Source organism: Trematomus bernacchii, unplaced genomic scaffold, assembly GCF_902827165.1.
Source record: "Trematomus bernacchii unplaced genomic scaffold, fTreBer1.1, whole genome shotgun sequence".
NCBI lineage: Eukaryota > Metazoa > Chordata > Actinopteri > Perciformes > Nototheniidae > Trematomus > Trematomus bernacchii.
In genome coordinates this window covers 401,626-459,125 of record NW_022987603.1, presented here as the reverse complement: position 1 = coordinate 459,125, position 57,500 = coordinate 401,626, and the positions used below count along the sequence as shown (strand labels likewise).

The 57,500-nt window shown below is 42.2% G+C and overlaps 3 protein-coding genes across 3 annotated transcripts in view; 2 read left to right on the top strand and 1 right to left on the bottom strand.

Moving 5' to 3' along the window:
• Window positions 1-24,286: 24,286 nt before the first annotated feature.
• Window positions 24,287-39,538, bottom strand: actr1 (actin related protein 1, centractin). The gene is made up of 11 exons (XM_034130766.1): window positions 39,345-39,538; window positions 36,991-37,055; window positions 35,607-35,682; window positions 31,585-31,710; window positions 31,357-31,481; window positions 30,892-31,108; window positions 29,515-29,607; window positions 29,104-29,278; window positions 27,669-27,730; window positions 25,144-25,184; window positions 24,287-25,017 (listed from the first exon to the last, which is right to left on the bottom strand). Exons 1-11 carry the CDS (start codon window positions 39,390-39,392, stop codon window positions 24,915-24,917), a joined length of 1,131 nt encoding a protein of 376 aa, XP_033986657.1. The 5' UTR covers window positions 39,393-39,538; the 3' UTR covers window positions 24,287-24,914.
• A 460-nt stretch (window positions 39,539-39,998) lies between these two features.
• march5l (membrane-associated ring finger (C3HC4) 5, like) lies at window positions 39,999-48,364 on the top strand. The gene is made up of 7 exons (XM_034130767.1): window positions 39,999-40,102; window positions 41,057-41,132; window positions 41,477-41,679; window positions 42,667-42,797; window positions 42,951-43,116; window positions 44,515-44,675; window positions 48,100-48,364. The coding sequence occupies exons 2-7, from the start codon at window positions 41,104-41,106 to the stop codon at window positions 48,268-48,270; spliced, it is 861 nt and encodes a 286-aa protein (XP_033986658.1). The 5' UTR covers window positions 39,999-40,102; window positions 41,057-41,103; the 3' UTR covers window positions 48,271-48,364.
• A 3,149-nt stretch (window positions 48,365-51,513) lies between these two features.
• The window catches only part of kctd9b (potassium channel tetramerization domain containing 9b), a 9,864-nt gene continuing 3,877 nt past the window's right edge, over window positions 51,514-57,500 (top strand). The window contains exons 1-9 of the mRNA XM_034130785.1: window positions 51,514-51,753; window positions 51,907-52,028; window positions 53,975-54,018; window positions 55,501-55,594; window positions 55,839-55,897; window positions 56,004-56,132; window positions 56,541-56,608; window positions 56,720-56,815; window positions 57,182-57,331. Coding sequence (XP_033986676.1) covers window positions 51,706-51,753; window positions 51,907-52,028; window positions 53,975-54,018; window positions 55,501-55,594; window positions 55,839-55,897; window positions 56,004-56,132; window positions 56,541-56,608; window positions 56,720-56,815; window positions 57,182-57,331 — 810 coding nt within the window. The 5' untranslated portion in view covers window positions 51,514-51,705. The remainder of the gene's footprint in view (window positions 51,754-51,906; window positions 52,029-53,974; window positions 54,019-55,500; window positions 55,595-55,838; window positions 55,898-56,003; window positions 56,133-56,540; window positions 56,609-56,719; window positions 56,816-57,181; window positions 57,332-57,500) is intronic.

The window sequence follows — 57,500 nt, the reverse complement described above, 5'->3', positions numbered from 1 at the left end:
ATAACAAGGCCGTGGTGCTTCTGAGAAAAGGAGCTGATATCAAACTCTGAAACGAGTCCTTGAAGAAGACGGACCAGATCCACTCTGGTCAGTCCTACAAAGTTATCCTGGAAATATATAATTATATGAAATGTAGAGAAAAGCCTGACGCTGAGCTGAGGACAAGAAGACAAAGAGGAAGTGATCACCTTGTCCTTCTCCACATGCAGAGCGATGCCCACGTTCAGTGGCGTTTTTATATGTACAAAAGTGGTGGGGCACAAAAAACTTAGATGTCTATATATAAGCTTCTGCAGTGACGTGCAGTGAGGTTCATGGCTGCTGAGGCACTGGCACTGACTCTTCAGGTTTACAAATATTATATTTTGACCTAAACCAAAATATAATATTATTTTCAAAAGCTTTTTTTGTCTGATGCTTCGATTAATTTTAAACAGACAGTTCAACAAAAGGATACCCAAAAAATGTCATTTTATCATTTAAATATTGAATTGTTCTCTCTTAGTAAGATCCCATTTTCAATAAAATGGTGGTCTTACCTTGACTTGAAGATGAAGTCCATTTGCCTATCCTTCTGGACAAACATTTCTATTACTTTTTTGTAAAAGTCCTCCTTATCTTCTTGTAGTTTCAAAAGTCTATCATAAATCTAATCCATAGATTTATGATAAAAAAATTATAAAAGTAGGGTAGACATGTGGATGTTATCCGGCTAATCAAAACGTGCATTTATCTAACAGGTACGTTTCCCACAGATCTTATTTCCAGCTATTTTCTAAAATCCTCTGGAGAAATCTCATTGCTTTTTTGTGCTTACTTCCTGGTTTTAGGACGCGCCACTGCAGCTCTCTCGTCTCCTCTTCACACAGCACACTTTTCGCGGCACACGTACTTACAGCCAATCAGCTCTGAATGATTTGAGATGACGTATGGTGGGGATGGTAGCTCCATGCCCCTCTGGTCATTATTTTTTTGCCACACACATTTCATTACAAAATACTCTGAGCATGCGCAGTGAAGTTTTTACAGTCACCGTTGACTTCACAGCGAGAGGAAGGGGCATAATCAGGTTTTGTCCCACATGGCTCTAAACAGCTCAATAGGCACACACTGTGACTGTAGACACACTAATTAGAAGAACACAGACTAAAACAGCAATGTACAGACGAATCAGATGATTAAACATGATCTTAAAATATATTTTATATATTTTTTATTTATTTTTTTGCATTTTTGTAATCATTATTTGTAATACTTTCTGCTGACACTAGGTGGGGCTGTGCCCCACCTGCCCCTAATGACCAGTCGCCACTGGAAAGACCAGCAGTAGCATTTTGTAAACAAACAGTTTAAAAATATGTATTTTATTCTATATGTGATTTAATGTGTGGAGCAGACTTCCTGAAAGCAGGACAGGACTTCTGTTGCCAGGTAACAACATATCCAATCCACTTTATTTCTATAGCACATTTTAACAACAGAGGGTTTGCCAAAGTGCTTCACAACGAACATCACATCATAACACAATATAATATTACAAGAATAGATAAAAGGCACACATAAGAATAGATCATTAAAATCTCAATCTCAATCTTTATTTATTTATATAGCACATTTAAAACAACCTTCAGTTGACCAAAGTGCTGTACAGGCAATAACTACAATATTAAATAGAATATTTAATATTGTAGTTATTAGCGAGGGAAAAGAGGTGGGTCTTTAGACTTAAGTGGGCGACAATTTGACATGGGGGGGGGCAGGTTGTTCCAGAGCCTGGGGGCTACCGCTGAGAAGGCTCGGTCTCCCCTGATCTTTTTCCTTGCTTTAGGGACTACCAGCAGCAGCTGATCAGCCGACCTCAAAGCCCTTGAGGCGGTGTCCACCTGTAGGAGGTCAGAGATGAACTGAGAGGCCAGCCCATTGAGCGATTTAAAAACAAACAACAACATCTTAAAATGAACTCTAAAATGGACAGAAAGCCAGCGGAGGGAAGTGATAAAAACTGGACTCAACCACAGAGTTTATCTGTTTATCCAATTTAAAAGCACTGCCGATTTTGACGCCAAGATTTTGGACCGTGGGTTTTGCATATGGTTGCAGGGAACCAGGCCCGCCCCTCCCTACACGCAGATCACGCAGACTGCATGGGGCCTCACCTCATCCAAAGCGCAAATGCGGCGCACCTTTATGCACTTATGTGGCGCAATTACTGTAAGCGTGTATTATGTCATTAAGACAGTCGACCAGGGGCATCAGAGAGCTGGTGGTTGTTTTTTAGGGGTAATGTATTTGGGAGTCCTCTGCATACATTCAAATCATAAACAAACCTGCATCTGCGTCAGAGAGTAAACAAATACAAACATTAAGTCAACAAACTGAGGTGAAGCGGACGTTTACTATTTGACTATAAAATGATATATTCTGTATTAGATTGACTCGTAGAGCAGTACGTGAAGCTTTAACTACTCTCCAGGATTAGATTCATAAAACTAATATTATAAACAAATTAATAAATATTATTACGGATGAAACTTTATTAGGAAAACAGTTTCTAAATCTGTTTCAGAGTTTACACAATTTCTAAAATTCATTTATAGAATATATAATATCTCATGAGTTGTGTTTAAATCACAATTAATGATCTGCAGGAGAGCTAGCTGTTAGCCACTAGCTGTTAGCCTTTAGCAGCTGTTGCTTTGTAAGAGTACATATTAATAATGAAACACAGATTATCCGATGACAGCATGTGTAATAGTGATGTGTCGGTCGCGAACGAGCCGGCTCAAAGAGCCGGCTCTTTTAAGTGAACGACGGGAGCCGGCTCGCGCCCGCGAACGAGCCGTTTTTTTTTGTTATTTTGTTGTTGTTAAGTAATACAAGACAGAATGATATGATGATCTCCGCGCTACAGCTGCTCCGTGCATGCATGCAGTGACATGTAATATCCAAGGATTAGAGACTGTTGGATGCTGCTGTTTTGAGCATTGCAATACATTTATTTTTATTATGTTTTTTTATGATTAGAGACGGTTGGATGCTGCTGTACTGAGCATTGCAATATATTTATTTTCACTATGTTATTTATTTATGATTATCCTTGGGCTCGGCAAAGATTTGATGTCAGCTGTTGCTGTCTTTTTTTCTATAGTTAATACTGAAATAGAGCCCTGCTGTTTAGTCAGGGCCTTTTCTTTAAATATAATTTTAAAATGTCGATAGAGTAGCCCATTTTTTAAAATGTCTATGCTTAAGTTTTTATCTCAATCTCAATTTTTATTTATTTATATAGCACATTTAAAACAACCTTCAGTTGACCAAAGTGCTGTACAGGCAATACATATTAAATAACACAATGGGAGTACAATAATAAAACAATAATTAAAAACATGATAAAAAGCACAATAACTAGAAAAATATTTTAAAAAAAACACATACAAATGTAAAAATGTAATGTTCAACTAGTATTAAAAGCCAGTGCAAAGAGGTGAGTTTTTAGCTGAGATTTAAAAAGTTCAATAGACTCAGCAGTCCGGATATGTACTGGGAGGCTGTTCCACAGTCTAGGAGCTGCAACACTGAAAGCCCTGTCACCTCGGGTTTTGTTATAGGTGTTGCTATCTGCTTTGTGTAGCGTGGTTCGACAAGCAAGTCTGTGCATTCATTGGGTGGTATCAGAGAGATACAAGGGTCTGTAAATGCAATGAAAACAATTGGCCACAGCAAATAATTGATATTAAACATGTCATTTTTACTTTTGAATACTTCAGTACAAAGGATGTATTGAATAATTTAAGTGATATGTGTACACATATAAATCATTAGTCAAAACAAGGCTACATTTGATTGAATTATAAAAGGTATAATATGTGGTAAACTGAAGAGCCGTTTGGGAGCCGAAAGAGCCGGCTCTTCTTGGTGAGCCGAGCCAAATGATCCGGCTCACCAAGAAGAGCCGGAATTCCCATCACTACTGTGCAGTTTTCACCACCCTCTGTAAAGCCTTACGATCGAGGTCGGTGCAGCTGCCGTACCAGGCCGTCATGCTGCCAGTGAGGATACTCTCTATCGTGCACCTGTAGAAGTTGCAGAGTATCCTGGAATCCATTTTGAACCTCCTCAACCTGCGGAGGAAGAAGAGCCGCTGTCGAGCTTTCTTAGTGATGGTGGTGGTGTGAAGAGACCATGTCAGGTCCTCAGTGATGTGGACCCCAAGGAACCTGAAGCTTTTGACTCTCTCCACCGTAGTCCCATTGATGGCGATGGGGGCGTGTCCCTCTCCCTGCTGCTTCCTGTAGTCCACAATCAGCTCCTTTGTTTTGCTGATGTTGAGATGGAGGTTGTTATCCTGGCACCAAGATGTCAGGTTTTCGACCTCCTCTCTGTACGCCGTCTCGTCATCGTCTGTGATCTGGCCGATGACGGTCGTGTCATCAGCAAACTTCACGATGGTGTTGGAGCTGTGTGTGGCCACGCAGTCGTGGGTGAACAGGGAGTAGAGGAGAGGGCTGAGCACGCAGCCTTGAGGGGCACCGGTGTTGAGAATCAGGGTGGAGGATGTGATATTTCCCACCCGCACTGCCTGGGGTCTGCCCGTCAGGAAGTTCAGGATCCAGTCACAGAGGGCGCTGTTGAGTCCGAGGTCTCTGAGCTTGATGGCCAGCTTGGAGGGCACAATGGTGTTGAATGCTGAACTGTAGTCAATGAACAGCATTCTCACATATGTGTTCCTCTTCTTCGGGTCCAGGTGTGAGAGGGCAGTGTGGAGGGTGAGGGCTATGGCGTCGTCTGTGGACCTGTTTGCTCTGTAGGCAAACTGCAGGGGGTCCAGAGAGTCAGGGAGGGAGGAGGTGATGAATAATTTGACTAACCGCTCAAAGCACTTCATTATGATGGAGGTGAGTGCTACTGGGCGGTAGTCGTTGGGGCAGGTGATGATTGTCTTTTTGGGGACAGGAATGATGGTGGAGTGTTTAAGACATGTGGGGACTACAGACTGCAGCAGGGACCTGTTGAAGATGTCTGTGAACACCTCTGCCAGCTGAACTGCACACACCCTGAGAACACGGCCAGGGATGCCATCAGGTCCAGGAGCCTTGTGTGGGTTAACCCTTTTAAAGGATTTACACACATCTGCCCTATTTAAAACAAAAGGGCAGTGTAGCTCCTGGTCCCTCTGTACCTCCACAGCCTGGCTGCTCTCAAAGCGTGCAAAAAAACTGTTTAGCTCATCTGGGAGAGATGCGCACGCAGACACTCCCGCAGCACCCCCCGCTGCTCCTTTGTAGTCAGTCATTGTCCTTAGTCCCGCCCACATATTCCTAGTGTTACAGCCTTTGAAGTCAGATTCCACCTTCTCTTTGTACTGTCTCTTTGCATTTTTTATTGCTCTCCGGAGATCATACCTAGACTTCCTGTACTCCTCCAAATCTCCCGCTGTGTGCGCGAGAGTGCGCGCTTTCAGTTTGCCGCGCACCTCACCGTTTACCCAGGGCTTTTGATTTGGGAATGTCCGTACAGAAACCTTCGGTACCACGTCATCGATGCATTTCCCAATGTAGCAGATGACAGTGTCCGTGTGTGTGTTGATGTTATTGTCCTCAAACACACTCCAATCCGTAGATGCAAAGCAATCCTGCAGTGCTGAATCTGACTCCTCGCTCCATCGTTGTACTGTCCTTGTTATCGGTCTGTCCCTTTTAAGTTTCTGCTTGTAAGCAGGCAACAACAGTAGTGAGATATGGTCTGATTTGCCGAAGGGAGGGCGAGGGAGAGCCTTATATCCATTCCGGAAAGGGGAATAAACATGGTCCAGTATGTTTCCCCCGCGCGTCGGGAAGTTGATGTGTTGGTAATATTTTGGCAAAACCTTCTTCATGTTGGCGGTGTTGAAATCTCCGGCCACAACGAACGCTGCATCTGGCCGTGAAGTCTCGGTTTTATCAATAAACCCAAACAGCTGATCGAGTGCCGTGTTGTTGTCGGCGAGTGGCTGCGGCGGGATATACACTGCTGTTATCACAACAGATGTGAATTCCCTCGGCAGATGGAAGGCCCGACATGAGATCATGAGGTGCTCTAGCTGTGCGGAACAGTCCGATGAAATAATCTTCACATCTGAGCACCAGTTGTTGTTAGTCATTACACACACACCGCCTCCCTTACTTTTCCCCGAGTTTGCAGTCCGGTCCTGACGAAAAATAGAGAATCCGTCAGGGACAATAGCGGAGTCCGGGATAGCGGGGTTGAGCCAAGTCTCAGTGAGAATTAACACGTTACAGTTCTTAATGTCCCGTTGAAAAGCAATCCGGCTTCTGAGTTCATCTAGCTTATTTTCAATGGATTGAACATTAGCCAGAAGAATACTCGGAAGAGGGGGCCGATTCTCACGTTTTCTCAGTTTGACCAGCAACCCGGCCCGGCATCCCCGCTTTGTCTTCTTCTTGCGTCTCTCAGGTAGAACAGCAACAGGTAGCCATGGTGAATCTCCATTGTCTGTCGGAGGGTTAATATTGTCCACGAAGTTTCGCAATTGGAAAAGTTCCTCTCTGCTATATTGTATGGCAGAGTAGGTGCGGTCGGCTAGCATGTTGCGAACCATGTTAAAAGTAAAACGGCAAAAGTAAAAGAAATATGTACAAAATACGAAAATGGGCAAAGTTGGAGAGGAGCACGAAGACGATGCGGCCATCTTCACCGGCGCATCCAATCAATCATTTGTATTTTATGTTCTGCTATCAACGGCTAAGTGCTAACAGCTAACGGCTAACGTTAGCTAGCTCAGGTTAGCATCATCAGGAACAATGTGGTGCTAACATTTAACACAACTTGAGGGATATTACATTGTGTTTAACAAACAGAAGTTTACAATATAATTTGTTTTAATAAACTGGCGTTGAACCTGAAACAGAAAATACAAATATTTGTTATGTATATAAATATATATATAAATATATAAATCCATGTCTTTATTTTAAATAAAATGTATTTACACAGCACATCACCAGGACGGAGCTGCCATCCATGGAGGACCTTTACTCCCAGCGGCTCAGGAAGAAATCACTACGGATTATCAAAGACCCCCATCACCCCAGCCACAAACTGTTCTTTCTGTTGCCGTCTGGCAGACGTTACCGCAGCATCCTGGCAAGGACAAGAAGATTCGGAGACAGTTTCTTCCCGCGGGCAGTGAGACTGTTAAAAAATTGAACTGTTGAAACAACTTCAAACATTCAACTGCTACTCAGTAGTATGTATCTAATACTTAATATATATATATCATTCCAATAACTTGTATATAGACTCATACTGCACTATTCCACATCATAACTTTATTTCATTTTTATAACTATTATTATTTTTGTATTGCTCTTGCTCTTATTGTTATTATGTTATGTTATTATGTTGCATTGTTGGAGAAGCCTGTGACATAAGATTTTCAACTGCATAATTACTCTGTAGCTATGTCAGATTGACAATAAAGAACCTTGAACCTTGAACCTTGATTGTCGAATTACAGTATTTGAAATGACTTTTTTTTTTTTTAAAAAGAGTATTTATATTCAGTCAGTTTTATTTTATTCAGGTTTTTTAACCCCTAAAAAAATCAAAAGTCTTCAGATTGGATTTAAAAACGATTGATTGGATTGATTGGAAATAAGTATTTATTTTTGATTAACTCGTTTATTTCATGAACATAAATACATAAAAGCAGCTGGCGTGATATTATATAAAATCACAAATAAGGGAATGAAATATCTATTTCCGGTCCATATTAACGGTGCCCCCCGCCCGGCCCCATACCCCCCCTCCTAAAACACATGAGGCTGAAGCAGAAAATAAAAACATTTGTCAAATCAGGAAATTGTCTTATTTTCTAAATAAACGTGACTTCAGCTTGAATCTGACAGTCAGCGTGAAAGCAGCTTCAACCGGGCGATAACACAAACATTAAATATTAATGTTTTTATACATATTTTATATTTTCTGTAATAATAAACACTATGTCCAACAGAGTCCACAGGTGAGTCTCCTCCGCCTTTCAGGTGAGTCTCCTCCCCCTCAGTTGAGTCTCTCTCAGGTGAGTGGCTCCTCCCCCTCAGGTGAGTCTCTCTCAGGTGAGTGGCTCCTCCCCCTCAGATAAGGCTCCTCCCCCTCAGGTGAGTCTCTCTCAGGTGAGTGGCTCCTCCCCCTCAGGTGAGTCTCTCTCAGGTGAGTGGCTCCTCCCCCTCAGGTGAGTCTCTTTCAGGTGAGTCTCCTCCCCCTCAGGTGACTCTCTCTGATAAGTCTCCTCCCCCTCAGGTGAGTCTCTCTCAGGTGAGTGGCTCCTCCCCCTCAGACGAGTCTCTCCCAGGTGAGTGGCTCCTCCCCCTCAGGTGAGTCTCTCTCAGGCGAGGCTCCTCCCCCCTCAGGTGAGTCAGTACCTCTTGTCCTCAGGGGGCGTGGCTACGATCACCTCTTTGCTCCCGAAGTCCCAGAATATGGGCTCAGAACAGTCTCATAATACACACATGCACACAGAAGGATCCACACTTGTGTTTCCAGATCCACACTTGTGTTTTTCAATGCTCACACAAATGTGTTCCGTTTCATATTCATGTAAATAAAATCCAAATACAGAAAAAAGTTTTACATATGTATTTTTGATCCTCACACATTTGTTTTCCGTTTAAAACCGCTGCACCTGAAAACACAACCCGCTCTCTGTGCATGGATCGCTGTGCATTCGTGTGTGGGTTTTTTGAGACTCGCCTGACGGTAACCCGATTCGTACTTGTAATTTTTTCTATCTATAGCCAATCAGATGTCTCCTCAATTCTAAGCCAATCACATGAGCGCGCCCCCACGAGGGTAGATTTCTTGCGTTCATGTCACTTCATATACGCATTTTGCGTAGTCCGGAGCAGGGTTTCCGCGGACAGAATTTAATTTTACCGGACAAATTTGAAACTTACCGGTCATGTTTCAATAATAATAAGAAGAAGAATTGTGTAGCAGCGTTTCTGTTAGGTAATTACCGGACTATGACCGGATAATAACACGGGAGTAAGGATCATCTCTCTTCCTCTCTCCCTCCCTCTCTCCTGACAGCCCCTCAGTTTCTCATGCAGCTCGCTAAAACTTCACTCGCGTTTATGTCCATATGGATCAGATCCAGCTCTCCTGATCGGCCTTTATAGAGAGCACCGATCAAACTATTAAGAGTGAATATCGGCCGATAATGACCGGCGGGGCTCCCCCCGTTGACAGTTCACTGTCTAGCACTGGCTTCGTAGTGCACTGATCGATTAGGCTAAGCTAACCTGTAGCTGCTCCCTCCACACTCACAACAACTTCATACAGACATCAATAAAGCAGCTGATCGCCATACAGGAAACACACATTTAAAACGGTTTTGCCTGCCGTTTTTATGTACACAAGCATTCATTAATGGTTCGGAAAGTGGCGCTGTACCTTAATAATATAAAGGCTTGTATTTGCGTGCATTTCCTGCTCGGAAAGTGGCAATGTACTGAGAGTGGAAGTGTCCTGAGATTAGCGCCTGCAGGCAGGCTCCATGGACCTGTCAGCTCCGGACAGCGCAAAATGCGTACATGAAGCGCTACGTCATGAACGCAAGAAATCTACCCTCGTGGGGGCGCGCTCATGTGATTGGATTAGAATTGAGGAGACATCTGATTGGCTATAGATAGAAAAAATTACAAGTACGAATCGGGTGACCGTCAGGGGAGTCTCAAAAAACCCACACACGAATGCAGAGCAATCCATGCACAGAGAGCGGGTTGTGTTTGCAGGTTCAGGGGATTTAAACGGAAAACAAATGTGTGGATCCAAAATACATATGTAAAACTTTTTTTGTATTTGGATTTTATTTACATGAATATGAAACGGAACACATTTGTGTGAGCATTGAAAAACACAAGTGTGGATCCTTCTGTGTGCATGTGTGTATTATGAGACTGTTCTGAGCCCATACCAGAAGGCCGTCATGTGGAAGGCCATGTTGGAGAAAACCACCAGGTACTCGAAGAGGGAGAACAGCGTGTAAACTGAGGAGAGAGAGGGGGGGGGGGGAGAGGGAGAGAAGGGGAGGGAGTGAGGGAGAGAGGGGGGGGATGTTAATGAAATAATGAAGCACAGAAAACAGCCTATAAATAAACTGGACAAAAATGTATAAAAAATTTGCTAAATTTAGAAAAACATGACAAAAAAACCTCAAGCAAATATAAAAAAAAATTACACCAGACTACGAAAGAAAATGTAAAATAGACTTACAAACAAAGTTGATGAAAAATTTAAAACAACTAAATATAACGAGAGAAAATAAAAAAATGAACGAATAGAAACTCGGCCAAAAAATATATATAAAAATAGATCGACTAAATAAAGCGAAACGCCCAAAAAGAAACATTAAAAAGAAGAAATGGACACAAAAAAAACTGACATACACACACACACACACACACACACACACACACACACACACACAGAGAGAGAGAGGGTGAAGTAAAGCAGAGAGTTGAAACCGAGGATATTAAATATTCAAATGAGAGGAAGACTTCCTGGAAGATCACGTGATGAAGAGTTAGTGCTGCAGGAAATAGGTATTAATAAACAGCTGTGCCAAACGTCAGAAAATACTTCAACTGTCCAAACTGAGGAGTTTAAATGAAATATTGACTTTCTATCAGATGATTATAAAATGCATCGTCTCTCTGCTTTCCAATAAAGACACATTAACCCAAAAGCTGCACTTTTCAAAACCTGATCACTAGACCATAATGATCGTGTACTTAGTCTAAGTAATGCATTATATAATGTATAGCATGAATATGAGCAACACAGTGTGTGGCGCCCCCTGCAGGCGAGACTCAGCACTGCAGCTCTGTCTCCTCTGCTCTCGGACTTTGGGAGGGTTCATATCATATATAATATTTCATATCAGAATCACGCATTACTCTCACTTCTAATAACATGGAGAGGCTTTTATTCTGACATTTAATAAGTCATTTTTTTATGTTTCCTGACATTTTATACACCAAACATTAATCTAAAGAGCGCTCTGCAGGGTGATGGGTACTAGCAGACAGGTATATATATATATATATATATATATATATATATATATATAATAATAATAATAATAATAATAACGTTATTTGTATAGCACCTTTCATACAGGGGATTGCAGTTCAAAGTGCTTTACATCAGTAAGAAATAAGACATGAAATCAGAGTAACACAAGCAGCAAAGCATAAAGCGGGATAACATAATGAAACATAAAATCATGGGGAATAAAACACATACGGTCAAGTCAGTCAAATGCTTTGGGTAACGTGTTCCACAGGTTTGGGGGCGTAGTTTACAAAGGCTGCATCACGGATCTTCTTAGGACTCTTTCTGGTGACCGCTAATAGACCTACATCTGATGGTCGCAGTGTTCTGCCGGGTGAGTCGTTTATTAGAGAGTCAGCAAAGTAGCTGGGTCCTTGAAAAACGCCTCGCGCAGAAAGGCCTCATCGGTTCGCTGACGGCCGGCACCGCCCTTTATTATTATATTGTCCAAACGGCAATTGACAGGCGACACAGAGGTCCACACACAGTGTACCCCCCCCCCCCCCCCCTTGACAGTTCACGAGCGCGTCCATTGTGTCTCCCCCCCCCCCCCCCCCCCCCCACCCAGTAAAAAAATCCCCACTACACCACTGCACACACGCACGCACGCACGCACGCACGCACGCACACACACACACACACACACACACCACACACACACACACACACACACACACACACACACACACACACACACACGCACACACACACACACACAGGTTAGGATCCTGTGCACGTAGTTTTTCGAACAGGCAGAGAGGATTAATGGAGCAGTGGCGAGCCGTCAGGGCCCTCTAGGCCCTCTGTCAGGGCCCTCTGTCAGGGCCTCTGTCAGGGCCTTCTGTCAGGGCCCTGTCTAGGCCCTCTGTCAGAATATCTTAGGCCCTCTGTGAGGGCCTAAGATATTCTAAAAAATAATATTTAAAAACATTTAAAAAATATATATATTTTAAAAAATATATATATTTTTTAAATATATATATTTTATATATATATATATTATTTTTTAAATATATATATTTTTTAAATATATATATTTTTTAAATATATATATTTTTTAAATATATATTATGTATATACCTGTCTGCTAGTACCCATCACTCTGTCAGGGCCCTCTGTCAGGGCCCTCTGTCAGGGCCTCTGTCAGGGCCCTCTGTCAGAATATCTTAGGCCCTCTGTGAGGGCCTAAGATATTCTAAAAAATAATATTTAAAAACATTTAAAAATATATATATATTTTTTAAATATATATTTTTTTAATATTATTTTTGTTATATTTTTCATTAGTTTTACAGAAAAATTGTATTTAAAATAACATTTCCAAAGAAATATATCCTTTGAATCTGCCTGTTCAGTCTCTGTTGAATGTGAAGGGTTAAATGAAAGCAGCTCGTCTCTGCGAGGTGAAGACAGGAGCTGATTGGTCCAGCTGTGAATTCACAGAGGGTCGCTATAGTAACTGAACGAGAGAGTAATGTCAAATGACAGTATAATTGACCAATCATATCTTCCCTCTAAATGGGTGGGTTTTATTATCGCGGACTTTATGACAAGTTCCGCCCGCTGTGAAGCTTTTCTTGTTTCCATAGCAACAACAACTTCCTGTCAACAGCGTGAACTCGCCTTCAAAATAAAAGCATGCCAAATTACACTTAAGACATACAACTGTAACGAAAGTAACAAACACAATGCAATATCCTTTTCAATTTCAAAGAACACACATTGGGTTCACAGGTGTTGTTTTGTGTGGTAGAGGGTCGCTGTCATTGATGCGTTTTGCACCCTGGGCCGTTGTTCTGATATTCCGCTGAAGTATACGCTGTGACGTAATAACTATTTTTTTTTCTTTTTTTCGAGGGAATTGGTGGGGGTCAGAGGGCCTAGGTATAAAGCTCACGGCTCGCCACTGTAATGGAGTTACCGTCAAACTGATCCTGGATTAGTTTGTAGAGTCGAACAAAAGAAGAAGATCCACTTCAGTTCCTTTAAACTCTGCTAAGAAACACATTCATTCAGACGTGTTTGTGACGCTTGAATGTCCCCTTTTCTTTAAGGGTTTCCAGTGATTATCTTAAGGGCTTTTGGGTTTGAACGCCTGATTAATGAGATCATTTAATTACATTTTACTCAGATAATGATCTCCTCTACAGACACTTCATTAAAGATGAGACCGAGGACTGATCCCTGTTGGAGAAAAGGCACAAACAACTATTTAAAATGAAGGAAATTAAAACAATGAGACATGATTTCAACCCTTATGCATCACTAGTGTGATTTGGGGGTATTTTCTTAATCATTGTTGCTGTGTTAATGTATATAGCATGCAGTCTGGCAAGAATACAAAGTATAATGAGACATGTTTTTGTGTTCCGTTCATTTGAAATAAAACATGCAAAAAAAAGGCCATTTAAAGTTTAATTCTGAAAATAATGTAATATTTAGAAGATATAATCACGACTGATTTACAAGATTTCACTTATTATTTTAATAATTCATTATCAAATGTTTTGTTTGTTTTTTACAGCAAATATCTAGGATTTAGAGACACCTTCTTCGGAAGTGAAGTGATGATTTAAAGGGGACCTGTCATGCAAAATGCACTTTTTGATGTCTTTTCTACATCAACATGTGTCCCCGGTGTGTCGGGGAACTCACGCAGCATCAGAAAATAAAACCCTCTCTCTTTTCCTATCTCTAAAAACGGGGGAACAACGGAGCTGATCCAGATGTGCGTCCGATATGACGTAATATCTGAAATGTGGACCCACGGCCCTATCAGAAAGTTGCTATCAGAAACAATGCCCGACTGTTTTGGACGTAATATGGTCGGTGTTTACATTAGCATCGCTAACACTCAGAGCTAACCTGTACTGGAGAGCATGTGTGTGAAGAAGCAGGAAATAAAAAGGAACTCACCTTGTGGTATAACCGGCAAGAGAGAAAGCCTTTGAGCTCCATACTGTTTCAGAAACAATCCTTGATAATCCATGATATGGCGTTTCATCACGGCAGCATTTAGTTTAGACCAGGGGTCTCCAACCTTTCTTCATCTGAGAGCTACTTTCAAAAAATGAAAGTGGCCAAGAGCTACTTGCATCACATCGCTTACATTTATTCACATAGCCCTCATCAGTTGAATTAAGCTATACTTTTGTACACGTGTGAAATTGCAATACCTAAAGCTTATCAAAAATAAGGTCCAAGAAAACGAAGATTTCTCACATATTATTATGGCCCACATAATAAGTACATCACTGAACATTCACATAAGTGTCCTTAATCACCACCTTACAAGCATTTCACTCTTTTGTTAGTGAGATGAATGGCACTGCATGCAGTCCACCATAGAGGTGTATGCTGGACCCACTTAGGTTCACTTAATAGAGTCATTTAAATGTTCATCAGTCGGTCTTGTTCTGTATTTAGATTTCATTCATGTCAGAAAAAGCTGCTTCACAAAGGTTTGTAGAACAGAACCAAGTAAAGCAGATATTTTCAGTGGTGCTTGGTAAATGTTCTTATAGTTTTCTGGGTCTACAAGGCTCCAGAAATGTTGTGAGTTTTGCTGAGACTTAAGCTGAACATTATTTTGGAGATCTCCACAGGATTGACACTGAACAGTTGTTCAGCCATCTTTTTCTTCTTCTTCTTCGTCTTGACATTAAATTATAAACCATAATAAATCAATTGTATAGGTCTAGCCTCCCTATATCTGTGTGTGAAAATGGTTCCATCCTCAAAAACAAAAAACTAATACTTCTGCAGTCTAGCTGCAGCTTCTAGCAACGGTCTTCTGTTAAAAAAAAGACACACATGACTTAAGTCTGAAAACAGCAGGAGTATTTACAACAGCATTATAAAAACAAAAATAGTGCATGTGGGTGCACACTTACATTCTCTGTTTTACTGTTACATAAATCTCATGAATGTATGAGATTAAGTTAGCTTCATCATATCTCAATCAGTGATTAAGTGAATAATAAAGTTTCTATCGGGTCACTATCAGCCTGTCACTCATTATTTTCAGGGAGGGGGCGGGGTTTGGAGGAACGGAGAGGAGACGGTGATCGCGGAAGCTTTCCTCCTGCCTTCACAAACTTTACACAAGTATTTATCAACTGAAAATAGCAAGAGGACATTCATACTCTGCAATCCAAGACTTGATTAAATCCACCAAAAACCTGACATGACGATAACGAGTGTTTTCAAAAAACACAAATCCCTCCCTGTGTGTCTCTGAGGCGCAGCGACAGGGCCTGATTCAGAGCGGGTCATTCTGCTGTTAGTTCTGGACTCGTGCTGGTGGAGAAAGCAGACTGCTCCGTGTGTGGTGTCGCTGTGCCGCTGTCACGTCTGTTCCTTGAGCTCTGCATCACCGACCATTTGATATTCGTGTGACAGAAAAAATTCTAAAATAAAAAAACGTTATTGTCCAGCCGCGGCCGAAAAATCAATATGCAACCTTACTACGCTATAATCGATAATCGAGCGGCGAGCTACTGAAAAGCTGCCCGCGAGCTACCGACGTGTTGGAGAGCCCTGGTTTAGACAGTAGCTGCCGGGTCCCGCATGAGCTCAGACCCCTCCTTTTTTATTTTAAAGCTTTATACCCAGAATCAGCACTTTTGAAACAGGAAGTGAAATAGAGGGATATGAGGCATGGCTAGAATGGGTGATCTGTTTGGTGTTTGGAGCAAAACACTTTATAGACATGTTTTTTATATATTTCTATATATCTGAGACCTATGCTATTGCCTAAAAATAGCATGATAGGTGACCTTTAATGTCATTTTGAAATCATTCCTGCTGCTTAATTTAATGCGTTTTCAGTCACGATAATAAGAATAAAAATGGCAAAAGATTCCCGTTTTGACCGTGCATCATGTCGGCTGAAAGCTGAGGCCTGTACTACGAAGCCGGATTTTCGCTTAGCCGGCTGACTTCAGGGTTAACTCTGGGTTTCCGGTCCTACGACGCTGGTTCTCTTTTTAGCAGGCCAGATCTCCATGGTAACTTATGCTGAGCGGTTGCAGGCTAAGAGATCAACTCAGTGAAAGCACCGTCTGCTGACCAATCAGAGCTCAGTGTGCAGAGTTTAAAGCGATCAATTCATATTACAGGATAGAGGAAATACAGAAAAACTGCCGTTGCAGGAAAGACGGCCGGCAAAAATCAACTGACTGTGTGAACGTGAACATTAATAGAATATCACCTCCCATCTTCAGAGCAATCTGACTATTATAACATTAGCGTTAAGAAAGTTTACTTAAATATCTGCCACAACATAAGTAACCGGATCAGAGTAACATTAAGTACAGTCCGCGGCACTGTGAGTGCAGACGTCGATGTGTCCCATTATCATTCATATTATATCACCAGTGGCGTTTTTATATGTACAAAAGTGGTGGGGCACAAAAAACGTAGATGTCTATATATAAGCTTCTGCAGTGACGTGCAGTGAGGTTCATGGCTGCTGAGGCACTGGCACTGACTCTTCAGGTTTACACATTTATATTTTGACCTAAACCAAAACATAATATTATTTTCAAAAGCTTTTTTTGTCTGATGCTTCGATTAATTTTAAACAGACAGTTCAACAAAAGGATACCCAAAAAATGTAATTTTATCATTTAAATATTGAATTGTTCTCTCTTAGTAAGATCCCATTTTCAAAAAATTGCAGTCTTACCTTGACTTGAAGATGAAGGCCATTTGCCTATCCTTCTGGACAAACATTTCTATTGATGTGAGATGACGTATGGTGGGGATGGCAGCTCTGTGCCCCTATGGTCTTTTTTTTTTTGCCACACACATTACGGCCCAATCCCAAACCGCCCCCCATACATGCCAACCTTTCCAAATCCAAAAGAGGTAGGTTTGCGCGCGGCAAATGTGCACGCCCAAATTAGGTAATCAGAAGAAATGGAACCCCAGTAATTACATGTATAAACCATGTATTTAACATATATTGCATCATTTTATGCATTTTTCAGAAAAAGTGGTAGTTTGGTAAACAGTGACATCAACGACATGTTTGGTCTGTAAAATGCCTGAAAAGTAAAAGAATGGGAGATAAATATCCCAAAGTCTCCACATTTGATTATATTCTTAATGTGTTTCTGGTCCTCTTTCAGTTGCATTGTTGGAGAAGCCTGTGACATAAGATTTTCAACGACATAATTACTCTGTAGCTATGTTAGTTTGACAATAAAGAACCTTGAACCTTGACAGTGTCGATCAGGGGTGCACAACCTTTTTTGAACCGAGAGCTACTTTTAAAGTGGCCAGTCTGCCGAGATCTAGAGTCCAAATAGAGAGGTGTAGCCATTACTGACAGCCTACTACCAGGTAAATACACACTTCTACTTGTATAAAACTGACCTTTGTACGATTAATACTTCATAAAATACTGCAGATCCTTTATCTTACCTCTTTCTAATCCAGTGGCGAGCCGTCAGGGCCCTCTAGGCCCTCTGTGAGGGCCTAAGATATTCTAAAAAATAATATTTAAAAACATTTAAAAAATATATTTTTTTTTTAAATATATATTTTTTTAATATTATTTTTGTTATATTTTTCATTAGTTTTACCGAAAAAAAACTTGATTTAATTGTATTTAAAATAACATTTCCAAAGAAATAAATCCTTTGAATTTGCCTGTTCAGTCTCTGTTCAATGTGAAGGGTTACATGAAAGAAGCTCGTCTGGCCCTCTCTGTGATTCACAGAGGGTTGCTATAGTAACTGAACGAGAGAGTAATGTCAAATGACAGTACAATTGACCAATCATATCTTCCCTCTAAATGGGTGGGTTTTATTATCGCGGACTTTATGACAAGTTCCGCCCGCTGTGAAGCTTTTCTTGTTTCCATAGCAACAACAACTTCCTGTCAACAGCGTGAACTCGCCTTCAAAATAAAAGCATGCCAAATTACACTTAAGACATACAACTGTAACGAAAGTAACAAACACAATGCAATATCATTTTCAATGTCAAAGAACACAAATTGGGTTCACAGGTGTTGTTCTGTGTGGTAGAGGGTCGCTGTCATTGATGCGTTTTGCACCCTGGGCCGTGGTTTTGATATTCCGCTGAAGTATACGCTGTGACGTAATAACTATTTTTTTTTCTATTTTTCGAGGGAAGGGGTGGGGGTCAGAGGGCCTAGGTATAAAGCTCACGGCTCGCCACTGTTCTAATCTACACACACACAAGTATTTAACTGAAGTTACACAACAGAGTTGGGAGTTTATTCACACGTCACATACTACAGTGGGTAATGTTTTCAAGAAACATTGAACAGTGCTGCCACATATGACACAGGAGAAAAAGAAAAGACTCTGAACCCTTTCTTTGCCATTATATAAAAATAGTGTTGCTACAAAAGTATAAATTAGTTTTACTAATAAGACAACTCAGATCTGAAGCTACACAGGAATCTGCTGCCAGAGTGCAATAAAAAAGACAAAATTAATAGAATCAAACCCTTTTCTTTTTTTTGCATTTTAGTAGAGTATAAAAAGAAATGCCTTTAAAATAGGATGCAAGCAACACTAGTTTCTTAACCTGAATTGATAATAGACTATAATCAATTTAAACAGAACAGATCTTAATGTTTGCATTCTTATACCATTTTGTACAATAATTATAATGAATAAGTTCAAACAAACTAAAACTTACAGCTGATTAATAACGGTATCTAACTTGAGTTTTTATTATATCAAAAACCTGTTGAAATGCTACTGTTATTTTTACTGTCCCCAAAAAGCGTGTCGGCAGCCTCCAGGAATGCTTCTTTCACAACCTCGCCGTCTTTGAAAGACTTCATGTGTTTCGCAAGAACGTGCCTGACACGATAAGATGCTTTGGTAGCAGCCTTGCTCTTGTTGTTGGGCCTGACACGATAAGATGCTATGGTAGCAGCCTTGCTCTTGTTGTTGGGCCTGACACGATAAGATGCTATGGTAGCAGCCTTGCTCTTGTTGTTGGGCCTGGTGAAGATGGACTGCTGTGCATTTAGCTGTCCTTTCAGGTCCCTCACCTTTTGGGAGCGTAGGGCAGAGTTAGGAGGGAATTCCGTCTCGTAGCGTTTGTGCACTGGTTTGAAATGCCGCTCCTAAGGCCCCGGCTCCACGGGGACGAAAACGGCAAAACGCATCGGAGTAACGCAAATGCAACCGCAAAAAACCTTCCGTCCCCACGCAATATACACCGGATTGTGTCAAGCTCCACGAGACGGCTCCGTTTACATCCAAACGCTGGAAAAGCTGCAGTACATATGCCGAACCTGTACGTGGCGCTGTAACTTCCTCCACAAAAGCAGCAACTTCCTCCACAAAAGCAGCGAAGAAGAATGGTTGTCATGGCTGCACTTCTGTTTATTCTCCGTGGTGGGGGCCGAGGGATCCGGGCAGAGTTTTTCGCCGGTCAGCGTGTGTTAAAGTTTAAATCTTCCGGACAAAATTATAAAAGTGCCGGTCAAAGGTCTTCTTTGTTATTTATTGAGCTTTAAAACAAATGAATAACGACGATATAATGATATATGAAAATAAAATACACGGAGCCTGTCTCTCTTTCCTCTCTTCTGACAGCGTCAGTGTCTGTCTCATGCAGCAGCTGATCCAGTAATGATGACCCGACAGTAAAAATGAACATATTTATAACTAGTTTAGGTAGTTTGAGAGGTAATTAAAATAGCTATTGTTGTTGTTAACGAAACACATCAGCAATGATGCGGGGTACGTGGAGAGGTGGGAAGAGGCGGGGCTATGAAACGAATGACCGTATAGGCGACCCCACGGCCCCGTTGGACCCCCCAGAGCGCTCCGTTCCCAGATCTATCCACCTTTGGACCCGTTGTCGTTTGCGGGGTCTGTTTCTACGTTTCCCTTACGGCGTCGTCGAGCTTAGAGGGCTATACGCATGAGAAATATGCGGATTCAACCCGTTTTCGTTCCCGTGGAGCCGGGGCCTAAATTACCCTTCTTCGATAAAGCCACGCTCGCATTGCAGATGAGACAGATGGACTTTGAATTGGAATAGATACAAAAATAATCATCCTCCCACTCAGAGTGAAAATTATATATTTTGGGCTCTTTTGCTTCTGTCATAATTGTGGTCTTGTGTGTGCGGACTGCACAGCAAACTAGTGCCCACTGTCTACCAGCCACGCCCCGATAAATCACAAAGCTTTGATGCATTCAAGTGCATTATTCTGGCACAGGAAGATTATGTTATAGGACATTAACGATAAAACAGAATATTGTTGTTCTATTTTTAGACACATCTCGCGATCAACTGAAACACAGAGGACTGTTTGTATGATGGGATCACAGACACGCTGCAAACGGTGTCCGCCAAGAATCGAGTCCAGTGTCTATGTAGTGTCATTTTTATTTGTTATAGTTTGGGAAGATTGAAAATCGGTAGGGAGAGTCAGCTAAGTCGGTAGGCGGTAGAAACATGTCAAAAGCAGTAGACTACCGCTCAAATCGGTAGGGTTGGCAGGTATGACACCCTACCCCTACACACTACCCCTCCGTTTGCGCGTTCGCGCGGAGGGTCCGCCACATTAAGGCGTAGGCTCCACGAGGACGAAAACGGGTTGAATCCGCATATTTCTCATGCGTATAGCCCTTTAAGCTCGACGACGCCGTAACAGAAACATAGAAACAGACCCCGCAAACGACAACGGGTCCAAAGGTGGATAGATCTGGGAACGGAGCGCTCTGGGGGGTCCAACGGGGCCGTGGGGTCGCCTATACGGTCACCCGTTTCATAGCCCCGCCTTCCCCCACCTCTGCTGCTCACCCCCGCCTCAAAGTACACTGCACACTGAATTCAGATTATTTATCTTTATCTCGATATGAACATAAACGCGAGTGAAGTCTAATCTGACAGGACGGAGACACGCAGCTCCTCCGGCTGTGAAGCAGCGGGAGCAAAACACACACTTCAAGTCAGATCACCACCCTTAGCTATTTTAATTACCTCTCAAACTAAACTAGTTATAAATATGTTTATTTTTACTGTCGGGTTTACTTACTGGATCAGCTGCTGCATGAGGAAGCATGAAGATTTAAACTTTAACACACATTGACCGGCGAAAAACTCTGCGCGGTTCCCTACGCCCCCACCGCGGAGAATAAACAGAAGTGCAGCCATGACAACCATTCTTCTTCGCTGCTTTTGTGGAGGAAGTTGCTGCTTTTGTGGAGGAAGTTACAGTGCCACGTACAGGTTCGGCATATGTACTGCAGCTTTTCCAGCGGTTGGATGTAAACGGAGCCGTCTCGTGGAGCTTGACACAATCCGGTGTATATTGCGTGTGGGCGGAAGGTTTTTTGCGGTTGCATTTGCGTTACTCCGATGCGTTTTGCCGTATGCGTTCCCTTGGAGCCGGGGCCTAACCAACCTTAGTGCTGTTCCAAACCAACGAGTGTGGAGCGGTGTGGAGGGGGAGTGGGCTATCAAGCCCTCAAACAGCGAGTCTGCATCGGTGCTGACTGGTGACCGGTCTCTACCTGACCGGAGTCACGCTGTGTGTGTCCGTCAGGAAACACGCTGTTTACAAGTAGTTCAAGCAAACATCCACTGATAAACTGCCATGACAACCTCATGATAACCTCATGTGTTTTTAACTTAGGATCGTACCTGTGTTTAGTCTAGAAAAAGGTAAATGTGTGCATTTTATTATAAAGTTGTGTATATTTACAGACTGTTGCAAAAACTAAGAAGCTTATAAACATCAGGTTTAAAACTAAAAGAGCTTTACAAAAAAGTAACACAATGAAAGATGTTTGGAGTTTTATTTGAGTTCTTAATTTACATTTTTTGTCTAAGAGATGCTGATTTGAAACCGTTGTTACATACAGTTACGGCATTTCCTGTTTCTGCCGGAGAGAGGGGAGTTTGTCCCAAAGCTTGCCGCTGTGTTTACTCCCTCCATCTGACAGGAGGGAGCCTCGTTGAGCTGCGAGTGTGGCTACAGACGGAGTTCACTCCGCCACGGAGGGGTAGAGTCGAGGGAGTGGTTTGGGATTGGGCCTACATTGAAAAATACTCTGAGCATGCGCAGTGTAGTTTTTACAGTCACCGTTCACTTTGACAGTGAGAGGGTGGGGCATGATCAGGTTTTGTCCCACATGGCTCAAAACGGCACTATAGACACTAATTAGAAGAACACAGACTAAAACAGCAATGTACAGACGAATCAGATGATTAACCATGATCTTAAAATATATTTTATATATTGTTTTATTTTTTTTTTTGCATCTCTTTGCATTTTTTGTAATCATGTGTAATACTTTCTGCTGACACTAGATGGGGCTGTGCCCCATCTAGTGTCAGCAGAAAGTGGCCCCTAATGACCAGTCGCCACTGCATATCACATCATAATGTATCATATCAATTGAGCAGGGTTGCGTTCGAATACTCCAAAAAAACAGCTCCTAAATTCTAACCCTATCGTCTATTCCTTGACCTCGGAGTGAAAGGTCACGGGGTTAAGGGATAGTGGATAGGAGAATTCAAAAGGATTTAGGAGAAGAGACTGCGGCACTTTAGAGAATCCGACTGCACTTTCACTATCCGACGTGTTTATGATGCGCCAGCAGAGGTCATAAATGTGCGCCTGCTGCTGTGGGGAAACTATGGAAACTACAGTTTTCTATACAGCGGACTACAACATGGATGTTTAATAAGAACGAGGGACTACTGTAAACTCATCTAGAGACTCTGCACCGTGCTCTGATGCTGTTGTGCTTTATGAACGGGGACAACAGAGAAACATATTCTTCATGACCAAAGTTGGAATTGAAATAAGAAAGGAAAGTGAAACTTATGCTCGTCACCCTCTCCCTCCGGTCCACATTAATACAAATGATCCCAATACGTATGATTGTATGAAAAGATCTTAAAATCAATACAAATGTATTTATTATAAACGTTAGTCCTTAACATCTATCACTGTGTATATCACCATTCAAACATCTTTTAAAAGTTGAACAAACCCCACACAGCTCAGTAAAGACTGTGAAATGTTGACTTTATTTGATCATTTCAGTAAAAACTAACGTTCATATTTCTCTTTTTGATTATAATACGGATGAACGTTCAAAACAAAGCACTTTGGCAACTTACCACATACGTTTTAAAATGCTTAATAAGCACCGTAACTTTCATGATATCATTTCTCGTTCATAATCGGTTGTTTCCGTGAACGGCCGACTGTTGTGTGACGGCAAATGCTGCGGCCGCAAGGCATTGTGGGGCAGCATTTTCTCCTTTCCTTTCGGTTAGGGAGGTCCAGTGGTTCCTAAGCTAAAGGAGGTTATAAAGGAAGATTGAAACCTCCTTTCCTTTTAATTTAGAGAATTGGAACGGCTCTTATCATGGCTGCCACTGAGGGACTTCCGGGTCATTTCACTCCGTTAGGAAGGTTCCTAAGCTAAATGGACTATTCGAATGCAACCCGGGTCTCCCTTGAAAAAGAGATCAATGATCTCAATGGGATACAACCTGGATAAATAAAGGTTTGAAATGAAATGAAAAAATCATATATTTCCTTATCTGAGTCAGCTGAGCCGTATCTGGCCGTGCAACACTCACAGTGTCACATACTGTATGCAGAAGTATTATTTTAAGCAACACATTAAGTTGACGAAACACTCGAGTCAAATGTAATGAAAGTCAGATCGTGTCTTAGACGGGGCAGTGATATCATAAACCTGTTAATGTACGCATTCAAACACTTTTTCTGTTACCAGCTGTATTCACCTTGCAGGTGCAGCTATGTGGCTTTGATCCTGGATAAAGTGTTTAAGTCATGGATGTTTAAAGTTTAACTTCTTCATATTTGACTAATATTAAAGTTCACTTTTCATTCAGGAAGTATGACGCTGCGCTGTCAGTACGCTTGTCCGTGTTTGAGATTGGTCGAATGCTCCAAATACCACCCCTTTCATGTGAACGCGCACCTAACTAGATAGGACACGGCTGGCTTGAGCGATCCACTTGATAACCAGCGTCGTAGTACAGTTTAGCGAGAGCGCGTATGTTTTGGATTGGGCCAACCGGCTAACTCCAACATATCCAGGTTAGGTTGAACCAGCTTCGTAGTACAGGCCTCTGGCCTCCGGTGTGGATGTAAACGATAACAATAAATCAAGACGTGGGTTTTTCTACACTTTAATTGTACACTTTTAGTTTTGAATCCCGTCAGCTGAGACAAAAGGAGGCTGACTGCTCGTCGGCACAAACACCGTGTAGAAACATGTCATCGTTACAACCAGACAGAAACAAGATAAATTAAAATTAACCGCTTTTACTTTAGAGGTGGAGGGCGTGCACTTTATAGGCCAGATATATAATACAGTGGTTATAACGTAATATATATATAAAGTACTGCGCCAGTACTGCTAATCCATGGCAGAAAAAAAACCTAAAAAAATGGACAAATAAAAATCTCATCTGGAATGGAAATGTCAACAGTAGCAAAAAAAACACATTCAAGATTTATTTAACATTTGATGATATTGAACCGAGACAAGAGAGCAATACCAATACTTCAGAGTGTGTGTGTGTGTGTGTGTGTGTGTGAGAGTGTGTGTGTGTGTGTGTGTGTGTGTGAGAGAGTGTAAGTGTGTGTGTGCAGGGGCAATGCTGAAGCAGGTAAATAAGGGAAAAACACAGGTTCCTGCATGTTTCTCTGGGGGTGGATAAGCGGAAGTGTAGGGGTCTCCTGCAGTATTTCGGGGGGTATTTGAGGGCAGTTTTTTGGGGTGTTTTGGGACCCTCTGGATCTAGAAGGTCTTCCTGTGGATGGCCCGCGCTCTGTCTTCTTCATATTCACGCTTTGAAACCCACATCTTCTTAAAGGTGTCCAACGACGCCAGGATGGAGCCTCTGAAGGGTGACAGAGAAAAGCTCATTAGCAGCGGTGGGAAGTAGTGGAGTTACTAAAAGTGTCTCAATTAAAAAAGATGTAATTAAAATGGCACAAAAATAGTGAATGAAACACTGAGTTCTCACCCGATCCATGTGGAGTACAGCCTCTCCTGAGGAGCAGAGATCTGGGGAAACAAACACACACAGCATTTAAACACAGAACAACAACAGTAAACTAGAGAATGCAATTCCTGAAGAACTTGCTAGTGGGAATGCTCTATGCTGAAAAGCTGACGCTGAACTGCTATGCTGAAATGTAATGTGTAAAGCTGGCTACACACCAACCCGATTTTGGGAGTCAGAGGCCGTCAGAGGCAGTCGGGCATTCGCGGCGCCCTACTCAGGTTGGTGTGTCCCGCACCGTCGTCTCTTTACGGCACCTTTTCACACCTCCCGATGCCTCCCGTGGTCGATTCAACATGTTGAATCGGCCGCGGGAGGTCAGAGAAAGTCGGCCCAAGCAATCACTCTGATTGGCTGTTGCCTCTTTTGAATGACGAATTCACACTACCGCTGCCTGCTCGTAAGGACAGTTATTGCCACTCGTCGACTGAAGTATTTGCGGTGTGTTCGTAGGCGGGCGGCGTAGGCGGGCGGCGTAGCCGACGCAGGCGACGAAGCTGACGTAAAAGTCGGGACGCCTTCGGTACGCGTTTTTTGGTCTCAGGTGGGTGTGTAGCGGCCTTAAGAAGAAAGTGAAGAATTTAGATTGAAATGATACATGAACACTGGGGGCTTGAATGTGTGATGAGAGAAGAAAGTAAAAAGGCTTGGAAAAGCAGCAGAATATTTCAACTGCAAACTTTTGAACTAACTTGATGGCGAATGATCTGTCGCCATGGCAACGGTATTTGATCACACCCCATAATACGCTTAAATGTGTTGATGGCTGCATCGTTACCAAACCTGTGAAGTTTTGGGCCGTTTGGAGCATTTTCACTGAAGTTATGAGAAAACTGTGTTTCATGGCGAGCATTGTGTTGCCATGGCAACGGCATTTGAAGAAATTTGAAAACTGTCCCGTAGATGTCTTCACGGCTGGACTGTTAGCACACATGTGAAGTTTGAGGACTTTTTGACCATTTTCATAGGAGTTATAGCAATATCGTGTTTTACGGCGAGGGATGCGTTGCTATGGCAACAGCTTTTGAAGAAAACTTACTAATGGCACATAGACATGTTGAAGGCTGGACCATTAACTGTCATCTGAAGCCTGGTGGTGTTTTGACCCTTTTCATATGAGTTACGACAACATCGTGTTTTGTGGCGAGGGATGCGTTTCCATGGAAACGGCATATGGTGAGATCTCAGATTTGGCGTAGAGCTGTTGAGGCATGGACCGGTGATATACAAGTGAAGATTGGGGGACGATTGGACCGTGTCCATTGGAGTTACAGCGACATCGTGTTTTATGGCGAGGGATGCGTTGCCATAGTAACACCACATTACGTAACATCAGATTTGATGTAGAACTATTCAGGGCCACAGTGTTAACCATCATGTGATGTACTGTGGCGTTCTGAGCATGTCAGTTGGAGTTATGACATCATCAAGTTCCATCACACAGGTGTTTATGTTTGAGCTAACGACGTTATGAAACACCTGTGCTTGAGCCCAGAGATCAAAGGTTTCCATGGTGATGTGCAGTAATCAGTGAGAGGAGAGCCATTGATCTGAATGAGAGATAAACCTCTTACATGTGAACGTGTTGTTGAAGAACCGTAACAGATATCGGTGAAATTTCAAAGCGTGAAGCATGTCAAGGACCTTGAGTATCTGAAGTGTGCTTTTTGTGTACTTTCGGGTCAATAATGTGGCCTTTTTGGCAGATTAACTAAAGGTGTGCGGCTGCTGTGAGGAAATATGAGGCTGAACTTACAATGGGCTTTAATGGAGACATGTTGAAAGTTTTTGTCACTTCATGCCCTCAAGAGGCATTTTGTTTAATTTTTTTTTTTTTTTAAAGCTACGAGATGTTTTCCTACGTTACTCGTGAAACAATGATGTCCCAGGAATGTAGGGTTTGGGAATTATGGCAGGTTTAAAAAAAAATATGAAGGCAAATTTCAAGCTGTCCTCCACTCTAGCGTTAACGAGCAGCTCAATACACACTAATGTTAAAATCTGAAGAAGGCCTCTTTACCAAGGTCTGAACAATGTTTAATATCTCTAAAAGTAAGAATCAGATTTAAAAGTTGTGTTACACGAATAATGTCAGAAAGATGTGTAACATTTTAAAGTTGGAATGAGGTTTCTGAGTGAAAGTATGAAGGAGCAGTTAGCAGTTGAAGTCGCATGAAGATTTTTCAAGTCTGAAGAATTTCTCCATTGACTTCCATGTTAAAAATGTGATGTATTATGGGATGTATCTCTGGAATTATGAAAGTTATGAATGAGAAAAGTAATAGCCATCGACCGAGCTGAACGTTTTCATGTTTGAACGATGTGTTTCTGCGATGTGGAATATGGGAGCAGAAGAGCGGCAAAATAACCCGGCGGAATAAGAATAAAGAATTCGTCCGCAGAAGAACGGGTCACACCATAACGTTTGATAAAAGGAGAATACAGTAGTTTAAAATGAATGAATTAAAAGTGAGGACGAGTTTTACCTTGATCTTCACGTCTTTGGGTGCCAGTTTCTTCACTTCAGTCAGTAGTCGTTCCCCGAAACCTGGAAGTAAACAGATGTTCCAGTGAGTAAATATAATCTGTAACACGAGGGGCGTCAGCGCTATATTATAAATATATGATATATTATAAAACTCAAACATTGTAATGCCTCTTATCCTTTATTGACTCTCTTTGCCGTCTCTCTTAACTCCCATGATGCAACGCTGCTTCTTAAAACACATGTTGTAGTTTCTTTTAGGGCTGTGCAATTAATCGTATTTTAATCGCAATCACGATTTCGGCCTGCCACAATTACGAAAACAACATAATCGAAAAAAACGATCAACATAGCTTTGCTAGGTTGTGACCGTGCAACATATTTGATGTAATTAATTTTGGTCTCATTTATTTGTATTTATCATATTTATATATGTTTAGTAGCTTGTGGAAGTGCGCTCCAAAATATTTGTTGATCTTGTTTATTGGTATTTATTATTTTGATATTATTTATTTAAATGTTTTATTTATTTTTGTATTGGTTTTTCAGTTTAATTATACGTTCAGGGTAATCAACAGTTAAACAGATACTGTTCAAATTATTATTTGTATTTGTTTTAAAGTTCAATAAATGGATGTTTTCAAAGTCAATGAATAATCGTATTTAATAATCGTGATATCAATTATTGACCAAAATAATCGTGATTATGATTTTTGCCATAATCGCACAGCCCTAGTTTCTTTTACAGAAGCAAAAAGCAAGCTATGACACTCAATGTTTTTGCCACTGAAGACTACAACTCCCATGATGCTACGCTGCTTCTTGTTTTCACTAAGAGACCTTTAATTCCCAAGTCGCTGAAAATCAAAAAGTTCTTTTTTTATATATATATATATATACACAGAAGACAGAAGAAAAAAGGAAGTTATGACACATTTGTATGACTGATGTTTTTACCACTGAAGACTACAACTCCCATGATGCAACACTGCACAACCACCACCACACCCAACTGCAGCTTTTAAACAATGTTTTACAGAGGAAAGAATACAAATGTAAGTTATGATGCACACATTTGAATCACTGATGCATTCATGTTATCACCGCTGAAGACTACAACTCCCATGATGCTTCACTGTGCTTTTAACGTTTTTTGTAGTTTTTTCTGTCAATTTTTCTATCGTTTTTTCAGTTTGAATCCAAAGATAAAACATCATAATCCTGTGTTTATGACCCTCCCAATATCATATTTCAATTACTTGTATATAGACTTTCCCTGTACTATATCTATCCTATTGTATTTGAATTGACACTATTTGATCTGTTTTATTGTGTTGCTGTTGGAGGAGCCGTGACCTCAGATATTCATTGACATATCTCCACTGTAGCTGCTGTGCACATGATGATAAAAGCCTTGAACCTGAGTCCTGACACACCTTTGATGAGGGTGGAGCCCCCACACAGCACGATGGTGGAGTACAGCGTGCGTCTCAGGTCCATGTCAGACTTCTGGATGGCGTACGCTAAAACCTCGTGAATCCCAGAGGACTCGTCTCCAATCAGATCGGGTCTGAAGAGAAGCTCTGGAGCTCTGAAGCGGGCTGGACCAATCTGAAGAGAGGAAGAGGAGGAGGAGGGAGAGGGGGGAGGAAACAGGTTTATTACCACAGATAAACACAGATAGAAGTATTTTAAGAAACCTATAATAACATAAAAAAAGAATAAAAATATAGCAGTATTTACATAGAAGGTGAGTGAGGAAGAGGAGGAGGAAGAAGAAGACAGAGGACAAATGATGAAGAGGAAGGAGAACAGTAAGAAGAGGAGGAAGAGTATTCCTGACTCACGTTCAGCGTGCTCCCGTCAGGAAGCACATATTGAGCCTTCTCTGTTTCTAGAGTCTCGTCTTTCTGAGGGTTCAGAGACAGATAGCAGGCTCTCTGTGGGGGGGGGGGGGAGAAGGGGAGAGGGGGGGGGGGGGGAGAAGAGGGGGGGGGGGGGGGGAGACACAAGAATCAATTCAAGTCCAGGTTCATCCAGCTTTTCTAGAGAAGCTACAAATCAGATCCAAAGAAAAACTGTTAAAAAATGTTGTTTTTAGGAGATGTTGTTGAGTATATGATATAACATTAAAGCAGGGGGGTCAAACTCAAATACACAGTGGGCCAAAATAAAAAAAATGGGTACTAGTGGAGGGCCGGACTGGTTCAATGTTTATTGCAGAACTTATTGAAATGAACTTATTGCACATATTAAACCTGGAACTAACAAAACTTAAAGTGGACCTATCATGCTATATTATAATAATACAGTGTAGGGCCATACCTATATAAGGCATATTTATACTTTTTTTTTTTCAAAATACCAAAATGATCATGCATTTTAGCCATGCCTCATTTTGCTCAATTTGACATTTTTTAGCTCTGTTTTAGCTCTGGGCTGATTCAGTGAGAACAGCACCATCTACAGGCCTGGCATATGTACTACAGCGTCTCCAGCGCTTTCGAACGGCAATGGGCGTGGCTGTCTCCTCCTGATTGGTGGAGTTGGCCCAATAGCCGTAGCGCCACCGTCCTGACGTCAGGACAGTGTTCAAATCTGGATCAGTTTTTATCAGATCCGTTGCAGCCCCTTTTTTAGAGATTTGGGTATGGAGGAAAATAGAGAGGGTTGTGTTTTCTGACACTTGGTGAGTTCCCTGGAACACCGGGGACACATATTCATGTAGAAAAGACGTACACAAGTGCATTTTGCATGATAGGTCCCCTTTAAATGATTGCCTATAAAAACAACATGAAACATTAAATAATCAGTTGCATTCATTTCTTATGGCTCTATCTGCAGCTTCATTTCTTATGATCACATTTCTCCACAGGCCAACAACAGCTTCAACAAAACTATTTCCCTCAAAGAGAAAACCAAACATGCTCTGTTGACGTGAGAGAAAAAGTGCAGAAGGAAACATCCATGTGAACTCAGTGTGCTGCTCTGTGATGCTAGTTCAGATACTTGGCATCTCATCTTGGGTGCAAGTTCATCAATGTTTGGGGTCAGGCTCTGAGCTGAGGAGACCCTCAGGATGGAGTGAAGGTGCAATATACCGGAGGGCCAGATCTAATAGTAATTAGAAATTATCCTGCGGGCCGAAATTAAATCCACCACGGGCCTTGAGTTTGACACGTGTGCATTAAACCTGTAACCGTGCATACACCATGACCTCTCACCTCCTTGACGGTGCGCACCACCTCGAACTCGGCCGAGGTGTTGAAGTTGTACCCCTCTTTGCGCAGCAGCAGGCGGAGATACCGCGACACGTCTCTGCCGGCGATGTCCACCCTCATGATGGAGTGAGGGATGGCGAATCCTTCGTAGATCGGGACCACGTGGGTCACCCCGTCGCCCGAGTCCAGAACCACCCCGGTGGTCCGGCCCGTCGCATAACTACAAGAAAAACACAAAAACACACCATCAGGAGCCGTGTTAAGGTTTTTACCACTGAAGACTACAACTCCCATGATGCTTCACTGCACAACCACCGCTGCAAACTGCTGCTTTTAACGGGTTGTTTTTTTACAGAGGAAAGAATGAAAATGTAAGTTATGATACACACGTTTGTTTTGGCTCATGCATTGATGTGCCCGCACTGTTTTTACCACTGAAGACTACAACTCCCATGATGCAACACTCACAGGCTGAGGACGGCCTGCATGGAGATGAAGAGCGCGGGAACGTTGAAGGTCTCGAAGAAAATCTCTGCTGCTTTTTCACGATTCTTACTGGGATTCAGAGGAGCCTCTGTGAGGAGGACAGGATGCTGCAGGAGGAGGAGAGGAGGAGGAGTTAACATGAGGAGGAGGAGGAGGAGAGGAAGAGGAGGAGGAGAAGAGGAAGAGGAGATGAAGAGGAGGCTCTCTCACCTCCTCACTGAAGGTCTGCAGCTGCTCCTTGGAGTAAACGTACTGCCAGATCCTCTCCATGTCGTTCCAGTCCTTCACGATGCCGTGCTCCATGGGGTATCGAACCGACAGCAGGCCGCGGTGCTCCTGAGGGACAGAGGGACGCAGAGCGACGTCAGGGAGACGCAGAGAGACGTCAGGGAGACGCAGAGAGACGTCAGGGAGACGCAGAGAGACGTCAGGGAGACGCAGAGAGACGTCAGGGAGACGCAGAGAGACGTCAGAGAGACACAGAGAGACGTCAGGGAGACACAGAGAGACGTCAGGGAGACGCAGAGAGACGTCAGGGAGACACAGAGAGACGTCAGGGAGACACAGAGAGACGTCAGGGAGACGCAGAGAGACGTCAGGGAGACACAGAGAGACGTCAGGGAGACACAGAGAGACACAGAGAGACACAGAGAGACACAGAGAGACGTCAGGGAGACACAGAGAGACACAGAGAGACGTCAGGGAGACACAGAGAGACACAGAGAGACACGTCAGGGAGACGTCAGAGAGACGTCAGGGAGACACAGAGAGACACAGAGAGACGTCAGGGAGACACAGAGAGACGTCAGGGAGACACAGAGAGACACAGAGAGACACAGAGAGACGTCAGGGAGACACAGAGAGACACAGAGAGACGTCAGGGAGACACAGAGAGACGTCAGGGAGACACAGAGAGACACAGAGAGACACAGAGAGACACAGAGAGACGTCAGGGAGACACAGAGAGACACAGAGAGACGTCAGGGAGACACAGAGAGACACAGGGAGACACAGAGAGACACAGAGAGACACAGAGAGACGTCAGGGAGACGCAGGGAGACGTCAGGGAGACACAGAGAGAGACGTCAGGGAGACACAGAGAGACGTCAGGGAGACACAGAGAGACACAGAGAGACACAGAGAGACACAGAGAGACGTCAGGGAGACACAGAGAGACACAGAGAGACACAGAGAGACGTCAGGGAGACGCAGGGAGACGTCAGGGAGACGCAGGGAGACACAGAGAGACGTCAGGGAGACGCAGAGAGACGTCAGGGAGACACAGAGAGACGTCAGGGAGACACAGAGAGACGTCAGGGAGACACAGAGAGACGTCAGGGAGACACAGAGAGACGTCAGGGAGACACAGAGAGACGTCAGGGAGACGCAGGGAGACACAGAGAGACGTCAGGGAGACGCAGAGAGACGTCAGGGAGACGCAGAGAGACGTCAGGGAGACGCAGAGAGACACAGAGAGACGCAGAGAGACGTCAGGGAGACACAGAGAGACGTCAGGGAGACACAGAGAGACGTCAGGGAGACACAGAGAGACGTCAGGGAGACGCAGAGAGACGTCAGGGAGACGCAGAGAGACGTCAGGGAGACGCAGAGAGACGTCAGGGAGACGCAGAGAGACGTCAGGGAGACGCAGAGAGACACAGAGAGACGTCAGGGAGACGCAGAGAGACACAGAGAGACGTCAGGGAGACGCAGAGAGACGTCAGGGAGACACAGAGAGACGTCAGGGAGAGAGCAGAGAGAGAGAGACGCAGAGAGAGACGTCAGGGAGACACAGAGAGACGTCAGGGAGACGCAGAGAGACGTCAGGGAGACGCAGAGAGACGTCAGGGAGACGCAGAGAGACACAGAGAGACGTCAGGGAGACGCAGAGAGACACAGAGAGACGTCAGGGAGACGCAGAGAGACACAGAGAGACGTCAGGGAGACGCAGAGAGACGTCAGGGAGACGAGAGACGTCAGAGAGACACAGAGAGACGTCAGAGAGACACAGAGAGACGTCAGGGAGACACAGAGAGACGTCAGGGAGACACAGAGAGACGTCAGGGAGACACAGAGAGACGTCAGAGAGACACAGAGAGACGTCAGGGAGACACAGGGAGACACAGAGAGACGTCAGGGAGACACAGAGAGACGTCAGGGAGACACAGAGAGACGTCAGGGAGACACAGAGAGACACAGAGAGACGCAGAGAGACGTCAGGGAGACGCAGAGAGACGTCAGGGAGACACAGAGAGACGTCAGGGAGACGCAGAGAGACGTCAGGGAGACGCAGAGAGACGTCAGGGAGACACAGAGAGACGTCAGGGAGACGTCAGAGAGACGTCAGGGAGACACAGAGAGACACAGAGAGACGCAGAGAGACGTCAGGGAGACGTCAGGGAGACACAGAGAAACGTCAGGGAGACACAGAGAGACGTCAGAGAGACACAGAGAGACGTCAGGGAGACACAGAGAGACGTCAGAGAAACACAGAGAGACGTCAGGGAGACACAGAGAGACGTCAGAGAGACACAGAGAGACGTCAGGGAGACACAGAGAGACGTCAGGGAGACACAGAGAGACGTCAGAGAGACGTCAGGGAGACACAGAGAGACACAGAGAGACGTCAGAGAGACACAGAGAGACGTCAGGGAGACACAGAGAGACGTCAGGGAGACACAGAGAGACGTCAGACAGCTCCACAGAGGAAGCTACTGAGTGAGATGTTTCCTTGGTTCCCTAGCCGTGTTTCTTTGACATAAAGCTCTGAGCTCCTGAGGAGAGAGGAACTGAGGAGAGAGGAACTGAGGAGAGAGGAACTGAGGAGAGAGGAACTGAGGAGAGAGGAACATCAGGAACTGAACTCCACAAATGAAAGCTGAAAGCATCAAGCGTCAGTTTGTTTTCAGTTCCTTTCTCAAAGAGGGAGTCTTAGTTCCCTCACGGCCGTCCACACGGTAGCGTGCGTTGCTGAACTGCATTGTGGGTCCGTCGCTTCGCGTTGCTCGCTTCGAGAGTTGAGAAAAGTTCAACTTTTGAAGCTTCCACGTCGATGGAAAGATGTATTTGTCCGATATTATAAATAACACGTCCCGGACGATCGGACGTGTGCTTTTTTCCGCACACTGCGATGTGGCCGCTGGCATAAAGTTAGCTGAAATGAACCAGCTAGATTTCACTGTTTCTCGTTTTTCTTCTTCTCACGCCTCACACTTTGAAAACCGCTGCTCTAGCCAATCAAACTGCGTGCTTGTGTGTCCGGGGCGGGAGATTCATGTGATTGGTTGTTGGTCGAGCTTCAGACACGCCCACCGGCAAGCTTCAACGCACGCTGCCGTGTGGAGGAAGCCGTGCGTCTTTTACCTAAAGCTCTGTTTTCAGAGAGAAGCAAAAAACGATCTGGTTTCTGTCTCTGGATATCTGGAAGAACACGGCTCTGATTCTCCTGAGGGACGTCTGAGGGGAGGCTGAGGGACGTCTGAGGGGAGGCTGAGGGGAGGCTGAGGGGAGGCTGAGGGACGTCTGAGGGGAGGCTGAGGGGAGGCTGAGGGACGTCTGAGGGGAGGCTGAGGGGAGGCTGAGGGGAGGCTGAGGGACGTCTGAGGGGAGGCTGAGGGGAGGCTGAGGGACGTCTGAGGGGAGGCTGAGGGGAGGCTGAGGGACGTCTGAGGGGAGGCTGAGGGGAGGCTGAGGGGAGGCTGAGGGACGTCTGAGGGGAGGCTGAGGGGAGGCTGAGGGACGTCTGAGGGGAGGCTGAGGGGAGGCTGAGGGGAACTGATCCAGATCCCAGGGGGGGAATCTATAAGAGCCTTTCTACATATATGTTATGTTAGTAACAGATTTGGACTAAATCTAAGACTTTGAGGAAACCTCTGCTCTGAAGCATGGACGCACACATCTGATATATAGACGCAAAGAAAGCTCCTCTGTTCTGGTTCTTGGTCTCTGGCCTAACCCCGAAGCTACATGTGACTTTGTGTTCATGCAAGAAGTGAATGTCAGATAGTTTGGGGGGGGGGGGGCTGATTCCTCTTTAAGTCTGAGTTACATATTTTCTGAATAAAGTCCACATTGTGCATCAGCTAGAGAGAGAGACAGAGACAGAGACAGAGAGACAGAGACAGAGACAGAGACAGAGACAGAGACAGAGAAACAGACAGACAGACAGACAGACAGACAGACAGACAGACAGACAGACAGACAGACAGACACACAGATGAGGGGTGTGTTACCTCTGCTTTGGGTCCGATGAACAGGTCTCCCTCCAGCGCTCCTGCCATGACACGCACATGCTTTGGACGCCCCACACTGCACGCACACACACACACACACACACACACACACACACACACACACACACACAGTTAAATGTCAATATAACACAGAACAAAATATAAAAAATGTCTGGCATTTTGAAGACAAAGTGATCGAGATAAATCCAACAAATCCAGCAGCTTTTTCGTAAGTTAAAATGAGTGCAACCTTAAACACCAGGAACATTGAAAACAGACAAAAATGTGTCAAATAAGTTTGAAAATACACAGATCTTTTTTAAAATGTGTTAAAGACATAAAAAAAAAAGTTCTACGTTTTTTAAAATATATTTGATAAATAAATTCCACACATCTCTGCCGTGTATCAAACCACATGATAGCGACCAATACAAAAGAAACTGAAGATTTAAGGCGGTAAAATGAGTGCAACTTAAAGACTGGTTAAATGCTGAATACATTGTGAAAATGTCGCATAGAACATTATAATAAAAACCAAAAATACGTCCAAAAAAAATGTCTTAAAAATATTTCTAAAAATCCTAAAGAAATGTAAAATATATATTTGATCAAATGTTAAGAAAGTGATTTCTTATTAAACACATGTCTGGCCTTTCTTAGACAAAGTGATGGTGATGAATGAGTGTTTCCCATACATTGATTTATTTGTGGCGGTCTAATGGATAGTGAGGTGGGCTGATGATCGGAAGGTTGCGAGTTCAAATCCCGCCTGGAACACCACTACTAGTCCACTACCACTACCACTTAGCCCTCAGTCACTCCAGGGAGAATGTCCCTGTAATTGGTCATTGGAAGTCGCTTTGGAATAAGGCGTCTGCTAAATGCCTGAATTGTAAATTATAAATTATATTTTTGGGAGAATAAACCCCACAGATCCTCAACTCCGGTGGGTTTCACTCATTAACAACGCAGCTCAGAGCAACAAGAACGTTGTCTGCTACAGTAGCCATGAACTCGCATGTATTTTCTTATTTAAGGGGGGGGGGGGGGGATGCGTGGCTAAGGAGCAGAGGGACACTCACTAGTTGGGGAAGCTGTATTATCAAAACTATAACTGGCTAAATATAGGAGGAAGTGTGCAGAAGAGTGCAACCTTAAACACCAGAAAAATATGTGAAAAATGTGTATAGAATATTTAAATTAAGTCTGAAAATATATTTAAAAAATCTGAAGAAATTACAAGAAATATATTTTAGAAAATTGATATGTTATGAAACACATTTCTGGCCTTTTTTTTTTTTTAGACAAAGTGATGGTGATACATCCAAATAAAACCATCAGATGATCAGCTAATGTTTCCTCTGTGTTTCAGGGGGACACTCACTAGTTAGGGAAGCAGTATTTGGGGATCTGGTCTCCTGCGAAGCCGGCTTTGATGACCCCCGAACCCTGAGGAGCACAACGAGGAATCATGAGAAACAAACATCACAGGGTCTGACACTCAGGGAGGTCATGAGACACAGCCTGAAGCCAGCCACACACACACACACACACACACACACACACACACACACACACACACACACACACACACACACACACACACACACACACACACACACACACACACACACACACACACACACACACACACACACACACACACACACACACACACACACACACACACACACACACACACACACACACACACACACACACACACACACCACACACACACACACACACACACACACACACACACACACACACACACACACACACACACACACACACACACACACTCACACACACACACACACACACACACACACACACACACACACACACACACACACACACACACACACACACACACACACACACACACACACACACACACACACACACACACACACACACACACACAACACACACACACACACACACACACACACTATATAAAAAGTTCATTATTTACCCGAAACACACCCAAATGAAACAGATCATGGGACCTGATTAGAAATGTGTCATAAAGTAACACTGAAAGCATTGTTAGCGTGCTTTAACACACACTATATTTAATATAAGGCGTCATACACATAAGATGGTATTAAAGCTTCAATGATAAACAGAAGAATAGTTGCCAGGTTTGTTGAAAACCTCAACATTTTGTGAGTATTTTTCATGCAAAATGGCAAAGATTGTGGTCTCAGCTTCATATAAAGGGATATGTCCGTCTTTGTCATATTTTATATCACATTAAGGTGATTTTATTTACATTTAAAGACATGTTTCACTATTCTCTGATATTTGTAGACCATAGGATCAATCAATGAATCTAGTAATCATGTAATCAGTCTGTTCATCTGTAATGAAGATAATTGGTAGTGGCAGAAATAGATAGGATTAGTCTTTTTTAATAAGTTTACCAATTACTGTCTGGAGAGAAAAAAGCTTTCAAAATAGGATAATTTGGTGTAGATTGAACCATCCAACTGGATATTTAAGTGACTGAAACCACGAGTGGAAAACAGAGAATTAATTGGAATTAATAAGTTTTTTGCTGCTTTTGTTTTGAAACATATTTAAATATTTTAGTACTTTTACTCCCTTAGTAAATTGTCATAATTGTAGTTAAACAGGTGTACTTCAAAATCATTCTCTATGCAAGGCTTGTACTTGAACATGAGTATTTGTACACTGTGATATGTGTACTTGTACTTAATACTTCTACAGCAGTAATCCAGAAACCTCAGATAGATATATAATATAACACACTCATCAGTACTTTAACTACAGCTTAATACACAATCAATACTTAATGTACACAATGCTGATAACCAGTGGTGGAAAGTAAAAAAAGTACATGTACTAATTTGAGGTACTTCATAGTATACTACTTTATACTTCTACTCTACTACATTTTGAAAGCAAACTTTGTACATTTTACAGATTGTTTCTACTAGTTACTTTATACATTCAGACTTTGATGCACACAATTAAGGAACACTTTTAAAATAGGATAATTAGGTGTAAATTGAACCATCCAACTGGATATTTAAGTGACTGAAACCATGAGTGGAAAACAGAGAATTAATTGGAATTAATACGTGTTTTGTTTTTAAAATATTGAAAGCTTTTTACTCCCTTAGTACAATACCCTAATTGTATTTAAAAACTGGTACTTAAGAATCATTCTCTATGCAGTGCTTGTACTTGAACATGAGTATTTGTACAGGGTGATATGTGTACTTGTACTTAAAGTAAATCATCTGAATACTGATTCCGGCTGGTAACAGGATGATAAAGGTTTGACAGCAGAGCTAGCATCCTGCTGTCTGTTCTTCACATAAAGAGGCAGATATTTAACCTGTAGAGCTGATTGTTGACTCTCATATCATTACTGACAGCTCGACACAGCTACTTAGGTATTTATCATTATTAATATATATGTTTATAATACAGCTAAAGCACCACAGCTAACAGTATGATCTGGTTGCTAAGCTAAGCTAACCGGTTTCTGCTGGAAGCTAGCTTCTGTTTTAACTGTTGTGATAAAGCAAGGCATGTTATTAATACTATCAGTTGAAGATATGCTAACAAGTGGAAACCAGTGAATGCATTGTTAATCACTAAAGTAATAAAGGCATTATAATGTGTTTTCATCAGCTATAACACAATAAAGCTAACAGGCCTCACATTAGGGTGTGGATGAATGACATCATAAATACTCACATTATCGATCACAACGGGCTGGTTAGCTAAGATGTCATAGGACTCCATGACGGGTTTGGTTTGGGAGATATGTTTCTATATATCCGTGTGAGTTTTCCTCCTGTTTTTAGTGTTTTATTCATGAAAAATATACCGCGCTGTCATCAACCTCCGAGCCGCTCCTATACTGCTACCGTTACACCCGCCTCCTGTGCCAACAACACAACGCTATCACGCATTGGTGACTGACGGGGAGAATGAGCCAATCATATTCATGGATACTTTGAGTGACAGGGGTTTTAACCAATCATAGCGCTTTACCGGATGGCCATGCGTTGCAGAGCTGTTTGCGTCAGGCAGGGGGAGAATCTTCGGAAAGTACAGCTTCTCTTTGTGAGAAAAACGCCCCGTTTAACTTAAATAAATAATAAATAATAATCCCGGTCACAAACCTATGGATAAAAGGGCAATTACATAACTAGTGTTGCTAGTTTTGTTTTATATTAGAGTGCCTCTGTGTCAATATAGTAGTTCTAAAGATATAAATGCTTTCCACATAATATTGAAAATAATTATCCAGACAGCGGCAGAGTGAGTGTCTAAATTCCTACATACTTGAATGCAGCATCCAACGTCAGCTGCCGACCAATCAGAAAGCTTCTTTAACTCTAGCTAGCTTACTATGGTTAGCATAACACAACCGAGCAAAACATGACATAATGCAAAACGAAATTAGCAGTAAAATCACAATATAACTGGATATTTTCTTCCTTTTTCAGGTAGGTGGTGATTTAATATCAATACAACACAGCTGATTATTGAACTGACAGGTTACGAGGTCATCTATATTATCGGTTAAAGAAGTGTAGTTGTCGTTTTTACTAGTTAGCTTAGCTTCGTAATGTAAAATGAACCGCAATGCTAACTAGCTTCTCCTGTTAGCATTAGCATAAGTTGTGTCTTCGAGGTTAAAATAAGTGACATTTAGTGGGTTTTTGCTCATAAACGAAGCAAAAGTCGATTTTAATTACGCATTTATTATCACAATTCTTTAATGTGTATATAGTACACTTTGATTATAAGTTCAGCAGATGGGTATATAAGAGAGTATTGTCATTTATTCTGTATATTTTATAGTGTTTAGATTCTCTGTATTTTTTACTGATGATATTTTAACATCGTTTTTCATCATTTTTTATGTCTATTTTATTTGTAATTTATTCTATTTGGTAGGTATTTTTTTTAGTTATAGTAGATTGACTGTCAAAATGTTTTGCTGTGACAAAATCGTTTCCTAACTTGTGATATAACAAAGTATATATCTATATCTATCTGAATTAAAAGACATTGACTTCAGGTGAGTGTTTGTAAAGTTAGGAATACTTTTACTATCATTTTATGGTCTGTGCTCTGTCACACTTTACCTCTGGACTCTGACTTTGGACTTGAAGGAAGAGAACAGGTGGACAAGTACTACATGTACAAATACTCTGTTACTGCATTAAAAAAATCTTGTTGGTCAAGGTGGAGCAACTTCTAATTAATGTATACTGACAGACAGACATTACTAGACTATCTAAGTAACGAAAACATTGAATAAATGGAATACTCTGTCTCACTAAGCTACAGAAATATAAAGAAAAATACTACACACACATATTGACATTTGATTGTATATACATTACAATTGTAGTAAGGTGTGTTTTTAAAGTGTGTGTTTGTGGTTCTTTCAGAGGAGCTGTGTTCATGTTAACATCCAGGAGAGCAGAGTCTGTTCACCATGGCCCTCGCTGAGGAGACGCCCGAGAAGTAAGATAATATAATACAATATAATATAAGATACTATAGGATAATATAAGAAACAATACAACATTATAAATCCTGTCACTAAGACCACATCCATCCGAGAGCACGTCATGTTTAGGCTTATTTTGTTTCTGGAATATTTTGTGCATTTTTTTCAGCAGATACAATTTCTAAATATGCTGTGTGTGCGTGTCTCTCTGTGTGTGTGTTCCTGTGCGTCTGTGTGTGTATGTGTGTGTGTTCCTGTGTGTGTGTCTGTTTGTGTCTCTGTGTGTGTGTCTCTCTCTCTCTCTCTCTCTCCCTCTCCCTCTCCCTCTCCCTCTCCCTCTCCCTCTCTCCCTCCCCAGACACTGCTGGGTGTGTTTCGCGACAGAGAGAGACGACCTGAGTGCAGAGTGGGTGAGTCCCTGCCGCTGTAAAGGCTGCACCAAGTGGATCCATCAGAACTGTCTGCAGCGATGGCTGGACGAGAAGCAGAAGGGGAACAGCGGGGGGGCGGTCAGCTGTCCGCAGTGTGGCACCGAGTATCACATCACCTTCCCCAAGATGGGTACGTTTCAAAAGTGTTGGGAAAATCCTGAATGTCTTCTTCCAATATCAGAGTCCACATTAATAACAAAGGTATCCCAACTGTAGCTGTGTACATGACAGGATGTATGATTACCTAGAAGAGACTGTTTTAGGCATATGATAGCTATGTGATTAACATGATGATTCAGCCTCTATGGAGATAGACATATGACAAGCATGCTCATTTCTGACGTGGAGCTAATCTGAAGTAAACATTGAATACTGCTTTCTATTCCTCCATCTTGTGACTGTGTAACTCCCTCTCTTGGATATCAGCATGTGAAGGACACTGTTCAGGAACTAGTTGATGCTCTGTATGTGATGACTACTTCCATTCTGGAGAGGATCACAGATACATGGATCCTGAGATTGAAGCTCAAGCCGGGGACCAGGGATTATTAACATTTTAGAGATTTCAGAAAAAGTCATAATTTTGAGATTTTTGAGAAAAAGTCAGAATTTTGAGAAAAAGTCAGAATTTTGAGAAAAAGTCAGAATTTTGAGAAAAAGTCAGAATTTTGAGAAAAAGTCAGAATTTTGAGATTTTGAGAAAAATACCAACAAATTCGGAAGTAGTCTTCACACAGGGCTGCGTGGGACAAATAGTTCCCAGAGTAGAGTCCTTGATATGCTTTATATACAAGAGAGGGTGTTACAGTCAACAAGATGGAGGACTCCTGGTTCAAAGCAAAGACATTAGTTCAGATTAGCTAAGGCCTGCGTAAGCAATAAACATGACAGTCATATGTCTATCTCTCTAGGGGCTGTGTCATCATGCCAATCTGAGGAACATAGCTATCATAACTTCAACACAGTGTCTCATGAGCGTCATCCATGTAGTCATACATCCAGCTACGTACACAGCTACGTAGGGCCTCTGTTATCACGTGCTACTCTGATACAGAAGGAACATTCAGTATTTTCCCAACATTAACCCTGTTTGTGTGTTTGTTGTTGTTGTCCCCAGGCCCGCTGGTGTACTTCCTGCAGCAGGTGGACCGCGCTCTGACTCGGGTCAGTCCCTTCGCTGCCGTCGGGGTCGTGGTGGGCTCCGTGTACTGGTCCGCCGTCACGTACGGAGCCGTCACCGTCATGCAGGTATAAATGAAACCCTCTGGAGAGCTGTGATGTATCAAACACAATGTTCCTACATTCAAACTGATATGGCAATATACCTCACCTCGAGGTCTGTTCCCACAAATAATAGTGTGTTATGTATTAAATGTGTGTGTGTGGTGTGTGTGTGTGTAGGTGGTGGGTCATAAGAAGGGTCTCCATGTGATGGAACGGGCCGACCCCCTCTTCTTGCTGATGGGCCTCCCGACGATCCCCGTGCTGCTGGTTCTGGGGAAGATGATCCGCTGGGAGGACTACCTGGTGAAGCTGTGGCAGAAGCACAGAGGGAAGATCACACCAGGTACACACTCACACACACACACACACACACACACACTCACACTCACAGGAACACACACTCACACACACACACACACACACCCACACACTCACACTCACACTCACACTCACACACACACACACACACAGGAACATGCACACACACACACACGCACACACACACACACACTCATGCACATGCTCACACAGGAACACACACACACACACACAGGAACACACACACACACACACACACAGGAACACACACACACAGGAACACACACAGGAACACACACAGGAACACACACACACTGACACACAGGAACACACACACACTCACACACACACACACACACACACACAGGAACACACACACACAGGAACACACACACACTGACACACACAGGAACACACACACACTCACACACACAGGAACACACACAGGAACACACACAGGAACACACACACACTGACACACACAGGAACACACACACACTCACACACACACACACACACACACACAGGAACACACACACACAGGAACACACACACACTGACACACACAGGAACACACACACACTCACACACACACACAGGAACACACACACACAGGAACACACACACACTGACACACACAGGAACACACACACACTCACACACACACACACACACAGGAACACACACAGGAACACACACACACTGACACACACAGGAACACACACACACTCACACACACACACACACACACTGACACACACAGGAACACACACAGGAACACACACACACTGACACACACAGGAACACACACACACTCACACACACACACACACACACAGGAACACACACACACAGGAAACACACACACACTGACACACACAGGAACACACACACACTCACACACACACACAGGAACACACACACACAGGAACACACACACACTGACACACACAGGAACACACACACACTCACACACACACACACACACAGGAACACACACAGGAACACACACACACTGACACACACAGGAACACACACACACTCACACACACACACACACACACAGGAACACACACACACAGGAACACACACACACTGACACACACACACTCACACACACACACACAGGAACACACACACACACCCACAGAGGGAAGATCACACCAGGTACACACACACACACACACATACACACACACACATTAGTTTATCTTTTGTTTGAGTAGTAACTTTTATTTATTTATACTTGTATTTAGACATTTATGCATTAGTTTATTTTAATTATTCATAATTATGGCATTTTCTGTACACAGATCAGTAGATTCTGTTAAATCCTCCCATACATTTTGAATGCACCAGCCTGCATTAAGTCAGTGATATTAATTGATTGAATTGACTTGATATATCACATATCCCCCTGCAGGCCGTTACCTGCCCAGAGTCCCTGCTGACGGCCTCGCAGCCGGAGACCATCTTTCTGTTTCTCGGACTCTGTGTGGAGCGCTCGTTTTCCCCACCATCGCCTCCCTGGTGGGGCGGCTGCTCTTCAGAAAGATGCCCTCCAACCTCCAGCGTACCGTACTGGTGAATAAACCCTTTAAAGTTATTTATTATCATCATCAAGGCTGTTACGCTACCAGAGGAGGGAAGTAGTGGAGTACAAATACTTCGTTACTGTACTTAAGTACATGTTTCTGGTTTCAGTACTTTACTCCACTACTTATTTCTCTGACCACTTTTTACTTTGACTTCTTACATGTTGAACACAAATACCTGTACTTTCTACTTCTTACATGTTGAACACAAATACCTGTACTTTCTACTTCTTACATGTTGAACACAAATACCTGTACTTTCTACTTCTCACATGTTGAACACAAATACCTGTACTTTCTACTTCTTACATGTTGAACACAAATACCTGTACTTTCTACTTCTTACATGTTGAACACAAATACCTGTACTTTCTACTTCTCACATGTTGAACACAAATACCTGTACTTGCTACTTCTTACATGTTGAACACAAATACCTGTACTTTCTACTTCTCACATGTTGAACACAAATACCTGTACTTTCTACTTCTCACATGTTGAACACAAATACCTGTACTTTCTACTTCTTACATGTTGAACACAAATACCTGTACTTTCTACTTCTTACATGTTGAACACAAATACCTGTACTTTCTACTTCTCACATGTTGAACACAAATACCTGTACTTTCTACTTCTCACATGTTGAACCCAAATACCTGTACTTTCTACTTCTTACATGTTGAACACAAATACCTGTACTTTCTACTTCTTACATGTTGAACCCAAATACCTGTACTTTCTACTTCTTACATGTTGAACACAAATACCTGTACTTTCTACTTCTTACATGTTGAACACAAATACCTGTACTTTCTACTTCTCACATGTTGAACCCAAATACCTGTACTTTCTACTTCTTACATGTTGAACACAAATACCTGTACTTTCTACTTCTTACATGTTGAACACAAATACCTGTACTTTCTACTTCTCACATGTTGAACCCAAATACCTGTACTTTCTACTTCTTACATGTTGAACCCAAATACCTGTACTTTCTACTTCTTACATTTTGAACCCAAATACCTGTACTTTCTACTTCTTACATGTTGAACCCAAATACCTGTACTTTCTACTTCTTACATGTTGAACCCAAATACCTGTACTTTCTACTTCTTACATGTTGAACACAAATACCTGTACTTTCTACTTCTTACATGTTGAACACAAATACCTGTACTTTCTACTTCTTACATGTTGAACCCAAATACCTGTACTTTCTACTTCTTACATGTTGAACCCAAATACCTGTACTTTCTACTTCTTACATGTTGAACTCAAATACCTGTACTTTCTACTTCTTACATGTTGAACCCAAATACCTGTACTTTCTACTTCTTACATGTTGAACACAAATACCTGTACTTTCTACTTCTTACATGTTGAACCCAAATACCTGTACTTTCTACTTCTTACATGTTGAACCCAAATACCTGTACTTTCTACTTCTTACATGTTGAACACAAATACCTGTACTTTCTACTTCTTACATGTTGAACCCAAATACCTGTACTTTCTACTTCTTACATGTTGAACACAAATACCTGTACTTTCTACTTCTTACATGTTGAACTCAAATACCTGTACTTTCTACTTCTCACATGTTGAACCCAAATACCTGTACTTTCTACTTCTTACATGTTGAACACAAATACCTGTACTTTCTACTTCTTACATGTTGAACACAAATACCTGTACTTTCTACTTCTCACATGTTGAACCCAAATACCTGTACTTTCTACTTCTTACATGTTGAACCCAAATACCTGTACTTTCTACTTCTTACATGTTGAACACAAATACCTGTACTTTCTACTTCTTACATGTTGAACCCAAATACCTGTACTTTCTACTTCTTACATGTTGAACACAAATACCTGTACTTTCTACTTCTTACATGTTGAACACAAATACCTGTACTTTCTACTTCTTACATGTTGAACCCAAATACCTGTACTTTCTACTTCTCACATGTTGAACCCAAATACCTGTACTTTCTACTTCTTACATGTTGAACCCAAATACCTGTACTTTCTACTTCTCACATGTTGAACCCAAATACCTGTACTTTCTACTTCTTACATGTTGAACCCAAATACCTGTACATTCTACTTCTCACATTTCCCAAACAGGCTGGTTCCTTTAGTTTGAATGTGTGTTTGGTGGCGTGATCATTATTATTTAGAGTCATTGCGTGCCTATTGATTTGAACACGATCCGTGTATCCATCATTTCCTGGTCTTCTCTAAAGAAGAGGGACCAATGAAAACGTTGTCATGTTGCCGTTGTTCAGCATGGAAACATTCATTAGCTAACAATGACATTATTGTTCTATTAATATAAAGGGAGGTCAGGTACTCTTTAAAACAGCTGCTAGTTATGGGTACTTTTTACTGAAGTACATTTCAAAGCCCTCTTTACTTTCACTTGAGTAAAGAAGTTTAGTCAGTACTTCTACTTTCACCAGAGTATTTTTAAACACGAGTATCTGTACTTCTACTTTCACCAGAGTATTTTTAAACACGAGTATCTGTACTTCTACTTGAGTACAGGATGTGTGTACTTCTACTTGAGTACAGGATGTGTGTACTTCTACTTGAGTACAGGATGTGTGTACTTCTACTTGAGTAAAGGATGTGTGTACTTCTACTTGAGTAAAGGATGTGTGTACTTCTACTTGAGTACAGGATGTGTGTACTTCTACTTGAGTAAAGGATGTGTGTACTTCTACTTGAGTAAAGGATGTGTGTACTTCTACTTGAGTAAAATATGTGTGTACTTCTACTTGAGTACAGGATGTGTGTACTTCTACTTGAGTACAGGATGTGTGTACTTCTACCTGAGTACAGGATGTGTGTACTTCTACCTGAGTACAGGATGTGTGTACTTCTACTTGAGTACAGGATGTGTGTACTTCTACTTGAGTACAGGATGTGTGTACTTCTACTTGAGTACAGGATGTGTGTACTTCTACTTGAGTACAGGATGTGTGTACTTCTACCTGAGTACAGGATGTGTGTACTTCTACCTGAGTACAGGATGTGTGTACTTCTACCTGAGTACAGGATGTGTGTACTTCTACCTGAGTACAGGATGTGTGTACTTCTACTTGAGTACAGGATGTGTGTACTTCTACTTGAGTACAGGATGTGTGTACTTCTACCTGAGTACAGGATGTGTGTACTTCTACTTGAGTACAGGATGTGTGTACTTCTACTTGAGTACAGGATGTGTGTACTTCTACTTGAGTACAGGATGTGTGTACTTCTACCTGAGTACAGGATGTGTGTACTTCTACCTGAGTACAGGATGTGTGTACTTCTACCTGAGTACAGGATGTGTGTACTTCTACCTGAGTACAGGATGTGTGTACTTTGAAGTGTCTCACTGACTCCCCTCTCCTCCTGCAGGGCGGCATTGCCTTCGTTCTGATTAAAGGAGTGATGAAGGTTTACTTCAAACAGCAGCAGTGCACCAACCAGGCCAGCAGACACATCCTGGACTATTACCCAGAGACACAAACAGAGGGACAAAGTGACGGAGCCGAGGACGAGGACACGGAGGACAGCGGCAACGAGTAGTTTGAATAAAGAGGAGAGAGAGAAAACTGGGAAAATGGGATTTACTGTAAAAAAATCACCTTTTTGCTTTAATAAAGGTGAGTCTGAGAGAGAAGGCGTTTCAAGAGGCCCTTTGCTGTGCTGTGTAAATGTTCTCCAACACATTGTGCCTGATAGGCTAAAGGGGCGGGACATCTCTAAGCTGTTGACCAATCACAACAGAGCCGGCCAGCTAACCAATCAGAGCAGACTGGGCTCTGGTTTCAGACAGAGGGTGAAAAGAGGACAGGCAGTATGAGAAAAATAAAGAGCTTTTTGAACATTAAAGCATGGAGAGGACTCTTTAAAGTAGAGTCACTACATACTGATATACACTTGAACATCAGCAGGAGAGGACTCTTTAAAGTAGAGACACTACACCTGAACATCAGCAGGAGAGAACTCTTTAAAGTAGAGACACTACACCTGAACATCATCAGGAGAGGACTCTTTAAAGTATAGACACTACACCTGAACATCATCAGGAGAGGACTCTTTAAAGTAGAGACACTACACCTGAACATCAGCAGGAGAGGACTCTTTAAAGTAGAGACTCCACATATTAATATGAACATGAACAGATTACTCTTTAACTTTCTCCTCCTGTCTTATTCTCTCTGAACATATCAGAGTTCCTCTCATCCCTCAAATCTACGGATACTTGAAGATATTTATAAATATATATGATGTTGCCTTTTCTTTTATTAAATATAGGAACCACTCACCTTTACTTTCAGATCAGCAAGAAACACAGACTGATAATTAGGAAAGGGAGGATTTAAATTGTAAAAAGCATGAAAGGAATCATCAAATGTAGAAAAATCATCACGTTCACAATAACCCCAAAGTCAAACGGAAACGAGCGCAGTGTGTCTGGAAGTCTAGATGTGTGTTTGTACTTCAGAATTTAGAATATTTGGTGATTAAAACAGAACAAATGGTATAGAGAGGCGAAGTCCCGCCCATCTACTTCCGACCCATGGGAACTTATTTCGGAAAAAGTTTGTATTGAAGTCAATGGAGAGAGAAAACATATCTTTCGATCCCGTTTGAATTGTGCCATGAATTACACATATGATGTTTGTCAAATTTAACAAATAATTTCCATGTCAAAAAAGTCACAAAACTGTTGAAATATAAGACTATGAAAAATACGCAACTAGAAAGACTACAAATCCCAGAGTCCCGGTCCCGCATGCTGGCTCTTAGGAACCGACTAACTCCCCTTGTGTGTATGTACAGCTCCAGGGGGTCCGCTATTATTAAAAGTTGATAAATCAATTTAGCGAAAATGGAGGCTATTAAAAAGTATTAAAGGGCATTTTCCAAGGTATTACATTTTGTAGCTTGTTTCCAATAAGTATATAAATGGTCCAAAGAGGTTGTATTCTACAGTCTGCCTGAATGTAATCATTGCGTAGGTGTGTAGTGTGATTCTGTGTAGTTTATTGATGGCATCCCGTTGGGTTTGACGTCATCTGAACAGGACATCGCACGCTCACTGCTTGATAGCGTGCGACGGCCCGTTTACGCCGGTTGTTAAACAACATCGTTATGGGGAAATGCAAGTCTGCGTCCAAATGGTTGGAAGATAAGGAGGAAGGACAATCAATACTGTATATAGTCAATGTGAGGTAAAGTGTGTCGCCAAGGTAACCGGTTAGAACTCAAAGTGGCGAAGAGGTCTTAAAATGTATTGAAAGGGTCTTAAAAGGTCTTACATGTGACTTCAGGATTCCTGCTTATACCCTGAGCTCTCAACATGCCCAGACTTGTAGTGATTTTCACCTCTTTTAATACTTTCCGCCTCATTCTGAAAGACAGAAGTGAAATGTGCCAACGTGACGGCCGTCTTGGTGTGTGGTGCGAGACGGGAGATGTAGGTCATTGAGCGGTTTTCACACAAAGTGTTACTTCACAGTTTTACCACACATTTTAATTTTTTTGACTTGTAAAATTATCTTTTAAATTGACAAACATCATATGTGTAATTCGTGGCACAGTTCAAACGGGATCCAAAGATAATCTTTCTCTCTCCATTGACTTCAATGCATACTTTTTCTGAAATAAGGTCCCATGGAGGAAAGGGAGGGACTTCGTGTCTTGAGTGCATGTAACTTAATGAGCCTTAAAAACACACGTCTTCCTTTAATGTGCCTTATTTAAAGCACTTTTTAATAACAGAACAACCTTATTTTCTGCAAAGCACTGTTCTGTAACACGATGGTTATTAATCGCTGACCGACGTTGTGATACCTGCTTGAATTGTGATCGTTTTTGGATCATTTTTCTGGATTTATTGCGTTGGTTTTTGAGCTACTGGATTAAGAAATTGCCCTGAATTGTTTTCCTTCAAACTCCTTTTTAAGAGATAATTAAATTCTTGCTTTGGCTCAACATTGTCTGACTTACAGCAGAGTTATTTACCTGTTTAATACAATAATAATAACATTTGGATGAGCTGCTGAAGTGTCACATGCTCCCAAAAGGAAACTGAAAGCAATCAAAACGTTTCACAGTTTGTTTTTATTCTTCACGAGTCGATTGTGGTTGTTTGCACTCTCTCTGCCGGCACATACATTTATATTTTTGGAGAAAAAACGTTTAATTTAAAGTTCATTGTGCAATAAAAACATAATTGAGTTTTCTGCTCTTGCCAAATGAACATACTCTGGGACTTTAATTGCACGATTTTATGTTAAAATGAGCTCTTATTATATGTTTTGGTGATTCATTTGTTTAATAAAGCTCTTTGTGAACACAGTGTCTTTTTTACTACGCCTCACACCTACAAATTAAATAAAAAAGCCAGAGTATAAGTACAAAAATCCTCATTTACTACCAAATAATTATGATTTTGGTACCATTTAAGGTGATAAATGTAAAAAAAAATTGTATGTGAATTTCATATATTGTCATGTATGAGTAGCAATTTTTTCCCTGCATCCATCCCTCTGGGTACACACACGCGCACACACACACACACACACACACACACTCACAACATTTCCATTAAAAATATCAATCCAGAAGTATTTGATAGTGTCTATGGTATAATTGTTATATTATTATTGATGCATTAATGTGTCCCTCACTGTAATATTGCAGCTGGTAAATTACGGGTTTATTTTTATGAATTCTTTAAACTGATAGGAATTTCTCTAGTGTAAAGTTAGCATTGTAAAAATAAATAAAACATCATTCTTTTGATTTTCATATGTGATGTTATCCAGGTCCCGCCCACTCTGATCCCTGATTGGCTGTCGCGGTTTCCTCTCAGCAGCTGATTGGCTGTTTCCGCGTTTGAGTGTATTCCGGAGCAGAAACAGGAAACAGACCGTTGCTAAACTGTTGCTAAAGGATGTATTTAATGTTTATTTTCTGAGCTGTTGATTGTTTAACTGATTTTATTTGGCCATGAGAAGAGTCACACTGTTTGTCAACGGAACCTCCTCAAATGGAAAGGTAAGCTGTGGCCATAGACTGTAGCCTATAAATACATAAATATAGATGTGTTTGGTTAGCATGCTGCTAAAAACAAAAACGGCTACGTAAGCTTTTCAGTCTGTTTTTTTACACATGTGGAAAATATGCTGTTTTGTTTCATTTATTTCTCAGGTGGTGGCTGTGTTCGGCTCTCTGGAGGATCTTCTGTCCGCTGCCAGCTCTAAACTGGGCATCAAAGTCTCGCGAGTTTACAACGAGAACCGCGGCCTGATAGACGACATCACTTTGATCAGGTGAGGAGCTGTCAATCAAAAATCAGACTTCAGTTCCACCTGGAGTAAATTCACAAGCTACCCTGCAGTATACAAAGTCATTCAAACTAGCTGCACCTTTACCAGCTTTGAGAACACTTTCATGATCAATCATTATAAAACATATCATATATATTATTCTGAAATGGACCAATCTGCACAATGACTACTTTTACTGTCGCTACTTTAACTATATTTTGATGATACTACTTTTCTACTTTCACTTGAGGAACATTTTGAATGCAGTACTTTTACTGAAACAGAGTATTCCTACACTCTGGTACTTCTACTTTTACTCAAGTACAAGATCTGAGTACTTCTACTTTTACTCAAGTACAAGATCTGAGTACTTCTACTTTTACTCAAGTACAAACCTGAGTACTTCTACTTTTACTCAAGTACAAACCTGAGTACTTCTACTTTTACTCAAGTACAAGATCTGAGTACTTCTACTTTTACTCAAGTACAAGACCTGAGTACTTCTACTTTGACTCAAGTACAAGATCTGAGTACTTCTACTTTTACTCAAGTACAAGATCTGAGTACTTCTACTTTTACTCAAGTACAAGACCTGAGTACTTCTACTTTGACTCAAGTACAAGATCTGAGTACTTCTACTTTTACTCAAATACAAGATCTGAGTACTTCTACTTTTACTCAAGTACAAGATCTGAGTACTTCTACTTTTACTCAAGTACAAGACCTGAGTACTTCTACTTTGACTCAAGTACAAGATCTGAGTACTTCTACTTTTACTCAAGTACAAGATCTGAGTACTTCTACTTTTACTCAAGTACAAGATCTGAGTACTTCTACTTTTACTCAAGTACAAGATCTGAGTACTTCTACTTTTACTCAAGAACAAGACCTGAGTACTTCTACTTTGACTCAAGTACAAGATCTGAGTACTTCTACTTTTACTCAAATACAAGATCTGAGTACTTCTACTTTTACTCAAGTACAAGATCTGAGTACTTCTACTTTTACTCAAGTACAAGATCTGAGTACTTCTACTTTTACTCAAGTACAAGATCTGAGTACTTCTACTTTTACTCAAGAACAAGACCTGAGTACTTCTACTTTTACTCAAGTACAAGATCTGAGTACTTCTACTTTTACTCAAGTACAAGACCTGAGTACTTCTACTTTTACTCAAGTACAAGATCTGAGTACTTCTACTTTTACTCAAGTACAAGATCTGAGTACTTCTACTTTTACTCAAGTACAAGATCTGAGTACTTCTACTTTTACTCAAGAACAAGACCTGAGTACTTCTACTTTGACTCAAGTACAAGATCTGAGTACTTCTACTTTTACTCAAATACAAGATCTGAGTACTTCTACTTTTACTCAAGTACAAGATCTGAGTACTTCTACTTTGACTCAAGTACAAGATCTGAGTACTTCTACTTTTACTCAAGTACAAGATCTGAGTACTTCTACTTTTACTCAAGTACAAGATCTGAGTACTTCTACTTTTACTCAAGTACAAGACCTGAGTACTTCTACTTTTACTCAAGTACAAGATCTGAGTACTTCTACTTTTACTCAAGTACAAGATCTGAGTACTTCTACTTTTACTCAAGTACAAGATCTGAGTACTTCTACTTTTACTCAAGAACAAGACCTGAGTACTTCTACTTTTACTCAAGTACAAGATCTGAGTACTTCTACTTTTACTCAAGTACAAGACCTGAGTACTTCTACTTTTACTCAAGTACAAGATCTGAGTACTTCTACTTTTACTCAAGAACAAGATCTGAGTACTTCTACTTTAACTCAAGTACAAGACCTGAGTACTTCTACTTTTACTCAAGTACAAGATCTGAGTACTTCTACTTTTACTCAAGTACAAGATCTGAGTACTTCTACTTTTACTCAATGTTATAATCCCATGGTTCTGATAGTAATCCTGTTTGTTCCTGCAGAGACGATGATGTTCTGTACGTCTCAGAGGAAGACCCGTCTGAAGGTACGTTTATTCATAATCTCTAAAATAGTAGAAGCCCTAAAACCAAATAAAAAGAGGCGTGTCTCTGGGTCACATGACATGGAAGCTATTGGGATTGTTCCTGCTACTTCTCCATATAGAGTGGCGAAGTCCCTCCCCTTCCGGGGGACCTCCATGGGACCTTATTTCGGAAAAAGTATGCATTGAAGTCAATGGAGAGAGAAAGATTATCTTTCGATCCCGTTTGAATTGAGCCACGAATTACACATATGATGTTTGTCAATTTAAAGGTAGGGTAGGTACATTTGAGAAACCGGCTCGAGATACACTTGTTGTTATATTCCATGGAATGCTCTTAACATCCCGATAGCAATGAATATCTGAAGTGCTTTGACAACAAATCCATAAACAAATATCATCTGTGGAAGCTGTAGTACTGTAAAAAGCACGACCAATCATCTGAGCCGGCCCGGCTAAAATAACTGGACGGCCTACCTGCCTGTCAGCCTTCCATCTGTGCACAAACTGATCTTGTGCCCTCATTGGTCATGTGCGCGTTCGTGTGTGTTGGAGGAGGGGCTCTGTGAGGAAGTGGCAGATTTTCTCCGGTTGTGTATTTTCAAATTCTAGCGATCTCGAGCCGGTTTCTCAAACGTACCTACCCCACCTTTAACAGATAATTTTACAAGTCAAACAAATAAAAAGTGTCGTAAAACTGTGAAGTAACACTTTCTTTGTGTGAAACCGCTCAATGAACTCCATCTCCCGTCTCGCACCACACACCCAGACAGCCGTCACGTTGGCACGTTTCACTTCTTTCTTTCAGAATGAGGCGGAAAGTATTAAAAGAGGTGAAAATCACTCCAAGTCTGGGCATGTTGAGAGCTGTACATACACACAAGGGGAGTGAGTCGGTTCCTAAGAGCCAGCATGCGGGACCGGGACTCTGGGATTTGTAGTCTTTCTAGTTGCGTATTTTTCATAGTCTTATATTTCAACAGTTTTACGACAAACTGTGACTTTTTTGACATGGAAATTATTATTTAAGATTGACAAACATCATATGTGTAATTCATGGCACAATTCAAACGGGATCGAGAGATAATCTTTCTCTCTCCATTGACTTCAATGCAAACTTTTTCCGAAATAAGGTCCCATGAGTCGGAAGTAGATGGAAGTAGACTCTCTATACATATTGACATACCTACCAGTGTAGTAATACATGCTGTATTGATTTTTTTTATGTCACATGACACCGAAGCTTTAAAAAAAGAAATAATCTCATACCTAATCTTTACCTGTGTCACCTGCACCTGTATCACCTGTACCTGTATCACCTGTACCTGTATCACCTGTACCTGTATCACCTGCACCTGTATCACCTGCACCTGTATCACCTGCACCTGTATCACCTGTACCTGTATCACCTGTACCTGTATCACCTGTACCTGTATCACCTGTACCTGTATCACCTGCACCTGTATCACCTGTACCTGTGTGCAGACCCTCAGGATGACCTCACTGACCCTGAGAAGGATCAGACTCACACCGATTGGCTGACGCTCAATGTGGGCGGGCGCTGCTTCACCACCACCAGGTAGAGATACTGCTGTGTTCCTAACGGAGCTTAAAGATATGCAAACACACACTGCTTTATTCATAGCTGTGTGTGTGTGTGTGTGTGTGTGTGTGTGTGTGTGTGTGTGTGTGTGTGTGTGTGTGTGTGTGTGTGTGTGTGTGTGTGTGTGTGTGTGTGTGTGTGTGTGTGTGTGTGTGTGTGTGTGTGTGTGTGTGTGTGTGTGTGTGTGTGTGTGTGTGTGTGTGTGTGTGTGTGTCCTCAGGAGTACGCTGGTCAGTAAAGAGCCAGAGAGCATGCTGGCCCACATGTTCAGAGAGAAAGGTGAGGCATCTTTTTATCCTACAGATAAATGGTTTATTTCTTTGTTATCTCCACGTTGTTGTTGTTGTTATTATTTACTCTCTTTCTGCGTGTGTTTATGATCCAGATGTTTGGGGGAATAAACGAGATTCCAAAGGAGCGTTTCTGATCGACCGCAGCCCGGATTACTTTGAACCCATTCTGAACTTCCTGAGACACGGACAGCTGATCATCAACGAGGGCATCAACCCACTGGGTACACACACACACACACACACACACACACACACACACACATGCACACACAGGAACACACACACACACACACACACACACACACACACACACACACACACACACACACACACACACACACACACACACACACACACACATGCACACACAGGAACACACACACACACACACACACACACACACACACACACACACACACACACACACACACACACACACACACACACAGGAACACACACACACACACACACACACACACACACACATGCACACTCAGACACACACACACACACACACACACACACACACACACACACAGACACACACACACACACACACACACACACACACACACTTGAAGGTGTAAAATGAGATAGAGGTAGACATTTTCAGGTTTGTTTCTCTGCAGGTGTTCTGGAAGAGGCTCGTTTCTTCGGGATCGAACAGCTGGCAGAGCAGCTGGAGACCCTCATCAAGGTGTGTGTGTGTCTGTGTGTGTGTGTGTGTGTGTGTGTTTTGTGTGTGTGTGTGTAATAGAGTGTTTTTCCAGCTGTGTGACATGACGTGTGTGTGTGTGTGTGTGTTCAGTCCTCTCAGCCTCCTCTAGATCACTCTCCTCTGAGTCGTAAAGAGTTCATCAGATATCTGCTCGCCACCACCACCAAATCAGAGCTGCGCTGCCAGGTACACACACACACACACACACACACACACACACACACACACACACACACACACACTTGTATAAACCCTCCTAAATAGAGAAGGGCAATATGATGTTACCTAGAGATTCTGCAATAACGTTTTTGCCGCAGTGATTACGATCGTATTTTGGCCTAATTGGTTTGTTGTGTGTGTGTGTGTGTGTGTGTGTGTGTGTGTGTGTGTGTGTGTGTGTGTGTGTGTGTGTGTGTGTGTGTGTGTGGGTGTGTGGTGTGTGTGTGTGTGTGTGTGTGTGTGTGTGTGTGTGTGTGTGTGTGTGTGTGTGTGTGTGTGTGTGTGTGTGTGTGGTGTGTGTGTGTGTGTGTGTGTGTGTGTTTTGTCTCTCAGGGTCTGAACTTCCACGGGGCGGATCTATCTCGTCTGGATCTGCGCTACATCAACTTTAAGATGGCCAATCTGAGCGGAGCCAACCTGAGCCACGCTAACCTGAGCGGAGCAAATCTGGAGCGAGCCGACCTGTCGCTGGCCTGCCTCGACGTGAGACTCACTGCTCAGGAACTAGTTGATGCTCTGTATGTGATGACTCCTTCCATTCTGGAGAGGATCACACATACATGGATCCTGAGATTGAAACTCAAGCCGGGGTCCAGGGATTATTAACATTTTTAAGTATTCAGAAAAGTCAGGATTTGAGAAAAGTCAGGAT

What these genes read in the sequence shown, in the direction of transcription:
- actr1 (XM_034130766.1), bottom strand. Translation starts at nt 39,392, where the DNA reads ATGGAGTCCTATGACATCTTAGCTAACCAGCCCGTTGTGATCGATAAT. An exon ending in AAATACTGCTTCCCTAACTA is followed by an intron (nt 35,683 to 36,990) that starts GTGAGTGTCCCC and finishes GTGTGCGTGCAG; the next exon opens with TGTGGGGCGTCCAAAGCATG. An exon ending in TGCAGACCTTCAGTGAGGAG is followed by an intron (nt 31,482 to 31,584) that starts GTGAGAGAGCCT and finishes CTCCTCCTGCAG; the next exon opens with CATCCTGTCCTCCTCACAGA.
- march5l (XM_034130767.1), top strand. Translation starts at nt 41,104, where the DNA reads ATGGCCCTCGCTGAGGAGACGCCCGAGAA. An exon ending in CATCACCTTCCCCAAGATGG is followed by an intron (nt 41,680 to 42,666) that starts GTACGTTTCAAA and finishes TGTTGTCCCCAG; the next exon opens with GCCCGCTGGTGTACTTCCTG. An exon ending in GAGCCGTCACCGTCATGCAG is followed by an intron (nt 42,798 to 42,950) that starts GTATAAATGAAA and finishes GTGTGTGTGTAG; the next exon opens with GTGGTGGGTCATAAGAAGGG.